At 46.1% G+C, this 64,186-nt stretch overlaps 1 protein-coding gene across 4 annotated transcripts; it reads right to left on the bottom strand.

The window, feature by feature from the left end:
• Window positions 1-6,780: 6,780 nt before the first annotated feature.
• Window positions 6,781-53,728, bottom strand: HCK (HCK proto-oncogene, Src family tyrosine kinase). Of its 4 annotated transcripts, none has more exons than XM_055544728.1 (13): window positions 53,424-53,561; window positions 35,060-35,177; window positions 31,998-32,083; window positions 31,539-31,638; window positions 30,695-30,793; window positions 26,007-26,110; window positions 22,256-22,405; window positions 21,771-21,923; window positions 20,072-20,251; window positions 19,159-19,235; window positions 14,161-14,314; window positions 12,123-12,254; window positions 6,781-8,943 (listed from the first exon to the last, which is right to left on the bottom strand). In XM_055544728.1, the coding sequence occupies exons 2-13, from the start codon at window positions 35,089-35,091 to the stop codon at window positions 8,741-8,743; spliced, it is 1,470 nt and encodes a 489-aa protein (XP_055400703.1). In that variant the 5' UTR covers window positions 35,092-35,177; window positions 53,424-53,561; the 3' UTR covers window positions 6,781-8,740. The 4 variants fall into 4 exon arrangements, with proteins under 4 accessions (XP_055400703.1, XP_055400702.1, XP_055400701.1 ...); XM_055544727.1 differs by having other exon boundaries at window positions 32,041-32,083; XM_055544726.1 differs by lacking the exon at window positions 35,060-35,177 and having other exon boundaries at window positions 32,041-32,083; window positions 53,424-53,728.
• Between the last annotated feature and the right edge of the window lie 10,458 nt (window positions 53,729-64,186).

Here is a 64,186-nt window from a genome sequence, read left to right as displayed (position 1 = left end):
GTTCCCAATCCTGAACCCCCCTCCTGCCTCCCTCCCCATACCATCCCTCTGGGTCATCCCAGTGCACCAGCCCCAAGCTTCCTGTATCCTGCATTGAACCTGGACTGGCGATTTGTTTCTTATATGATATTATACATGTTTTAATGCCATTCTCCCAAATCATCCCCCCCTCGCTCTCCCACAAAGTCCAAAAGACTGTTCTATACATCTGTGTCTCTTTTGCTGTCTTGCATACAGGGTTATCGTTACCATCTTTCTAAATTCCATATATATGCATTAGTATACTGTATTGGTATTTTTCTTTTTGGCTTACTTCACTCTGTATAATAGGCTCCAGTTTTATCCACTCATTAGAACTGATTCAAATGTATTCTTTTTAATGGCTGAGTAATACTCCATTGTGTATATGTACCACAGCTTTCTTATCCATTCGTCTGCTGATGGACATCTAGGTTGCTTCCATGTCCTGGCTATTATAAACAGTGCTGCGATGAACATTGGGGTACATGTGTCCCTTTCAATTCTGGTTTCCTCGGTGTGTATGCCCAGCAGTGGGATTGCTGGGCCATATGACAGTTCTATCTCCAGTTTTTTAAGGAATCTCCACACTGTTCTCCATAGTGGCTGTACTAGTTTGCATTCCCACCAACAGTGTAAGAGGGTTCCCTTTTCTCCACACCATCTCCAGCATTTATTACTTGTAGACTTTTGGATAGCAGCCATTCTGACCGGTGTGAGATGGTACCTCATTGTGGTTTTGATTTGCATTTCTCTGATAATCAGTGATGTTGAGCATCTTTTCATGTGTTTGTTAGCCATCTGTATGTCTTCTTTGGAGAAATGTCTGTTTAGTTCTTTGGCCCATTTTTTGATTGAGTCGTTTATTTTTCTGGAATTGAGATGCAGGAGTTTAAGCAAGAGTAGTTTAAAGGGGGTAATTTAAAATAATTAAAAGGAGGGAAAGGGATACCAGAGGGCAGTCATGTGGAGGAGCCAGCTCCTGTTTGCAAGAGCTGATGGTTAAATTCTCAGGAATTTTGTGAGCCAGTTGTTGAACATGGGCATTACTGAAAATGAAATTAATTTAAAATTAAACAAATGGTATTAAAAACAAAAGTATGAATCATTCAAAGGGCTTCCCAGGTGGCGCAGTGGTAAAGAATCCTCCTGCCCATGCAGGAGACAGGAGAGATGTGAGTTTGATCTTTGGGTCGGGCAGATCCTCTGGAGTAGGAAATGTCAATCCACTCCAGTAGTCTTGCCTGGAGAATCCAATGGACAGAAGAGTCTTACGGACTACAGTCCATGGAGTCACAAAGAGTCAGACACAACTGAGTGACTGAGTGCGTGCACGCGCGTGCACACGCACACACACACACGAAACATTCAAAACTCAACATTTCCTAATAATTTTACAGCCAAGAGGAATTACCCCACGTCCGAGGTCAGGGGCGGCGGCCGGGAGGAGCTACCCCACGCCCCCACGCCCGAGGCCACGGGCGGCGGCTGGGAGGAGCAACCCCACGTCCAAGGAGCCCTGGCTGCACCGGCGCAGGAGGGCCTAGAGGAGCTATCCAACGTTGAAGGTCAGGAAGGGCGGCGGTGAGGAGATACCCCTCATCCAACGTAAGGAGCAGCGGCTGCGCTTTGCTGGAGCAGCCATGAAGAGATACCCCACGCCCAAGGGAAGAGAAACCCAAGTAAGACGGTAGGTGTTGCAAGAGGGCATCAGAGGACAGACACACTGAAACCATACTCACAGAAAAGATGGACGGGGAGGCCTGGCGTGCTGCAATTCATGGGGTCGCAAAGAGTCGGGCACGACTGAGCGACTGAACTGAGCTGAACTGACGCTCCTGATTTTATTTACATCAATTTTATGTTTACAACAGAATACTTCTAATTCCTGTGCTACTACACATCTCTTCCCAACTCTGTGTTCAGTGGCTTTGGATTGTAGCAGAGCCAGTTTATGCATTAACACAGTAGGTACAGTGCCCAAGGCCCACCATACTTTTAGGGGCCATGAAAATATTTAAAAGAAATAATTTCTTTTAAAATCAGAAGGTAAAAGTAAACATTGGGGTTGAAGTGAAAGTTTTCATATATAATATTAGCACTCCGTTTTTTAAAACCAGAGCTTATTTATTTATTTATTGGCCATGCTGCACAGCTTGGGGCATCTGAGTTCCCTGACCAAGGATTGGACACAGGCCCCAGCAGTGAGAGCACTGAGTTCTAACCACTGGACCGCCAGGAAATTCCGAGTATATTCATTTTTATATCAATGCAGCTATTGACTGCAATTTGTATTTATAAATGAAAGTATTTATATAGATATATATGTATATATATATATTTTATAAAATACATGTTTTATGGAGAAAGAGTCCTACAAAGACAAGATCGCTTAAAGTCCATGGAAGTGACAATGCAGTTCTGGATGGTAGCCTGAAATTGGCCATGGTGGGAATATTTACACCACAGATATGAGCAAATGCTACAAGTCAGGGCTTCAATTTTTGCTTTGTTAGCAAACATTTTCTGTAAAGGGCTAGATGATAAATATTTAAGGCTTTACAGACCATGTGACTGTGTTACAACTACTCAACTGGGCCTTGTAGCACAAAAGCTGCCACAGATAATAAACAGTGAGGTGTGTTCCAATAAAATCTAGTTTGCCAAACCCCAGCTTAGACTTAAAGTGATAAAGTGTCAATAATGCAGATTAAACTTTAACAGCTACGTGTTTGCAGCTGTTAAACATTGTGGTCAGCACAAAAATGTGACACATTTTATTCAGCAAAGAAGTTGCTCATCCATGTCTCTGCAAATGGCACATTTCATTGCTTTTTATGGCTGAGTAATATTCCATTGTATATATGTGCCACATCTTTATCCATACCTCTGTTGATGGACATTTGCATTGCTTCCATGTCCTATCTATTATAAATAGTGCTGCTGTGAAGATTGGGGTACCTGTATTCTAGAAAAACAATTTTCTAACTACTCGATCCTCTGTGGTGACCTAAATGGATAGAAAATCCAAAAAAAGAGGGAATATGTGTGTATGCATGGCTGATTCATTTTGCTATACAGTAAAAAAAAAAATAACACAACATTGTAAAGCAACTGTACTCCAACAAAAAAGAAAAAGAAGTTGCTCATATCATTGACTAACAAGTGAAATTCTGACATATGAATGCCTTCATTATTTCATGTTCATCTGATTCATGAATATACATAACATTGTCAACCCACATTCATTGGAGTGAATACTTGGAACTAGACTTAAAGAGCATATGTTGTCAAGCAGGTTACCATCGTGGTTAACAAGCTTACCCTTGTGGGGAAACTCTGGGAAACAATGCAAAACACACACCTCAGAGTTATCCTACCCAGAGGGCGAGGGATCAGGTCATTAGTTTCGGACTGATCCCACAGGGTGTTAATTCTTTGGTACTTTTGGCCTTCTGGGAACACTGGAAGCTGAGGCTTTTTGCAGTTTTAGAAAAAGAGTTCTCAGGCACAGTGATGCAGATAACAACAGCTAAAAGTTCAGTCCACTGTAAGGATACCAACAGTGCATGGCACGCCCTCCAAGGTGAAAAGTCTAGGGAAGACTGTCTTAGCTGATGTGGTGGCTGTGCCTAAGATATCTTCAGGGATTCAGGCTTCACCCAGCTTTGCCATCACCAGAATTAATTCATTTTCATCAGAGTCTATGGTGGCAGCTAGAGCTCCAGCCTTCACGTGTACATTCTAGGCAGAAAGAGGAAGAGATGAAAACTAAGAGGTGAAGAGCCCACGTTAGTTGTCTTTTAAGAAAGAATTTTGGAAGATGCTACACCACGCTTCCACTTACAACCCACTGATCATAACTTAATCATACTACCATACTTTGTTGCAAGAGTAGGAAATGTAATCTTCATTCCAGGGAATTGTGTCCCCGATAAAATTCTATTTCTCTAGCACTAGGGGGAACATGGATAAGATATGGGGACAACCAGCAGTCATTGCCAACCTCAGAAAGGGAAAGGATGCAAACAGTATGGAAACCGACAGAGCCTTATAGTGGAACCTATTGTGATGAGGACAGATCCATGACAAAAGTGAGGGCCCAGGTGGGGAATGAGGAGAGGCAGTTTTACAAATCACAAGGGGAAACAAGTGCTTTTTCTATATTTAAACTCAAAGCTACAACTAGAGAAAATATGAGCAAGTTAATAATGTCTTGGAAAGAGCATCTTACATATGCCTTTTTTGACATCTTCCAGGGAGGAGTGCATGCAGTTTTCCCATAAAATTGGTGTCCCAAAATCTATCCCCATATTTAATTAATTAAAAGAATTTCATTTTAGAGCAGTTTTATGTTTACAGAAAATAGTATAGAGTTCGTGTATAGTCCCTCATCCAGCCCTTACCACCCCCATTTCATCCCTGTTGTTAACATGTTGCCTCAGTGGGGTACATATGTTACCCTTGGTGATCCAATAGTGATACATTATTATTAACCAAAGTCAATAGTTCACATGAGGTTTCAGTCTTTGTGTTGTACTTTCTATGAGTTTTGAAGTGTTTATCAGTTCAGTTCAGTTCAATCGCTCAGTTATGTCCTACTCCTTGCGACCCCATAAACTGCAGCATGCCAGGCCTCCCTATCCATCACCAACCCCCAGAGTTCACACAAACTCATGTCCATTGAGTCGGTGATACCATCCAACCGTCTCCTCTGTCATCCCCTTCTCCTGCCCTCAATCTTTCCCAGCATCAGGGTCTTTTGAAATGAATCAGCCCTTTACATCAGGTGGCCAAAGTATTGGAGTTTCAGCTTCAACATCAGTCCTTCCAATGAACACTCAGGACTGATCTCCTTTAGGATGGACTGGTTGGATCTCCTTGCAGTCCAAGGGACTCTCAAGAGTCTTCTCCAACACCACAGTTTAAAATCATCAATTCTTCGGCACTCAGCTTTCTTCACAGTCCAACTCTCACATCCATACATGACTACTGGAAAAACCATAGCCTTGACTAGACAGACCTTTGTTGACAAAGTAATGTCTCTGCTTTTTAACATGCTGTCTAGGTTGGTCATAACTTTCCTTCCAAGGAGTAAGCGTCTTTTAATTTCATGGTTGCAGTCACCATCTGCAGTGATTTTGGAGCCCCAAAAAATAAAGTCAGCGCTGTTTCCACTGTTTCCCCACCTATTTCCCATGAAGTGATGGGACTGGATGCCATGATCTTAGTTTTCTGAATGTTGAGCTTTAAGCCAACCTTTTTACTCTCCTCTTTCACTTTCATCAAGAGTCTATAGTGATATATATTCACCATTAAGAGTATTATGCAGAACAGTTTCTTTCACTGCCCTAAATTCCACTATGCTCCATCTCTTCATCCCTCCCTCGTTTCCCACCAAACCCCTGATCTCTTTACTGTCTCTATAGTTTTACCATTTCTACAATGTCACATAGTTGGAATACAGCATGTAGCCTTTTTAGATCAACTTCTTTAATTTAGCAGTATGCGTTTAAGTTTCTACCATGTCTTGATAGCTCCTTTCTTTTTATCACTGAACAATATTCCATTATATGGATGGAAGGATGGAACCTGTCGGAGGATATCTTGGTGGCTGCCAAGTTTTCGCAATTATAAATAAAGCTGCTACAGACCTCTGTGCAGATTTTTGTTTGGACATAAATTTGCAACTCATCTGGGTAAGTACCAAGAAGTGCAGTTGCCGGATGGTATGGTGAGACTATGCTTGTTTTGTAAGAAACAGACAAATGTCATCTAAAGTGGCTGTACTATTTTGCATTCCCACCAGCAATGAGTCAGAGTTCCTGTGCTCCACAGCCTTGCCAGCATTTGGTGGTGTCAGTATTCTGGATTTTAACCATTCTGATAGGAGGGTAGTAGTATTGCATTCAGTTACTTTCATTTGCATTTCTCTAATGACATATGATGTTGAGCATCTTTCATATGCTTATTTTCCATCTACTTATCTTCTTCTTGAGGTGCCTGTTTAGGTCTTTTGCCCACGTTTTAAATTGGGTTGTTTGTTTCCTTATTGTTGAATTTTTAAAGAATTCTTTGTATATTTTGGCTATCAGTCCTTTATCAGATACGTGTTTTGCAAATATTTTCTCCTAGACTAGAGCTTTTCGTTTTCTTTAAGTGTTTTAGAGCAGAGTTTTAATTTTAATAAATTCCAGTTTATCAGTTTTTTTCTTTCATGGAGAATACTTTTGGTGCTGTGCCTATCCCTATGTTTTCATCAGTCTTTCCTGTGACCAAAGGGATAAATCAGAGTGTAGGCTAGTGGGGTTCAGAGGGCAGTGTAAACAGAAAGCAGGTGGGCAGGAATTGATCCCTTGATCTTGTCCATTTAGATTTTGCCTTTTGAGATCATGTCTCAGTCATATATTTCTATAATAAGGCCACATAACAAAACAACCCCAGAACTCAAAGGCTTATAATAATAAGCATTTCCTTCTCTCTCACATGTCCACAGGACAGCTGGGTTTCAGTTGATCAAGGCTGTTCTCAGCTGGGTTTAAATCCAAGCCGCAGGTTGGGTCCAGATCTTTTCCACATGTTGCTCATCTTCATTGGACTTTGTTTGTTTCAGGTCAAAAGGCTAGAGGGCAAGCCTAGCCACACAAGCACATTTCTAGCCTTTGCTTAATCATATCTGCTAACATCCCATTGGCTAAAACAAGTCCATGGCCAAACTCAACATCAATGGGGTAGGGAGGGACGTAAACTCCTCTTATGGATTACTGAACAGCAATCTAATATGCCACCAATCATATTTGCAAATTCCTATCACAGAACCCTGGGCTTTGCTTTCAGAGACCCAAAAACACATTCCCAAACCAGGAAGTAAGAGAGAAATTCAGTTATGAACTACGTAAGTTAAAACATTTTATTCTCCACTGTTCTTACACCCAGTGCCTAAGGTTAGACTCTGAGCTACTCAGGGGTACAGAATCAAGTCGGTACAGGATTCCATGGGACTCTGGTGGGTGCATCACAAAAGGATATAGATCCTTCAGGAGATACAAGAATATAGATGGATGTCACTTGCTCCCCATCCCATGGTCTAACTCTTCCTATCACTCCCTCTACAACAAGGCTAACCACTGGGGACTTTCAACTAAGACAACATGCAGGAAGGCCCCACTGCCTCCTTGTCTTCTCTGCCTCCTTCTTACCTCTCCTCCAACCCCTCCCCTCCTCTGAGAGCTTCCCACTCAGGGTAGAAGATACTTCTCAGCAGCCACGTTTCCACTGTAGGACTGTAGGATTCCATCACAATCGTGATGGCTGCTGGACCATGGGAAATGCAGGGGCTATAGGCAGCCCCCAGCCCTGGGGGAGATCCAGACCAACCAACTTGCATAAAAACATGGCTTGGTAGGAGAGTCATTGTCCCAGATCATGAAAAGTCACTCCTGTCATCCTGGCTCATGCAGCTTCTTGGAGACAAAAACCCATCCAGTGTGACAGGTGAATAATAGTGTGCTCCCTCCAAAAAAAAAAAAAAAAAGATGCCCACCTCCTAATTCCTGGAACTTGTGAAGATGTTATCTGGTGTGGCAAAAAGGACTTTACAAATGTGATTAAGGAATTGAAGATGGGAAAATTAGTCTGCATTATCCAGGTGAAAGTGAAAGTTGCTCAGTCATGTCTGACTCTTTGCGACCCCATGGACCATACAGTCCATGGAATTCTCCAGGCCAGAATACTGGAGTAGGTAGCCATTCCCTTCTCCAGGGATCAAACCCAGGTCTCCCAAATTGCAGGCGGATTCTTTACCAGCTGAGCCACCAGGGAAGCTCAAGAATACTGGTGTGGTTAGCCTATCCCTTCTCCAGCAGATCTTCCCAACCCAGGAATCGAACTGGGGTCTCCTTCATTGCAGGCAGATTTTTTACCAACTGAGCTATCAGCGAAGCTTATCCAGGTGAGTCTAGTGTAATTACAGGGGTTCTGACAAGTAACAGAGGGAGGCCTCAGAGTCAGAGTCAGAGTCAGAGAAGGAGATGTGATGACAGAAACAGAATTTGGAGTGATGAGCAGAAGGGAAGCAGGAACGTGGGCAGCTTCTAGAAGCTGGAAAAGGCAAGGGAATGATTCACCCCGGGAGCCTCCAGAAAGCACACAGCCCTGCCAAGCCATCTCAGACTCTGACCTCTGGAACTGTAAGATGATACATTTGTTTTGTTTCAAGCCACCAAGTTTGTGCTAATTTGTTACAGAAGCCATAGGAAACTAATACAGCCAGCAAGTATTCAGGGGGCAGTTAGAAAACTGGGAGCATTGAACCCCACTTCTCTTTGCTAGTCCTTCCCCCTTTGACTCGTCATCCACCAAAGGCAAATGTTCCAAAACTGGCAAGACAAGAAAAGCTAACCTATTAGTAAAACCTTTAGCTGTCAGATCTTTTATTTAAATATTTATTTCATCATTTTAAAAGTTTTCTATCCAAACCACAGCGGTAACTAGAATCCAGCTGTCCCAGGCAATAGAGATGTCAACTGGAAGTGTCCTGAGAATCGCAGATTGTGGATTGCCAGAGTCAAAAAGAGAGTGTCCAGTCTGACCCACCCACTTGGCAGATGAGGAATTGTGGCTGGAGAGAGGGTGGGTGTCTGAGAATAGGAGGGGTGAGCTGGGTGCCGGGAGCCACTGCACAGGCATGGCCTCAGTGCCTGGCCCCGCCTGGCCACCCCCATCACGGCTGCTGTTGGTACTGGCTCTCGGTGGCCGTGTAGAAGTCATCCAGCACACTCTGGATGTATTCAAAGGTGGGCCGTTCCTCAGGTCGGTTCTTCCAGCAGCGAGTCATGATGTTGTAGAGCTCTTCCGGGCAGTTGTCTGGTCGAGGCATCCGGTACCCACGCTCCAGTGCACGGATCACCTCGGGGTTTGACATCCCTGAGAAGGAGCCACGGAATTAAAAAGGGAGGGACTGGGGTCAGCCTGGCAGACAGTCACTGCCTCCCCAACAACCATCCCTCCCCACCTCCTCATGGGAGCCAAGCTGCTCCCATGATGCAAGCCAGGCATCCCTTCCCCCACTTCCCCTGCAGTGAGGGCGGGGGCCGGGTGCCCAGTTTTGGCCACACCTTTCCTCCTTTCTTTGGACTCTGACACAAAGTGGTCTGTGGAGCTGCAGCAGTCATTTGACCACATGGGGAAGACAATCACAGAGGAACCAACCCAGAGACCTGAGAGTCATTGAGCAGCTGAACTGACCTGTCTCCAGTGTCAGGCTCCTTAGTCTGGGTTGTAACAATTTACCTATTGTTTCCACCATTCAGTCTGTTAATTTGTTACTTGCCGCCTGCAGGGTTCCATAACCCCCTGCCTGGTTTTTATTGGTGAAGCCTCAAGATAAAACAAGTCAGGTAGCCGACACAGTGTCACCCTATGAGTGGGAACATTTCTTTGTTCAGTTAAAGTTTATGTTGGTTATCCTCAAGAACAACCATTTAAACATCTATGATCCCCAATTTTATATTACTAGTCTTTCTTTAAAAAATTACTTGGCCATGCTGTATGGCATGTGGGACCTTAGTTCTCTAGCCAGGGATTGAATCCTTGTCCCTTGTATTGGAAGTGGTATTGTTAATCACTGGACCATCAGGGAAGTCCTATATTACCAGTCTTGAACTCCAAACGTATTCATATATTCAAGTGCTTCCTTGAACATCTTGGATGCTATGCTAAGTCACTTCAGTTGTGTCTGACTCTGTGCGACCCCATAGATGGCAGCCCACCAGGCTCCCCCGTCCCTGAGATTCTCCAGGCAAGAACACTGGAGTGGGCTGCCATTTCCTTCTCCAATGCATGCAAGTGAAAGTGAAGTTGCTCAGTCGTGTCTGACTCTTAGCGACCCCATGGATAAGCCACCACAAATTTAACAGGGCTAAACAGAACTCTTAAATTTTTATCCATAGACCATCAGGCATCCAGTTGCTCAGTCAAAGCCAGGAGACTCATCCTTCATTCTTCTCTCTCCCTCGCTTTCCACATCAGCAAGTCACAGCCTTTCTTCTTTTAAAACACAGCACCAGCTCATCAACTTATCAGGTACCATCACCCCTGTCTGTGCCACAGCTGCAGCTCCCGCCGCCTCCCCAGCCCTGATCCACTCTCCACACTGAACCAAAGCATCACTTGCATGTGGAAATGAGACGATGCCACTTACCCGCCTATAATGCTCCAATAGCTTCTTGACACTTAGACTAACACCCACAGTCTTCACCATGACCATGGATCCCGCCTGATTGAGCCCCTGCCAAGCCCTGCTTCACATACCATCTGCTCTCATTTCTTGTCTGCATCTACCTTGCTTGTTTAATATTCTTCAGATACAACTCAGGCCCTAAGAGCTGGCAGTGCCTTCTATCTGGAATCCTTTCCCTAATCCTCACTCTGCTCACTTTCAGCTCAGATATGACCTGCTCTGACAGTGCTCCATGCCCACAGGAGCCCTAGGTCACTCTCTCTCCTATGCCCCTGCTTCATTTTCTGTTCCAAGTGATCTCCACTGAGAAATGCATCTATTTAGTGTGTGTTCCTTCAGGCTATAATGTGAGCTCCTGCCAAGCAAGGGCTTTGTCTCCTACTGTATACTCCATGTCTAACACACACTAGGAATTTGATACATACTGATGAGTGAACCAAGTGTCTGCACCTTTTATTTCTAATTTTCAGAACCACTTCTGCAAGGTGGTTGACTTCATTACCTATATTTTTTACACAGGAAGAACTGGGGTAGAAGTCAAGTGAATTTCTCAAAGTGTTGATTAAACAGGAACAGGATTAAAGTTCAGGACTATTTACTTATAAAGTCAGAATTCTCTTTATATCCACCTTGCCTCCCGCCCCAGGGTTCTGGCTACAGATACCCTAGGAAACATCCCAACTGAAAAGGAACAGAGAAAAACTTTATCTGTTGAGTCCCAGGCACTCTGCATGCCAGATATATCTTTGTATACCCCATGCTCCACTCAGTGAGAGTGCCGCCCACAGGCATGAGGATAAATTCATCCATTTGACAAATAGTTACTAGGCACCCATTACTGGCCAAGCACAAAGGTAGCAGTCCAGATGCACCAGTAAGGAATACAGACATGATTTCTGGCCTCACAGAGCTCAGAGTTTGATGGAGACAATACCAAACAAATATAGTTATAAATGGTGATAAATGCTGTGAATGAAATGGCAGAGGGTATTGCAAACGAGAAGCACAGGGACGTGTATAGTACTTTAGATGACTGGGTGGTGAGGTATAGCATGACATGAAGGGAGAGGAAAGAAATAGGCAGGGGCTGGATCATGCCGGACCTGCAGGCCACAATTAGGAGTTTGGGATTTTGTCCCAATTATGCTGGGAGGCCTTTAAAAAGTTAGAGGTGGAGAAGGGAAAAGTTCTGATCCACAATTTTAGAAAAATCTCTCTGGCCTCAAGGAGAGAATGGCCTTTAGGAGAGAAGGCAGAGTGCTTAGGAGGCCACTGTACCAGTGAGATAATGGAGGACGTTGGTCTGGTGTGGGTGGAGGCTGTGGAGTTAGAAGTGGACAGACTTGGGATGCTTTGTAGTCCAATGGCTAGAACCCTGTGACTCCTTGAACATGGAAAGGGATGAGAGAAGAGGAAGGGCCAAGCAGGCTTCCAGATTCCAGGCTTAAGAAATTGGATAGATAATGGTGTTAATAACTGAGAGGCTGGGGGTGAGGGTCAAGAACTCACTGAGGGTCAACCAACTCAGGCTGGTGGTTGCCAAGGGGAAGGCAGTTGGGGGAGGGATGGAGTGGAGCAGACATAAACTTTTATGTAGAGAATGGATAAACAATAAGGTCCTACTTTATAGTACAGAGAACTATCTTCAATATCCTATTAATATGTATATATATATAACCGAATCACTTTGCCATACAGCAGAAATTGATACAACATTGTAAATCAACTGTACTTCATTTAAAATATTGATAAAAAACAAACACAATAACAAACAAACAAAAACTCAGTCTGAATGGACACAATGACAAGAGAAAGGAGCCAGGCTGCCCTGGAAGCAGCCCCAAGCTGATGCCCTCTCTCTTACCTGGGTAAGGGATCCGGCCATAGGTGACAATCTCCATCAGCAGGATACCGAAGGACCAGACATCTGACTTGATGGTGAAGGAGCCAAAGTTGATGGCTTCAGGAGCTGTCCACTTGATGGGGAACTTGGCCCCTGTGGTTTGAACAGAGCAGAGTCAAGGAGAGTCTGGGGAGCAATCAGAGCTAGGTCTCTGCTAGGGGGAGGGAACAGGACATCAGTACAGCTGCCAACATCTGTCCCCTGCAGGACTGTGACTTCCCTCAATCTGGCCCCCGTGGAAGCAAGGAGCATCCATTCTGAGGACCAGTGGCTAAAGTAGGGAGGAGTGAGCCAGGGTACCTGGGGTGTGGCAGGGGATTCGCCCTCTTGGGGCCACCTCATTGATTCAGCTGACGTCCTGATAAACTATAACTCCTGAAGAGTGGAGTCCTAGAGGTCACAGGACCTTTGGGGACAGCAGAAATTCAAGGGACTTTGAGTCCAGGTCATACCTGCTACCTCGACCCCCTAACCCCTGTGGGGGAAGGGAAGATTTCGGTTTCCCCCAGTCACTGGGTGTCTCTCCCTCTGGTCCTCCTCTCCTTCCATCTGGTCTGGGATAGGTTGAGTTAACCTTTAGTGAGTAATTTCTACTGCAATTCCACTGTCATTGGGAATGCAGTGTAAAGGATACATGTTCTTTGGAATTTGTTGAGACGTGCTTTACCATCTAGTACATAGTCAAGTTTTGAAAATTCTTTATGTGTTTCCTGCTCACTGCATCCCTTCCTCCCTTGGGACTGAGAGAGTTTTCTTTATTTCTGCTTATCCTCTCCTGGTTTGGAAATTATACATTCTATTCTTATGCTTTTAGTGGTTCCACTTTTACTGTGTCATACGAACATGAAATAAAATATACAAATCTTTCCTATACAACTAGATGCCTTTTATATATGTATCCCCCCTTGTAATCACCGTTCAGATTAAGATATAGAAAATTTCAGCATCTCAGAAGGCTTCCTCCTGCCTCATCTCAGTCAATACCCCTGCAATCCAGGTTAAGTATTATTCTGACCTTTAGCACAATAAATGAGTTTTGCCTGTTTTTTTTCTAAAGTTTTATTGAGATACATGCACAGACCATATAATTCAGCCACTTAAAGTATTCAGTTCAATGGTTTTCTTAATATATTCACAAGGTTGTGAATTCTAAAATACTTTCACCCTACCCTTCCCCAGACCATAACAGTCACTACCCATTTTTTTCTAGCTCCCCACTCCAGCCTTGGCTGGAGTTAATCTACTTTCTGTCTCTATAGATTTGCTTATTCTGGGAATTTCATATAAATGGAATCATACAATACATGGTCTTTGTGTCTGGCTTCTTTCACTGAACACAATGTTTGCAAAATTTGTCCATGTTTAGGGTATATTAGTACTCCATCCCTTTTATGGTCAAATAATATTCCACCACATGTCTAGATCTCATTTTGTGTATTTGTTTATCAGTTGATGGACTTTTGGGTTACTTCCACTTTTTGGCTGTTAAGAATAATGCTGCTGTCAACCTTCGCACACATGTTTGCCTGTTTCTGAATTTTATATAAGTGGAACTATCCAGCATCTACTTTTTTGGTCTGAGTTCCCTTATTTTGATATTATGTCTGTGAGAGTCATCCATTTTCTTTTGCGTTTGCATGTGTCATTGGTTTGTAACTTCTCATTGCTACATAATATTCTGTGAATAAACCACAATTTAAATATCATTGTACTCTTTATGGACATTTAGATTCTTCCCTGTTTTTGTCTATCACACCTAAAGTCGCTCTTGCCCTTACCCTTAATTCTAACATGACTTGACTGACCCAATCTACAATTGATCCCACTTACTGAGGGAGACTGGAGGCCAGAACTCAAGATGGAGCCCCTCCAGCTTAATAACAGCTGATACTGGGACAAACCTTTGCATTTTGATTAATACCACTTTCACAGGTCCTAATGCTCAGTACACACGACCCACCCCAGTGGGCCCCATGGGGCCCTCGACACCATCCCCTACCTTCCCGTGCTGTGTACTCGTTGTCCTCGATGACCCGCGCCAAACCAAAGTCAGCAATCTTGCACACCAGGGATGCAGACACCAAGATGTTGGCAGCTCGAAGGTCTCGGTGGATGTAGTTCCTCCTCTCGATGAAGGCCATGCCTTCTGCGATCTCCACCCAAAACAGAGACACCCTTACCCTCAGCTTTGGCCCAGCCCAAGGTGGGTCTCACCCAAAAGCAGAAGACGACTGTCCAAGTGTGAGAAAACTGGAAAATATGTGTGCTGGCCTGGGTCCTGGTCTCAGATTGGCATTTCTCTGTCTACCTAACCAGGTTGGGGGGATCCTCATAGCCTGGGCCAATTTGTAGCTTCTCTAGGGTTCCAAGACTTCCAGAAAACACTTTAAGGAAAAAGCATTATTTCTCCAAGGACCTACACACACACACACACACACACACACACACCCCAGGATACTTTGAAGGGCTTTCATCCCCAATCCCCTTACTGGGAACAACCTAGGTTCACATCACATTTTGTTGTATCTCTTACGCCTGCTTCACTCCCAAGCCTGGGTAGGGAAAATTCCTTTACTCATTCAACAAACATCTACTGAGTGTCTTGTGGGCACCAGACATGTTACTTGGACAGGTCGGGAGCCAGGCAAAGCCCCCACAGGTGGTGATCAGCACCATAAAGAAAGGGGAAAGCAGGTGCTAGGACATGAAGTGTAGAGGGCTGTTCTGGATTGGATGATCAGGAGGTGAAACTTCAGCAAATGCTCTGTCAAAGAAGAGCATTCCTGGCAGAGAAGATCATGTGCAAAGGCCCAGAGGTAGGAAGCAGCTTGGGTATTCATGGAACAGGAGACTGAGCAGAAGTTGCCCAAGGCAAAGCGGGGAGGAGAGAGGAGGTTGTGGGAAAGGCTGCTGATGGGGAAGAACCTTGTAGGTTATGAGAGGGGGTTGGGTTGTATTCTGAGCACAAAGGGAAGTGGGAAGTCTTAGAGCAGGAGAGTGACATGGTCTGATGTATATTTTAATGTCATCAGGGCTTCTGAGTGCATAGTGGACTGTATGGAGAGTTCTTATTCACAATGGGACCTGGGAAGCCCGACAGAAATATGTGGGATTTTTCTGTAAAGACGTTTTCCTCTTACAATAGTTTGTGCATTACCCCTCATAAAGAGGTTTATGATTAACCCTCAGAAACTCAGAAAATAGCATTTATAGTTCATAAACTGGTCTTTGATGTCCTTGAACCAGGTGTTACCACCGTCTCTTTTGTTCAGAGGAGGGACACCTTTGTCAGATCACACCCCCAGGATTTGAATATCCACCCCAAGGGCCTCCGTGCTGCCTTTAATCGCCGAGAACGCCAACACTTTGGAGGACTGCATCTGGCTGCAATCTGGTGAGATTATTTGAGGAGATAAATTGTCTGGCCAGACTAAACCAAGGTCTGTTCAAGGTCTGAGGCAAGTGGATGGTACGCTTGTGGAAAGTGGCCAGCAGGGGGCACCCATGGCCATTAGAACCAAGGTCTGAGCCTCCAGACTTTTCTAACGAAACCAGGAGACTCTGATTTTGCTTGTCATCGCCTGCCAGGAGTGGGTGAGGCAGTCTTGGCCTCATGGGTGTGGAAAATTTATAAGGAGTTCAGATGAACAGTTAACAACAGCCATAACATTAACTGTAGACGTTGTAGCTTATTCATTAATCATAATATGATATTTAATACTTAAATAACATTTGCTCTCTGCTTTGGGGTAGGTACTGTTGCTTCAGCACTATTATTTCACAGGTGATAAAACTGAATCCCAGAGAAGTAACTACCTGGTCCAAGTGGAGACCAGGACTGGAAATCTGACAGCCCTGCTTAGGGTCTGTGTCCATTACCCTACCTGAATTTTTGGCACAGAGCAGGCACTAACGCTGGTAGTTAGCATTTTTCAGTGCTCAGGGGCAGACACTCAAGTTATGGATTTGCACATGAGCACATGGGCTCAAGGGGGCAAGTGGGACAAACCCCACTTAGAAGACAGCAGATAAGAATGCCTAAGTGACTCCTGGGTTGGGCCAGCTCAACTTGAGCCCCACATCTCTGTGATCTCCAAGCAAACTACTTTACCCTCTGTGCCTCACTTTTCTTCTCTGTAGAATGGGACAATAGAATCTTCTTCCGAGGGTTCATGTGATGATTAATACTCTAAATCTACATCAAGTGTTTAGAACAGAGTCTGGCATATAAGTATTCACTTCAACAGTCCCTGTTGAGGAAAGCAGCCCTCAGAAAGGTTAAACTATTTGCTCAAGACTACACAGGCAGCCCTGGGCTCAACAGCAAAACTGTACGATTCCTAAGTCCATGTGTATACAGTGTTGCTTCTCAAGGGTTTGTCAACTGAACGAATACTGGATAGGTTGGCTGGGTTCAGGGTTGGTCTATAAATTGGGAGTTGATGAGGTGGTGAGATTTCATAAGCACCAGATGGTCTGCCGTGATGTCAGTCATTGGCACATGGGTTTGCTTCTGAGAGAGTACCAGGGAATCACAGAATCAGCTGGAAGGGCCTGTAAGGATATTCCAGCTCAGGGCTCTTCACATTGAATCTGAGGGGCAAAAGAAAGGTCACCCCTTCAATCAGAGCAGCTCTGTTTTAATCTATTTTAAAATGATCAGCTGCTTCATAAGATTCATTTGACCAACATAGTTGTAGCTAAAAAAAAAAAAAAAAAGCTTTCAAACTTGAAAAGCACAAAGATGGTCCAGTTCCTTCATTGACAAATGGAGGGACCCAGGGACCCAGAGTGGATCTGAGGTTACACAGCCGGGTGGTGACGGGGCAGTCTCTGCTGCGCCCACCTACCTCTCTAGGACCGGAGGTGAAGACCAGGCCCCAGGGTGGCTCCTTTCTGTCCCTGGGCTCTGAGTTCACCTCTGCTCCTGGATGTACAAGGGCCTGGCACCTCTTTCCCTCCTGTGGTTTCTGTCTTTACCGTTTGTACCACGGGGAGAATTGTTCTTGCCCTGGTCCATGACCCTCCTCCCAGCAAGGTTTCTGCCAGTGTGATGGTTACAATTGAGCAACAGGCCAGACTCCTGTTTCACTAGGAAGAAGGGCTCACTGAAGAGAAAATGCCTCTTTGGATTTCCATATGCCTCTGGTATTGGAAGACTCTGAAAGGCAAAGCCTTTTATTATACTCTTCCTTTATTATACCCTTCCCAGGATTTGCATAGTCAAATGAAAATTGACTGAAATAGTCAAATTTCTGCCTTCGGCATCTCCTGAAGGCCTTGCCCTGGGCCCAGGTGCCCCTCCCTCTCCCTTAACACCTTCCAGGCTGCAAGCCACACCCTCTTCATTTTTGCCAGGTTCAGGCTCCAACAGACCAGGCTGAGCTCTGGTTTTGCCCTTTAGACTTTGGCATAGACTGTTTCTTCTGCCTGGAATACCCTTCCCTCTCATCTTCACCTGCCCAACTTCTATTCAGGCCTCAGCCTAGTGACTGCTTCCTCTGGGAAGCCTTCTCTGATTGCTCCTGGACTGGGAGAAGTGCTCCAGCCGTGGGTTCCCACCAGTACCCGTTTCCTCCCCTGTTTTCCCACAGACAGGAGAGCATGAATGAGAGAAGACAGAAAAAAAGCACTCAGGCTGGGAGTGAGAAGAGCTCCATAAAGTGAAGGGAAGATGAGAAAGAAAATGGAGTTTTAAGAAGCGTTTCTGTGATTTCTGGACATTATTAATTTTGCTGGATACTGCATTCTTTTGACACTGAGCCAGGACTACTTGGGTCATGGCTCTCTAAGAGATTTAGTTGTTTAATAAGCGTAAACCCTAGGGGATAGCAGTACTTTCCATTTTGTTCACTGCCATATCCCCCCAAAGTAACACAGTCACGTAGGCAAGCTACTTCACCTCCCCTGGCCTCAGTTGCCTCATCTCCTCTTTACTTCCTCTCTAAGCCTTAACTTCCTGTTCTGTAAAATGGGATGACAATTACCCATCTGTGGCCAGACTGTCACATCAGTGGTTCCCTGTGAACCACACCTCCTGGGACTCACGCCTTTTTGCAGTCCCTCCTACACTGACTCTGGGCTAGGTCATGTGACTTGCTTTGACCAACAGGACATTAGCCTGCACAAAGCGAATAGGAGCTTGCTCATGATGGCTTAGTCCCTTGGAAGACTCCCTCTTGGAACCTTTCTGCCATGATGTAAAGGAGCTCAGGTTAGGCTGCTGAATGAGTGATGTGGAGTCACTGCAGACAGACCCAGAGGATGAGCCACCATCCCAGATATTCTAGCCCCAGGGAAGCTCTCAGCAGAATGCATCCTCAAGAGGGGGCTGGGTTTCACCACGCTGAGCAGAGAAATCACCCAACCAACCCCAGTCAACCCCACAGAATCATGGGAAATGATACATTGTTGTTTCAAGCTACTAAACTTTGAGCAGTTGGTTACAAAGGAATAGATAACAAAAATCTCACCCTAGAAGGCTGATGTGAAGACTATATGAGTTAGGACTTGTGTGCATGCTTAGTCGCTCAGTGGTGTCTTGCAGCCCCAGGGACTGCAGCCCCCCAGGCTCTTCAGACCATGGGGATTCTCCAGGCAAGAATATTGGAGTGGGTTGCCATGCCCTCCTCCAGGAGATCTTACCAACTCAGGGATTGAACCCAGGTCTACCCGCTTTGCTGGTGGATTCTTTACCTTCTGAGCCACCAAGGAAGCCCAAGAATACTGGAGTAGGTAGCCTATCCCTTCTCCAGGGGATCTTCCCAACCCAGGAACCGAACTGGGGTCTCCTGCATTGCAGATGGATTCTTTACCAGCTGAGCTACCAGGAAAGCCCCGAGTTAGGTCATAGAAGGCACAGTTAAAAAGAATACTTTTATCCTGAGCACTCAATATGTGTTAGCTATTATTGTTATTATGATAGCATGTAATCAATAAACACGTGTTGAATAAATAATTGACTTCCCCTTCCCCGACTTCCCCATTAGACTCTCACCTGGGCTGAGAAGTCGATGAGTTTGGGCAGTGGCTGCCTGCTACCCTCTTCACTTTTCAGGAAGTCCAGCAGGCTGCCTGTGTGGGCGTAGGGGGAACAACATTTACTACTCTTATGACTTTAACAAGTGGTTAACACGGTTCATAGTAATGAATTAAATAGAAGTATTTATTTACTGTTCCTAGCATATGAGAAATAGAATCTGAGCATTTTGAGAATGACTTTGTGCTTGTCAGACTGGTTATTTGATTGAGACAAGCTTTCTGAACCTGGGGGACTGGGGCCATGGTTTTATAAGGCTGGCATAATTGTGTGTTTAGAAAATGATAAAAGCTTTGAAATGTCAAATCCTTCTAAATGGATGTCATGTGAGACGTTTCTGTATGTTGAGAAATGGGCAGGAATTGAACATTATTGAGAAATGATGGCCTAAAAAAATATCCCTGAGACATCCTGGACTGTGTGCCGGCAGGATGGGAGCAGCCTGGAAAGGATGCTTAGCCAATGCATAAGGAATGCTTTGCTGAGTCTCCTGGAGCATTGGTCCACCCAGGGAAGATGGCTGGTGGTTGGGGGGGTGGGGGTGGTTGAGGGAGTCTCCCCAGCCTCAAGGGCTCATGGTGAACCCATAGAAGGCTCTTCTCCTATCACCCAGAGGGGTTCTGGCCTCACCCCCTCTCCTAGAGGTCCATGTGCTCCCCTTCTCCTGGCATCCCCCTAACATGATTTCACTCCCCTTAACCAGAAGAGTGGGGCAGTCAGATATGAAGGTGCTCAGCGAGTTTATGTCAAAAGAGTTCCTGGCCAGGCTGGGGGCATCTTGAAGGCCAAAGAACCATGTCAGAGTCAACTCTGACTCTGCAGGTGACCAGGAGGAGGCATAGTTGGTACCCCAGCTCCCAGCATGTGGCACCTTTGGCCATGAACTCCGTGATGATGTAGATGGGCTCCTCTGTGACCACAGCGTGCAGCTTCACCAGCTTGTCATGCTGCAGAGTCTTCATCAGGTTGGCTTCTGCCAGGAAGGACTCCACGGACATGCTCCCAGGCTTCATCGTCTTCACGGCCACCTTGGTGTGCTTGTTGTAGGTGGCTGCAGAAGGACAGGAAGCAGAAAAGGTGGTTAGGGCCCACTGCTCTTTCCTCACAGGCCTCAAAGACCTGGCTGCAGACCTGCCTCCTCCAGAGAGCCTTTCATGCCTATCTCAGCCCTTAGAAAAGGAAGGGGAGACATGTGCTTTGCCCTCAGGTAGATGTGGTTTGGAAGGCTGGTCCACCACTTCCTAGCTGTGTGCCCTTGGGCAGGTCACTTAACCTCTCTGAACTATGGTTTCCTCATATGCAAAGGCTCATGCAGGGGTTAAGGGATTAAAACATCACTCTGATTATGCCACTCACTCACACACCTACCTTTGTTTTGTCACACATTCACATACACACCATCTTTGCTTTACATGTTTATTTAATCTTAACACTGCTCTCAAAATAAATATGTCTCATCATGGTCCACAAGGCCCTGCATAAACTGGCCTTGCTCACTTAGCCTTGTCATCCACCAACACCTCTACCCCTTGCCTTTTGTGCACCAACCCGCCTGCATATCATTCAGTCCCTCGAGCAGCCGTCTCCCTCTCCCACCACAGGGACTTCACTCATGCCATTCCCTCACTTCACCCCACCCCTTCCCTGCTTCATCTTGTTGATCTTGCAAATCTCAGCGTTGCTTGTGTTTCCACTTTTGCCTTGGCTGCCAGGAAGCTCTAACGCAGAGTTGAGGTCTTCCTACAGTAAGAGCCTAAGGCCTTATATAATGTGTGTGTGTGTATGTGTGTGTGTGTGTGTGTGTTTTCTAACCCCATCAGTCTGATCTGTCTTGCCTTCCTCACCATACACTTTCTCTGCCTTTTCTTCTTCGGTGCCTGACACACAGTAGGCTCTCAATACATATAGTTGAAGTGAGTGGATTTTAAACTTGTGTTTTTCTGGCTGAATTGTTGGCATCTCTGTAAGCTGTCTTCACTCCCATTTGGAACGTGGTGGAGTATAAACAGTGTGGGGGCGCCAGGCACTGGGCCAGGCATTGTGTCTACCCCCACAGTTCTGCAGGGCAGACTTTGCTATTCTTAAGTCATTAGAGGCAGCCCAGCAGGGGTGGGATATGTCTTTTTGAAGCCCTACAATGCCCTAGCATGATGCTGGGCACTCGGCAGGGGCTTAGAACAGCGTGTTCATCAGCTGCCAACATTGAACTCACCTGGAAATCTCCAAGCTACACTTTCCCATTCTTAATTCTCATCATTCTAAGAGATGCTCTGGTTCTCTCAACCCCAGACTGTCCCAGCTCCATGTGAGGGAGCAGATTCCTCATTGAGGACTCCTGCTTCTTAGAAGAAAGTTTTTGACCCCAACAGGCCTGACCTCAAAGATTTGCATGGCAGTGTTTGCATGGCAGGACTATTTGCTTGGCTATCAGAGGAATCACTCCTTTACAGTTATTATTCAAATCTCCCCTCTGCCCTGGGTGGCATTCCCATTTGGCCTTGGGCTGTTCTTGGAAGCAAGGACCTCCCTCTCCCCTATCTCCTCTCCTGGCTTTGGCCCTGGGTCCTTACCCATCCAGACTTCCCCAAACTGCCCAGCTCCAAGTTTCTTCTCCATCTTGAGGGACTCCCGGGGGATCTCCCAGGCATCTTTCTCCCAAGGTTTCTGGGGCTTGGAGGACATGCAGGGCACCGTCAGCTTCTGGCAGAGTCCATCGCTCGCCTCTGGAACAGAGCCCCCTGGTCAGCTGAGGGCAGGCAGCCCCAAGCCAGCCTCAGGCTTCCCCTCCAGGCCTCCCTTCCTGGTCCACTGCATCTGGCCCCTGTTCCAAAGGGCTGCTCCACTGAAGGTATTCCCAAGAGAACAGAGCATGGTGAGATGGCATCTCTGCCCTCCCGCTCAACAGACCAAAGACTTCAGGAGAATCCAAAGCTGGGGGAGGGTCAGGAAGACCTTAGCAGGCCTCAGAGGCAGCAGTGCCCCCTTGACTAGGATTCCCAGGAGAGAGGCCCACCCAGCTGGGCCCCCAGAAGGGAGGCAGCCCCACAGCACTCACTCTTATAGTGGGCCACCAGTTCCTGCAGGCTGCCGAAGGTGCTCCGGGGCGAGATGTAGAAACCCCCATTGTCCAGCGTGCGGATCTTGTAATGTTTCACCGTGTCCCTGTGCTGGGGGTCGTAGTCTCGCACGGACAAAGAGTAGCTCCCTGTGTGGGCCAGAGAGAAACCACCCTGCATGAGCACCCTGACAGCCTGTAAGGCCACTGCTGGCACCATCTTGACATCCGCACAGTGGAGCAGAGGGTAGGAGTGGGTGGTGGAGTCAGGCTGCCTGGGGGCTTGTCAGGCTGTTCCATGTCCTCCTGTGAGACCTTGGAAACGTGACCAAGTCACCTCTCTTTGCCTCAGTTTCCTTATCCGTAGAATGGGATTGGTCATCATATCTCCTCCCCTCAGCACACTGCCTGGTGGTAGAAGAAGTAATGCTTGTACTCAGGATGTAAAAGCTCAGTAATGTTGGCTGTCATTGAGCTCATTATTATTTCTTTTTCTTCCTATTATGTATCTATTTTTCACAAAAACCAAGATACCACACCCAATTTGGTAAAAAAGCAAGGCTGTTTAGTACTATTTACAATAGCTAGGACATGGAAGTAACCTAGATGTCCATCGGCAGATGAATGGATAAGGAAGTTGTGGTACATATACACAATAGAATATTACTCAGCTATAAAAAGGAACGCATTTGAGTCAGTTCTAATGAGGTGGATCTGGAGCCTATTATATAGACTGAAGTAAGTCAGAAAGAGAAAGACAAATACTGTATATTAACACATATATATGGAATTTAGAAAAACGGTACTGATGATCCTACATGCAGGGCATCAGACCAGACACAGATTTAAAGAACAGACTTTAGAACTCAGTGGGAGAAGGCGAGGGTGGGATGATTTGAGAGAATAGCATTGAAACATGTACATTACCATATGTAAAATAGATGACCAGTGCAAGTTCGATGCATGAAGCAAGGCACTCAAGTCCAGTGCTTTGGAACAACCCAGAGGAATAGGGTGGGGAGAGAGGTGGGAGGGGGGTTCAGGATGCGGGGACACATGTATACCTGTGACCGATTCATGTTGATGTATGGCAAAAACCATCACAATATTGTAAAGTAACTATCCTCCAATCAAAATAAATTAGTTAATTTAAAAAATAAAAATAGATGATTTTATAGTGAAAGCAGTATGGGTATATCCATAGGTTATTTAAATACAAATAAACATTAATTCTGAAAATAAAAGTTAGGCTGTTTAGAAGCAAACAAGCAAAAAGGTTAAAAAAACAAACCAATCCAGTTCAACTGTTACAACAGAAACATTGAAATGTAAGTGTCCCTATTAAATATTGTGGCAGGCTGAGTCGCTGCTGCTGCTGCTGCTGCTGCTAAGTCACTTTAGTCGTGTCCGACTCTGTGCGACCGCATAGATGGCAGCCTACCAGGCTCCTCTGTCCATGGGATTTTCCAGGCAAGAGTACTGGAGTGGGGTGCCATTGCCTTCTCCAGACTGAGTCACGGCCCCCCACAATGCCACGTCCTAATCCCTGACACCTGTGTGTGCATCACCTCATGTGGTAAAGGGATTCTGCACATGTGATTCAGTTAAGGAGCTGGTGGTGGGGAACTATCCTGGATTCACACAGACCAGAAACACACACGTCTTTCAGTCCATGGCCACGGTTCTGCCTTTTGTGAGCTGTGTGTCCTTGGGCAAGTTATTCGCTTCTCTCCCTCTCAGCTTTCTCCACCACAATAGCACCATGTCATAGGATATGGGGGAGGTTTAAATTGTTGCATGAATTACAGTTGACCATACATGCTGAGGTTTCCCTGGTGCCTCAGATGGTAAAGAATCTGCCTGCAATGGAGGAGACCCAAGTTTGATCCCTGGGTTGGGAAGATCCCCTGGAGAAGGGAATGGGTCCATGGGTCAGAAAGTTGGACACGACTGATCGATTTTCATGCACGCTAGGCTGTTGTGCTTAGTCACTCAGTCATGTCCGACTCTTTGTGAACCCATGGGACTGTAGCCCGCCAGGCTCCTCTGTCCCTGGGGATTCTCCAGGCAAGAATACTGGAGTGGGTGCCATGCCCTCCTCCAGGGGATCTTCCTGACCCAGAGATCGAATCCAGATCTCCTGCACTGCAGGCGGATTCTTTAATGTCTGTTGTTTGTTTGCTCAGTCATGTCCAACTCTTTGTAACCCTATGGACTGCAGCCTGCCAGGCTTCCCTGTCCTTCACTATCTCCTGGAGTTTGCTCAAACTCATGTCCATTGAGTTGATGATGCCATCCAACTATCTCATCCTCTGTCACCCCCTTCACCTCCTGCCCTCAATCTTTCCCAGCATCAGGATCTTTTCAAATGAGTCAGCTCTTGACAATGAATGAATAGGAATAATAAATAATAAACAATGAATGGATAGGAATAATATTCATTATAATGGACTATAGTTATATGCATTATAATAAGCTATATTGTTCATTACAGTGAATGATTAACCCCACAGGTAGAGGTTTTATATCACCATGTTATACGCAAGGAAACTGAGGTCCAGGGAGATGAAGTACCTAACCTGCGGTCACACAGCCTGTAAGTAGCAGAGCTGGGCTTCAAACCCAGGCAGCTGGGACCACACTCTTAATCGCTCTGCCCAGTCAAGGGGAGGCTGACTTGGCTGATGCTGAGCAGGGAAGGGCAGAACCCAGAAAGCAGCAGGATGGGACTCAGGGCACTTGTACTACAAGTTTATTAACTCAGTGAACCCACCTATGCTCACTCTGAGGGCTGTGGGAGTGGCCAGGCTCACCTTCCTGCCCTTGTGTGTAGGATGGCCCAGAGGGAGAAGCCAAGGGCTGTGTATGGCTTTATCTTTTTGTACCATTTCTTTTCTTCTGGGGGCTGGTAGGGAGTTTGTTGGGTGGGAGGAAATAAAGCCCAAACATTCCCTGACCTGAAACACAGATTGTGAGCGCTGTTTCAGCCACATTCAGGCTTCCCCAGTTCAGAAATCAGGGGGCAGGTAGAAGGCCCCCGAACTGATTGTCCAGGGTACTGTGAAGTCATACTTTATACAATTTACTGATTTCTCTGAACCAGGCAGTTTTGAATCTAAACACAGCAGTAAAGGCACACATTGTGTGTGAAATCTGACTGAAATCACAGGACTCCTACTTACAGTCATCCCTTTGGCAAAGCTGGCCTTAGTTGATGCCAGTTTGAGTTATTGGTTGTTTTAGGGCACTACTCTTGCCTCCTATGCAACGACCAGGCACAAAGCCACCCTCACAGCACGGAAGTTTCAGGAAGCAGGTCACCGACATCAAAATATCCAAATATCTCAAAGGAGTTATTTGAAACAGGTCCCAGACAAGGTTGGCTTGGGGTCTCTTCCTACAGCCAGAGCCCATCTCATTTCCTTATGGAAGGAGAGAGGAGTCAGGCTTGTGGACAAGATATATTTTGATGGGTATATAAAAGAATCCAAGCTAATGAAGATCAAGTTGAGCAGGTTGTTGTTCTTCAGGGCAGTAACCACTGCATCTTACTTCCACTGACCTAAGTTGGCAGGTCTGGGGGCTGAGAAGGCTTGAACAAAGAGCAGAAGGAAGCCTGGCAGCCCGGGGAGCCGGGCTGGGTGAGTTGTTCAGACAATGGCATATCCCAAGTGAAGGATGGTGTCCGGTCATGTCTGGGGCTCCCCTGTGTGGTGTGGTGGAAACACAGGGCTGGGAGGACTGGCCTCACCTTTGGTGGTCTCGCTGTCCCGGATCATGAAGGAGCCCAGCACGTTGCCAGGGGCCAGGAGTTGGCGCTCTGCATCTTTTCGGCTGATGCCCTTGAAGAACCACCTGGAGGGAAGGGAGGGGGCAGTGTGTAAGCCCGCGGTGGGCAGTCCTGTTTGACTATCGGCACTCTCCCCTGGCATCGGGACTCCAAGGGCCCAGATTCCTCTGGTGTCCGTTTTACTCAGAGATTCTCTGGGGGGAATTTTACCACAAGTGAATCCAGTTCGCTGAGGCTGAAACTTGCAATTTGGGGAGCTTTCTTTAAGAAAAATAATACAGCATTATAAATACTAATACAAAATGTTGCTGGTTATTCCAGTACCACCCAACATGAGGGATAAGATGATGAGCAAAAAGACTGGGTGGAAAAATACAGCAGTCTTAACCAACTGTGGTCAAAAATCTTCCTTTTGCAGATTTCTCTAGAATGTTTGATCAACCTCTCAGGATCTTAGAGGTCCATGTGAGTGAGGGCTGAGCTTTGTTACCATCACAGTTCATCTTCCTCTGTAGATGCAGAGTTGAATATAACATCAGCATGAATGTCTAAGCTCAAATGTGAGATTTAAAATAATTTTATACTTGGCACCACATCCCTGGACCTTTCTTCATCCTCTTTGACTATTTGGGATCTTTAGATGCCCCCACCCCCCACCCCCCGCCTCAAAAAAAATCTAAGGATAACTTTAAGCAGCAGAAACCAAATTTATTCCCTGAGGAGTGGTTCATGTACTGTGATGGAAAAAGCCCCAGACCAGAGGTCAACTGGCCTTGACCCTGCCACAAATCTATGTGTGACTTGGAGCACATTGCTTTCCCTCTCTGGACTTCTGTTTCCTCTGCTATCAACTGGGGAAACAGGCAGTTACCATTTACCAAGCTCTTGTTATCCACCCAACAACTCTATGGAATCATTGCCTTTATTATCCCCATTTTACAGATGAGGAACTCAAGAAACAGAAAGAGCAAGTAACTTGCCTGGCATCACACAGCTAGTAAGTGGTGAAGGCAGGATTCAAAGTCAGGCAGTCTAACTCCAGAGCCAAAGATCCTAATCACCCTGCAACACCCCTGCCTTCCTTGCTTTCATTAGGTAAAGTGATTCAAGCCATGGTAAAATGTTCAAGCAATGTTAAAGGTACACAGTAAGAGCTGTCCTCCTGGCAATCCCACCCCAGGAAGTTATCCCACCGATTTTGCACAGGAAGAAATGACATATACCCAAGGAGACTCGAGGCAGCATGAGACTGGAGACAGCTTAAGTGACCACTGACAAGGGATGGAGAGGCATCTACATGACAGACACTGCAACTGTGAAATGGAGGCACTGTAGGCCCTGCATGGAAAAGCTGAACAAAAGAGGTGGGAGAGTATAGTGTAGAAGCTGCCACTTGCGTAAAACGGAGAGAGGCAATATTCTTTGCAGCATTGTTCACAATAGCCAAGACACAGAAACAAGCTCAACGTCCATCAATAGATGAATGGATCAAGAAGTTGAGGCACTTATATACAATAAATATTGTTGTTGCTATTTACTCATTAAGTCGTGTCTGACTCTTTTGCGACCCCATGGACTGTAGCCCACCAGGCCCCTCTGCCCATGGGATTTCTCAGGCACGAATACTGGAGTGGGAAGTTATTTCCTTCTCCAGGGGATTTTCCCAACCCAGGGATCAAACCTGTGTCTCCTGCATTACAGGTGGATTCTTTACTGCTGAGCCACCACAGACATGATAGTGGAATATTAGCCATAAAAAAGAATAACACAATGCCATTTGCAGCAACATGGATGAACCTAGAGATTATCATACTAAGTGAAGTAAGTCAGGAAGGGAAAGACAAATACCAAATGATATCACTTACATGTGGAATCTGAAAAAATTATGCAAGTGAACTTACAAAACAAATAGTGTCACAGATGCAGAAAACGAACTTACAGTTACCAGTGGGGAAAGGGGAGAAGAGGGATAAATTGGGAGACTGAGATTGACACATACATACTACCATACATAGATAACTAATAGGGACCTATAGCACAGGGAATTCGGAGAAGGCAATGGCACCCCACTCCAGTACTCTTGCCTGGAAAATCCCATGGATAGAGGAGCCTGGTGGGCTGCAGTCCATGGGCTCGCTAAGAGTCAGACACGACTGAACGACTTCACTTTCACTTTTCACTTTCATGCATTGGAGAAGGAAATGGCAACCCACTCCAGTGTTCTTGCCTGGAGCATCCTAGGGACGGGGAAGCCTGGTGGGCTGCCGTCTCTGGGGTCGCACAGAGTCGGACACGACTGAAGTGACTTAGCAGTAGCAGCAGCACAGGGAGCTATATTTAATATTTATAATGACCTCTATGGGAAAAGAATCTAAAAAAGAGTGGATATATCTATATGTATAACAGATTCACTTTGCTGTACAGTTGAAACTAACACAACATTCTAAATCAGCTATACTCCAATTTTTTAACAAATTCGAGGAAGATATATGTAGTTTCTTAATCAAGTATAAAGCATTTGGGAGGACTTACAAAAAACTGATTGCTTCTGGAAGGGAAGTAGCTGGCTGGGGATAGGGTGGGGGGAAGACTTTTCACTCTTTAGTCTATGTCCTTCTGCACCATTTGCATTTTGAAACGTTTGAGAATACTGCCTATTTCAAGGCAAATGAGGAAGTAAGATTCCGTCCCACGCTGATTTCCAGGCCCCAGCTGCTCTCTTCAGAGGCAGTCTCTGTGAGCAGTCTCTTGATGTGGACACAAGAGCCTGGGAGTGCAAGACTCATACGGGTATTCAGGTCAGTGGTTCTCAAGATGGGTCCCTGGATCAGCAGCATCCACCTCACCTGAGAACTTGTTAGAAATGCCAGTTATGAAATGGACAGTCGAGAAGTGGGGCTCGGAAACCAGCATTTTAACTAACCCTCTAGGTGATGCTGATGCACTCAAGATCAAGAACCAGCCATTAAGTTATCACCCAAATGATAACCCACCATATCTGTCCTCTGCACCTGGCCTTTTCCACTCAGCAGTTATATTGCTTTAAGGAGTAATACTAGCCATGCCTTCTTCAAGGCTGCTGCAAGGTGAGGTATGGTGCAAGAATTCTCTAAGTGTTCAGAGCCTGGAGCAGGGGAGCAGAGCACAGATGCCCCAGGAGAAAGCCTGGAAGGACAGAGAAGCAGCCAACCCCGCCCCCCTTCCTGCCGCCACAGCATGTATGGCATGTGTTGGGGGCATTCCAGGACAGAAGGGTCAGGGCTGGGAGTGAGGGCTTTCTCACGGCCACAGAGTGGAGATTTCACAGGGCAAAGAGATTTTCTGTGTGCTAGGAAAGGGGTGACTTTAAGATGGGAAGAGCCCGTTTTAACAGGTAAGCATCCCAAACCCTTAACACCATCTAGCCAGAGGGAGGAGGCAAAGGAGATAAACTGTGGTGACCATCAGGTTTCAACTTTTTGGCTGATTCTGAATTGAATCTATTGCCGCCCTGTAGTGTGGCCATCTTCTTACTTGTCAGTGTCACCCCACACACTGTGAACATCTCCAGGGAGGAAGCCTGCCTGAGTCATCTAGTATTCCTGGAATAAGGACTGGGAGTTCAGTGGATGCTCAAGGGTCTGTGGGATGATTGAGTGGATGGATGGATGGATAGATGGATGGATAAAGTACAACTGTCTGTTTTCTGAGTCAGATCAGATCAGATCAGTCACTCAGTCGTGTCCGACTCTTTGCGACCCCATGAATCGCAACACGCCAGGCCTCCCTGTCCAACACCAACTCCCAGAGTTCACTGAGACTCACGTCCATCGAGTCAGTGACGCCATCCAGCCATCTCATCCTCTGTCATCCCCTTCTCCTCTTGCCCCCAATCCCTCCCAGCATCAGAGTCTTTTCCAATGAGTCAACTCTTCGCATGAGGTGGCCAAAGTACTGGAGTTTCAGCTTTAGCATCATTCCTTCCAAAGAAATCCCAGGGCTGATCTTCAGAATGGACTGGTTGGATCTCCTTGCAGTCCAAGGGACTCTCTAGTAGACACAAAGAGCCCGCAGTAAAGAATGAGGGGTCACAGCGATCTCCTTGAGGGTGGGGGATGTCTCATTGGCTCTGTGGCCCCAGTTGGCACAGGGCTCAGGGAGGCGCAGGCACAGGCAGGCTGAACGAGTCATGTGAGGAGTGACTGGCCAGGTGCAGGCTGGCTTGCTTCTCAGAGGACCCTCCTTGGCACAACTGTTATACTTCACCCAACAAATATGCATTGAGCACCTACTGCATGCCAGCCTGTGTGGAGGGTGCAGGATGCAGCAGAGGACAGACCATGTCCCTACCCTCATGTGCTCCCATTATAGTGGGGGAAGGCAGACAGTGAACTGGGGACAACCAAAGAAACAAGACTGTTTTTGCTAGTGAGAAGTGTTCAGAAGAAGTAAAGCAGGGAGTCACAGAGTCACAGCAGGGCCCTGCTTGAGACTAAGTGGCCAGGGAAGGCCTCTCTGAGCCCCAAAGGATGAAAAGGAACCAGCCAGGCAAACAGCTCTAGGAAGTGTGTGCCAGGGAGGGGAGATGGTGAGCACAAAGGCCCGGAGGCAGAAGCAAGGCTGGCTCAGCTCATGCTTGCTTCTGGAGGGCAGGGAGATGGAATACTCACTCCTCCGTCTCCAGAGAGTTGACGCGGGCAACGTAGTTGCTTGGGATGTAGCCCTCTTTCCGGGTGGCCAGAGATCGCGCTCTCCACCACTCCCCAGACCTAGGGGGCAGAAGGGAGCAAAGGGGTCAACCCCCCAGCCGTAGCCTAGAATATCCCAACAACAGGAAGCTGGTAAGGTGAAGGGCAGGGCCACTACCGTCCCAGCCCCCAGCCTGCACCCCATGATGAAGGTAAATATTTTTACAACAACCCCGGGGCTAGAATCAAGCCCTGTCCCTACATTCACAGTCCACAGTCCTAGGTCTTTGGCCTCACCCTCATTCCCTGGACTTGTGGCCTTGACCTTACCAACCATATATTAGGCAGGGCCCTGTGCCCGTGGCAGATTCACAGTGTGCTGGCCAGAGGGACTGGGCTCAGGAGTCTGACCAAGCATAAGCAGTCCCAGCACATATTAGATACTCCATCTAGTGATGGTGAGGATTATAGGAGATAGGCGGTAGCAAACTCAGAGATCCACGGATCTGAATGCAAAGTCACCTTAACAGGGTCTGTTCCATAGGTAAGCCTGCCACTTAATCATAGGAGTCCAAGAAAGGCTTTCCTAGGAAAGCACTGTCAGCTGTCCATCCTTGCCTGGATGTACACCATTAGCCAGCACACAAGCCCCTTTACTGTGGCTAAAACCCAGGTTAACAGCAAACCCTTCTTCCTTTATTATGATCACATTCTCATCAGTCATTTACACTCTAGTATAATATAGCCTATCAGGTTCTTTATTGAAACACAAGAGAGAGCAAAATTGAGTATTAGAGATAGCTATGTCTTAGGGATGGGGACTCACTCCTCCAGGACCACCATCTGGTCCCCCTTTTGGAAACTGAGGTCTTCATGGTGAATGGCATCATAATCATACAGGGCAACCACAATAATATCCTCAGAACCTGTTGGGAAGGGAGACACATGGGATGGTGAGGCTTTATCTGAGCACACCCACAGCACTGGGTGTTTCCCACCCCAAGACCTGGCACCCAGCCCTGGACCCCTTGATGTGTGTGTTCATGATACAAGTAAGCATCTTGCCAAAGCGCATTCTTGAGTTCAAAGCTAATGGAGTTATGTTCATGCTGTGAAACAGCGCTATAGAAACACAATGGCCTATATAAGTACATTGGGGGCAAATTAGGGGATTTTCAAGGGCGGTTTTGACTGTTTTGGGTTTTTGCCTCAAGCTCTCACCAAGCACCTAACCTAATCCTCTACAATCACCAGACTCCACTGCACGTGCCTTCCAGATACTCACCCCGATCACCAGACTCCACTGCACGGGCCTGCCAGTTACTTACCCTCTGTGGACCCTGGTGGGTTGCCATTGCTACTGTCAGGCCACTGTGGGGAAGAAACGGGAGAAGAAAATGAATCCAACAGTGTGTGTGGAGCCATGGAAGGTTTGTGTCAAAAAAGGATATCCCAACCCCATGTGTCATGGGAGGAGGCCCAGAGGGGGCTGGGGAAGTGCCCAAGGTAACACAGCACATTAGGGGCACAGCTGGTACAAGGATGCAGATCTCTAGGGTTATAGGCTCTGCCTTAGACATAGTGGGGGACACTACTTGTCTCTTCCCCTCAACATACAGTGAGGGGAGTTGGTCCAGATTAGTGTTTTCCAAGCTATGTTTGAAGAAATCCTAGGTCTACCAGCAAGCCCAAGAATAAAGGCTCCACTATATAAAACAGCCTAAGTGTCCATCCAAGGGGAAATCGGCACCAAATTAAGGGAGCTGCTCTAAGCAGCTCTAATAGGAAGGAGGCCACTTCATTCCTGACACAGCGAGACCTCAAAGGGACATTGTTGAGTAAACAAAGCTAGTTCTTCAGAATGGTAAAAATGATACGCTGGTATAAAACACATACTCACACATCCTAAACAGTTTCTGTGGACACATACTATACAGGTGTGAGTAAATTCATGGAAAGAGGTTTGCAAGGTTCCCTGCTAAACTGAAAACAGCTGTTATCTCTGGGCTGGGGTGTGGTATTCTAGGGAGGAGGGCACTGGTCAGCAGACACTATAGTTTTAACTGCAATTTGTGATTTTTATTTTCAAAGAGAATGAATTTGTGTGTCACACATGTAAGTAAATGCTAATTTCAAGAAATAGCTTTGGGAAACACTAAGTATATCCTTTTTGGGGAGATGCGTAAAGCCCATTACAAAGATTCATAAAGGCTCTGGGAAGTCCTACGGAAAGGAGTGTGTGGCCTGGTGCTTTGCAAGCTGATTTGACCTGGGAATCCTTTCTCAATTGCTACATTACTGCTAAATCAAAGTTCTGCATGAGCAGAGTAATGAATGGCTGATAATAATGTCCCTTAAACTTGATGTTCAGAGAGAACAGGCAAAAACTGATGGGAGAAAACCTCTACTTCCCACTACGGACAAGTCAGGGGGCCTCAGAGAACCTGAGACTCTGGAGCCCTGGCCACAGAAAGGGCCCCGGGCCATGCAAGTTAGGAGAGAAGCTGACCTGGGAGTGACTTAGGGTTTAGGATGTCACCTCAGGACATCACCAGTGTGGGAAGTTCTTGTAAACTCAGGCTGTAGTAATGGAGGTCAAGTGTCAGAAGATGGGAGGTGCCTATTCGACTCTTCTCCCATTTCTAGAATTAGTCCTATTCTAGGCATCATGCCTGGAGACGGGCAAGCAGGTAAAGAGAGGCCAGGAACCCATGTTGTGTGAAAGATAATTTGGAAGGAAAGGGTGGGTTGGGATAAGATCTTTGCCTTCCATCTCTACAAGCTCTCACGGGGCAAAGGTAGTAGACGTGTTTGGAGCGGGACTGAGCAGAGAGGTATAGGATCCAGGAGTAAGGGTTATGGGGTAATAGGCCTCCCTTCAACATGAGGAAGAACTTTCTAAGGAGCACCAGGAAGAAGTGCACCCCTGCCTCTGGAGGCTGTGCTTGCTGGGATAGCTTCAGATAAGGGGATGGACAAAAGGAACCCAGAGGAGACAGAACCCCAGCGTTGAGTTTAGAACGACCCAGCTCTGCTGCCTCCCAGCACTATGAGCCCAGGAAGCCTTTTAACTTTGAGCCCCTGTCACCCTGGCCATAAGAAGCATTAACTCCAGCCTCACGGCTTTTGGTGAGAATTAATGGCCACCTCATGCAAAGAGTTGACTCATTGGAAAAGACCCTGATGCTGGGAGGGATTTGGGGGCAGGAAGAGAAGGGGACGACAGAGGATGAGATAGCTGGATGGCATCACCGACTCGATGGACATGAGTTTGAGTGAACTCCGGGAGTTGGTGATGGACAGGCAGGTCTGGCATGCTGCGATTCATGGGGTCGCAACGAGTTGGACATGACTGAGGGACTGAACTGAACTGAACTGAACTGAATGGTATAGAAACAGCTCACTCCAGTGCCCAGACCACAGAAGATTTCCAAAGAACAGCAATGCTTGTTACAACTGTTACTGCTGCTCTTGACAGCAGAAACAGCACTGTCAGCCCTGTTACTAGCACCATGACCGGAACCACCACTGACTATTGTTCTTGCTCTTCGAACCATCACAACCATGACTAGCAGGGTGACTTCTGTGGCGACTACCGCCCCCAGGCCCCCACTAATGCCAGCATGACTACTGCTCCTGTCACCAGCAGCTGGCGCTGCCTCTGTTACTTTGTTCCTGCCACTGGGACACTGGAACATGCACTGAGTTTGAATCCCTACTAACCATGTAGCGCTCAGCAAGTCATTTAATGTCTGCGTCTCATCTCTAAAATGGGTATAAAACAAGCTGTGGCCCACAAGAGCACTGTTGTGCGGATTAAAGGTGTTAACAACCATCATGCACTTAGGATGGTACTTGGTTCATCGTAAGCTCTGTATAAGTGTAACAGAAGTGAGCAGATACCTCTGCTAGTATTACCACTTCTCTCAGAGACTCTGTGCTGGAGTTCCTACCTCCATTGCTATTATATTCCCACCAGTATTGTTGTTACTATTATTCCTACCATTGTCGTTACAGCTATCGCCATGATACTGACGCTGTCTGTCATCATTCCCGTCATTTCTTCAACTGCTGTTGTGACTAAGCTGCTCGTTCACTACCCTCAGCACTGATTATGGTACTGGCCGGGTGGGACGGCCGGCTATGCCCCTGGGACCTGGTCACCCAGGCTGAGGGGCCAAGGCGTGTTTCCTGGGGAGTCAGGGTGCTGCTGGTGACTGGTCAGCTGCATTTCACCCCAGACTCACCCTGCTCACCCTTGGGATAACAGGGAACGGTGAGAGCAGTTTGGGGCAGCGTGGGGCAGCCCCGGACAGCCGCCAGCGTCCCCTTTCTTCCCCCACTCACCCGCTTGCCCGAGGACGTGGGATCCGGCACATACAAGGGGCTGTGTGGGTTGGTGTTGGGCTCGGTTTTTGAGACCTTGCCTCCGTTCCGGAGGAACTTGGACTTCACGCATCCCATCCTGTGGTAGAGAGAAGGGAGATGAGCCCAGCTTGCTCTGATCCCCTCAAGGGGGAGTCTTTGATGCTGGGCTTGAGACCCCTGTTGCCAGGCTGGCTCCCCTCCCCATGTCAGGCCCCCTACCTCACCCTCACCTTACAGAGCTCACTCTGCCCTTGTCATCTCTGGGCTTCCCCATATCCACATCTGCCACGCACCCATACAGAGCTGACAAGTTGTCAAAGTCACACTACCAAGGACCCTGGCGATGGGAAGTTTATTGAGAAAATAAATCGTGATGATCATTGAAATTCAACACACTCTGGGGTCAGAAAGCCTGAGCTGATACTTGGTCCCTCCCCCCTGTCCCCACACTAACTGCTCACTTATCACTCCCCCTGCTCCCTAGTCTCGGTTCCTCATCAGCGAAATGGGGATAATAATACAGCCTACTCTCAGGGTGTTGGGAGGATGAGAAAGTATGTGGGTGGGGAAATAGTCTAGAGTCAGGCTCCGAGCAAACAGTAAGACTATACTTTCATTATATAATAAGTTAATATTTTATATTAAGTGATAGAGATCAGGGCACATACTGTGGCTCAAACAGTCAAGCCACCAGACCCCTCACATCACTTTATAATTGCCTTCTAACAGCTTCCTTCCTTCTTCCCTCCCTCCCTCTTTTTCTTCCTTCCCTTCTTTCTCTCGTGGACTTATTTGGTCATTCATTTGTTCATTCATTTACTGGACAAACATTTACTGAGCACTTTTCTTCCTTTAAATTTTTAGTTATGTATTTATTTTGGCCGCACCACGTGGCATGTGGGGTCTTAGTTCCCCGGTCAGGGATTGAACCCATCCCCCCAGCAGTGGAGGCCTGGGATCAAACCACCAGGAAATTCCCTACTGAGCACTTTGCTAACTCATGACTAAGACAGGCAAGGTCACGGCCCTGTTGGAGCTCACCCTGGAGGTGGATGGGAGACACAGATAAAGATCAGGTAACAAATAATTAACAGGATAAATTTAGCTAGTGAAACGTGGAGGATGCTCAAAGAGGATGTTGATAGGGAACGAGGGCGCGGGGCCTCTCTAGACAGGGTGGTTGGGGAAGGCCTCTCTCAGGAGGTGATGCTGGACCTCGGGCCCAACTGACACAAAGGAGTCAGTTATGTAACACTCTGAGGGAACAGTGTTCTGAGCGAGTGAGTACAAAGGTGAGTGCAAACAGTGAGTGCAGAGGCCCTGAGGCTGGAATGTGCTTGAAGAGAATCAGGTACTGAAAGGAGGCCAGTGTGGCTGGGGATCACAGGCAGGAGGGAGCAGGTAGTATATGACGAAGCTGCCCCATCTGTACACTGGTGAGGAATCTGGATTGCATTCTAAGGCTGATGGGAAACCAGGGCAAGTTTCACATAGAAGGATGACAGGATTCAATCTACCCTGTCAGCTGTTCAGCTGCTCGGTAGAATATGGCCTTTAGAGAATAGGTCAGAAATCCAGGCTCGAGACGCTTGATGGTGGCCTGGCCTGGGGTGGTGGTTACTGAGGGGGTAAGCAGCAGAAAGGGTCAGGGGACATTTTGGTATCCCTTGCATTATCAACTTACATATTTTGGAGGTAGAGCTGACAGACTTTGCTGATGGATTAATAAAATTTAAAGAAAACACACTGATCCATCAGAGTCAAAACTTCATCGTTAAAGTGGTAGAAATGTTTTATTCTTTTCTCAAAATGTGCACATGTTTGCTGAGAAGTCACACAAGGAAGTAATTGTGTTCCTCATCTCTGCACAATTGCAATTTTCTTCTAAAGCAGTTATACTTATCTTGTTAAAATGAACATGTGTTTGTGGCTTAAGAAAAAAACCCAAACTCCTAGGTTTATGGGAGTTATTTACTTACTTTTTTTAAAAGATTCTTTTCATTTACAAGGATGTTTTTGTCTATCCTTGTGGGAATTGGGAACAGTTTACCACCTCAAGACTTAAGTGGTTTCTGCTTCATTCTCCTTTTGTGAATAAAGTAAGTAACTGATCCAAACTCCTGGAGTGCTGGATCATTAATTTGAAAAATTATTGCAATTAATTACTGTTTTATAACATACTCATATGAACTGAAAATGAAAACCAACACCTCTCTGGCTTGTGATAAATATGTATTACAGTTGTGGGAAATAAAACACTTATTGTGAGGTTTTATATGACAGAAAATCATATTCCTATATATTTTGATTAAGTTAAGGGTGATCTGGGAAGAGGATGGCTGTGGGAGGTAGGGCAGCTCCCTCCACCTCTCTGAGCATGTATTTGGTATTCATCATCAACTTACATATTCAACGTGGCCACAGGGTCTTGAGGGGTAGGTCTCCTAACACATAAACACATGATCCGGGGTGGTGGTGAGCACAGAGTGAGTTGAGAGGTCTGAAGGCATCTGCCACACAGTTAAGTTCTACAGAAGTGCTAATCATATCATTTCCATTTACTGGCAGACGTAGCCCTGCCCTGGGGGAACACTGTTTGCACGTCCTTTGGCCCTCAAATTTAGAGATCTCATAACACTTGAGAAGTTAACTTCTTAAAATAGGGAATTCCTGTTAGTTCAGCTTTTGCACAATGAAGTATTTTTTTTAAGTGGTATATGGGCAAGAGTCAAATTTGCATAAAATGTGATTTCCCCCTAAACCAAGAGAACCACACCACTGCTTGGCCTAGAGTGGCCTCTGAAATGCTCATTTTCATGACCACTAGACACAGCAATGTAATGTGAGCCACGTATATAATTTAAAATTTTCCATAGCTGTGTTTTTTCAAAGTAAAAAGAAACAAGGGAATTAATTTTCAGATGTATTTACTTTCCCCAATATGTCAACATTGTTATTAATGTGATCAACATAAAATGATCAATGAGATACTTTATATTCTTTTTTTTTAAATGTTGAGTCTTTATATCTCAGTGTGTGTGTTACATGTACAGCCCATCTCAGCTAGGACTTGCCATGTTTCATGTGCTCAAGAGCTGTCTGTGACGACTTCCCTTGTGGTCCAGGTCCACAGTGGCTAAGACACTGTGCTCCTAATGCACGGGGGCCTGGGTTGGAACCTGGCCAGGGAACTAGATCCCACATGCCACAACTGAAGATCCCCACATGCTACCACTAAGATCCTGCATGCTGCAACTAAGACCCGACCAAAGAAATAATATTAAAAAGAGAGTGAGAGACCTGTCTGTGGCTGAAGCTACTCTACTCAGCAGTGCAGATGCAGAACATTGCCATCACAGCAGCACCCCAGAGACTGGTCCTGCTCATGTCTGTGTTCCTTGGTGCTCAGCTCAGCACCTTGCCGGCACACAGTAGGAGTGTAACACATGGTCAGTGAGTAAATGTGTGCCCAAAGCCCATGCTTTCTATAATCAGTCCAAGGTAAAGGCATCTGGACCTGGCTCCTGCTCCAGCTGGGAAGCAAAGACTGGGCACACAGAATTACATTCCCAAGGAGCTGTTAGGTATTGGCAAAGACAGTCAGAAACATGCAAAGACTTCTAAAATACTTGTTGAGTGAGAAAAACAACCTGCAAGACATATATAATATCAAGCCATTTTGTGAATCTAATATATATGCAGGTTCTTCCACTAACATATATGTTACTTTGTTCATAGTAAAAACAACCTGTGTATAATAATTGAGCAGCGGGATAATAAATCGAATTTTGAAGAGAGGGAGGGATTTCAATAAAGATTTGGGGGAATTCAAGAATGTTTCATAGAAGCACCATCTTTCAAAGAGAATTTGAGGGAGTTTATGATAGTAAACCACATACAGAGCACTTCAAGACTCAAAAAGGGTTCTGTTGCACCATTTGAAAGGAAGGATGATTGAATCAGAAGCCTGGGTCCCCCATATCGGAGGCAGATTCTTTACCACCTGAACCACAAGGGAAACCCCTATATATTGACAAGTGGTTCCCAAATGGGCATCCCAAATGGGCTTCACTGATAGCTCAGTTAGTAAAGAATCCGCCTGCAATGCAGGAGATCCCAGTTCGATTCCTGGGTCAGGAGGATCTGCTGGAGAAGGGATAGGCTACCCATTCCAGTATTCTTGGGCTTTCCTTGGTGGCTTAGCTAGTAAAGAATCTGCCTGGGATGTGGGAGACCTGGGTTCGATCCCTGGGTTGGGAAGATCCCCTGGAGAAGGGAAAGGCTGCCCACTCCAGGAATTCTGGCCTGGAGAATTCCATGGACTGTATAGTCCATGGGGCCACAAAGAGTCGGACAGGACTGAGCGACTTTCACTTTTTCCCAAATAGATGATGCTGGTGTTTGGCTGGGTTTCGGAACCATGGGATGGGGTAGGGAGAGGGCAAGGGAGGAAGTTTATATAACTCAGGGCCTCTCTGCAGGGTGGAGACCACAGAGTGACTCGAAGTGAGTTAGAAATGTAACAGAGTGCCTGGCTACTTGGAGCATGGCCAGCATGGAAACCAGCAGCATCATCGTATTTGAACTGTTGGAAATGAGGAACCTCAGGCCCCACCTCCCAAATCAGAATGTATGTTTTTACAAGGCCCAGGTGATTTGTGTGATTATTCTAGTTGAGAACTGGGCATGGTGAATATTTTTTGCTCTTGCTTCCTCAGCTGCTGCTGCTACTGCCAAATCATTTCAGTCGTGTCTGACCCTGTGCGACCCCATAGATGGCAGCCCACCAGGCTTCCCCGTCCCTGGGATTCTCCAGGCAAGAACACTGGAGTGGGTTGCCATTTCCTTCTCCAATGCATGAAAGTGAAAAGTGAAAGTGAAGCTGCTCAGTCGTGTCCGACTCTTAGCAACCCCATGGACTGCAGCCTACCAGACTCCTCCATCCATGGGATTTTCCAGGCAAGAGTACTGGAGTGGATTGCCATTGCCATCTCCATGCTTCCTCAGCATCCATATCTTTTCTGATAACCGTTCCTGGATATTCCTTAGGAACCCAGCCTTCAGTGGGGCTTCTAGGGGGCTAACCCCTCCCTTGTCTTCAGCGATTGACAACTTGATATAGGACCAGCCCGTTAGGGAATTCCATGTCTTCCTGACCACCAACGGTGGTTGGTTCAGTTATAGGTATGTATGTGATTCTATCTGAGGCAGTCTGCCCTGGGGTTTTGCTGCGAAAATTAGGGAAAAGGTATTCTCTTTCTATAAGCATTGTTGCAGATGTGGGTGTGAATGTGGACATAGCTGTTGATGTGGACATAGGTATAGGTGTAGGTATAGATGTGGATGTATGTGGCCATGGATATGAAAATGGTTGTAGATGTAGGTGTAGATTTGAGTATAGATGATGTAGGTGTGAATGTAGAAAACTGGAGCTCTTGGGAGCCATTCTGACATCATGAAGGGAGGGACTGCCTTAGAGGGAAGCCATCACAGAGGACAGCAGAGCTGAGCAATGGGGACAACGAGATTCCTGAAGACATGTTTAAACACCTGGATCCAGCTATGCCTAAAACTTCAACCTCGGAATTTTTCTAATTCATGAGCAAGTAAATTCTCAATTTTGCCTAAGCCAGTTTGAGTTGGATTTCTGCCACTTGTACCCAAAGAGTCCTCACTGACTCTTGACTATTCCAGGCAACACTCTGAATTGAATGAACTAGGGTTTCTGGGGATGAAGGCATAGAATCTGCATTTCAAACAATTCTTTAGGAGAGTCTTATCACACTGAAATTTGAGACCCACCAATGTAGTGGAAGGAAGGCCAAGCTTGGAGTCTGAATACTTGGCTTTGGATCCCAGTTCTTCCACTGACTGCTGTGTGACCTTGAGTAAGGCTCTTGCCCTCTCTGAGCCTCATTCTTGCCACCACCACTCCCCCCCGCCCCCCGCCGCCCCTTTATAATCGGAGGCACTTGCTTCTCAGGCTTGGCCTGAGGTCCTGTGGGACAGGGATTTGAAAGGCTCTTTGAAATTTCTGAAAACACATGTTTCTTGTCTAATCTGACTCAAAACCAGGCTCTGAGAGCAGAAGTGGCTTGCCTGGCCCCACATTAACTTAGAACAGCTGATCCCCAGCAAAGACACTTCCTCAACTCACTGCTGAAACCCCTGGAACCTGGAACCTGAAACCAGCTCCCTGTCCCCTTGGTTTCTGTAGGCACTGCGTGGAAGGGAAACAACAAAGTTCAGCTTACTTGGCCTGTCTGCTTCCCATGGTCACTGTGCTGGCCACAGAGGCCTCAGAGACTCCTCCTGAACTCTCAGAACACTGCCTGAGCAGCCTGTGGAGTGGGCGGGAGGTGGTTTCCTAGGGGCTTTTAGGCTCAAGCAGTGACTTCTGAGGGCTGGAGGCAAGGAGCCCTGGAGTTTAGTCCCACCTCTGCCACAAACTCGCTGTGTAACCTTAGGCAAGGCCCTTTCTCTGGGCCTCAGTTTCCCCAAATATGAGATGAGATGTCAGGTGATTAATTCTCCGAAAGGGACAGCTATAGTTCTTTCTTGTGTAGCAGCTGCTCCTCCTCCTTCTGACAATATCTCCTCAATTTTCTTTGGGAACCACCCCTCTCCCATTCTCAATTCCTGGACTGTGGCAGAGCTGACTTCAACCTCTGGCTGTAGGGATGGGTCTGTGACAACGTCTGGCCAATCAGACTTGCAGTAATAGAAGCAGAGATGGGCATGTGACTCAGTTCTGGCCAATGAGAATCACCCCTTTGGCTGGAAAATGGGTGTTGTAAAGCAGAGCCTAGTAATGAAGAAATACAGATTCTTCAACTCTGCATAAAGCAGATATGCTCATGGACTTTCCAATATCCTTCTTTTTCTGCTTGAGCCAGTCTGAGTTGGATTTCTGTGCCTTTGAACCTCAAAGAGCCCTGCTGAGTGCAAAGGAAATTCTTACAAAGGATTGCAATTCATACTCAGGTGTAAATGGCTTACGGCAAAGATTGCCTTAATAGGAAGTTTTGATAGAAGAAGGTAAAGAGGGTACTAGACCCATTAGAGTGTGTGTGTGTGTGGGGGGGGGGGGGGTGTGGAGTATGGAGCTGGTGGCACTGAAGTCATGCCTAGAAAGTGCCTGACATGGATTAGGCTGTCCATATACATGAACCCATTTGTCAGATGGGGAAATGGAGGCCCACAGCAGAGAGGATTCCTAGGTGGTCAGTGGCAGGTAGAGCAAGAACCCAGCTCTCCTGCCTCCCATTCTCCACTGGGTCAGGCTCAGAGGCTACAGCAGGGAAAGTGGGAGGAGAGGGGATGAGTAACCCAAACAGGAAGTTTAGGAAAGCAGATCACCAGGGGCCCAGGGCTCAAGATTGTCCATTTAGAGGAACTTTCCCTTCTCAGAATAGCTCAGCCATGGAGGCAGGGGACAAACCTTCCACTGTCAGGGACCAAGTCCCTGAAGAGTTTTCAGGAACACATAGCTCCCTCTCTTCGGGTTCCTTGACTCTTCTGAATGAACCAGCCAAACCTCCAAGTGACTGCTATCCATGATGGACATTTAGGGGTCACCTCTGACTCTCCATCTCTTCCCTTTTCCAACTGTCAGCTTCTTTCTGATCAAGAGCTCAAAACTTTGATTTTGCAAATACCCAGAGGGGGTGGTCATGCCCTGGTTTACACAACAGCAAGTGATCGAGCAACATAGGAAAGAGGAAGTCAGGTCTTTGGTCATTTGCCTGACTCAGCCAGAAGGTTGACTCTGAGATGTATGTGTTCCAACCACTTGCTCCAAACAAGTAGTAAATTTTTAGCGTGTTCAGTGTTATCTCTGGGTCACCTGATCAACTCCAGAACTCAAGGGCACTTGTAAGCCTCCTTAGAATACTTCTATCTTTAAGGTAGGCAGAGGGCAGGGAAGTTTGGAAAAATATAGGGTCCTGAGGATCCTCTGGAGGAGGGCATGGAAACCCACTCCAGTACTTTTGCCTGGAGAATTCCATGGAGAGTGGAGCCTGGTGGGCTACAGCTGGTGGGATTGCAAAGAGTTGGACATGACTGAGCAACTAACACTTGAAACCAGAAAGAGCTGGTTTGAATGCCCTTTCTGCTTCTTACAGATAAGTGAGCTTTTTAAAATGTAAGTCAGATCACATCCCTCTGCTCAGAATATCCCGGGGCTGCCATCTCGCTTGGAGTAAGAGTCCAAGTCCCCTCTGGCAAGGTTGGCAAGGCTCCATGACCTGGGGTCCCCTCAACCTCACAGTCCCGTCTCCTCCAGCCCTCCCTTGATTTTTCAGCCACACTAGCCTCTTGCTATTCCTCAACTCACCAACCATGTTTCTACCTCAGGGCCATTGCACAGGCTGCTTTCTGGAACATTCATCACCCAGAAAGCCTCTTTCTTTTCACCCAGGTCTTCTTGCAGATCTCACTTTCTCAGCAGGGGCTTCTCTTATCACCCTGGCTAAGATAGGAGCACTGTCTCCAACTCCTATCACTTTCTGGCCCCTTCCCAGCTATATTCTTCATGGCTTTAGCCACCGCCTAATATGGATGCTCATCCACAAGGATGAGCCTCTCAGATTTCCAAACGCAGAGAGCAGAATTGACCAGTGGCCCCAGCTGTCATACTGTGAAGAACATCACTGTTGCCTTGGGCTGCTCCCACCCAGTGACTGACAGTGGCAGAGGTACCAAGGCAGGACCATGCCAGGGGGACCTCTGATGGAACCTCCTTGACAGCCTTGCCAACCTTCCTTAGAACTCCCCTGCAGTTTAAGACATTTCTACCTTCCTTTCCTTGCTTCTTCCCTTCCTTCCTCTCTCCTTCTTTCATTTGGAGTCAGACATGCCTTGCTAGGTATTCATGTGAGAGCTGGACCATAAAGAAGGCAAGCCCCGAAGAATTTATGCTTTTGAACTGTGGTGTTGGAGAAGACTCCTGAGAATCCCTCGGACAGCAAGGAGATCAAACCAGTCAATCCTAAAGAAAATCAACACTGAATATTCATTGGAAGGACTGATGCTGAAGCTGAAGCTCCAATACTTTGGCCACCTGATGCGAAGAACTGACTCATTGGAAAAGACCCTGATGCTGGGAAAGATTGAAGGCAAAAGGAGAAGGGGACAACAGAGGATGAGATGGTTGGATGGCATCACTGACTCAATGGACATGACTTTGATCAAGCTCCAGGTGATAGTGAAGGACAGGGAAGCCTGGCGTGCTGCAGTCCATGGGGTCACAAAGAGTCAGACACGACCGAGTGACTGAACAACAGTGCCTTACTATCTTATCTGATGCCTCTCGTAACCTCTCCTAGCTGCTTCTACAGGCATTCCCCTTAATCAGTTTCTGAGAGTCACCTTCTCCAAGGATGTGACTAACTGAATGAAATGCCCTTAGCTGCCAGGGTGCCCTAGATTTCTCCTTTTAAACAATAGTCACAAATGTGTGTTTAAACTGAGAAGGACTGTCCATGTTTGTTTATCTTTGCTTGGAGACGAACAAAGTCTTTCCTTGATTGGAACTGAGTGAAGGTGACCCCCTTCCAAAAGGACGTGGTGGCCAGTTTGCCCAAGGGACAATTTTTCACTTCAACCTCCCACCGTGCTCCAAGGTCAGCTGCCCCTAAATCTGACCCCCTCAAATGGAAACTTCAAAGTTTCTATCGTGTGCTCTGACCCTTTTACACTTTCTTTTTTATTGTTGACAGAGCCAGTTCTTTTCTGTTTTGGAGGGTATGCATTTTTGTTTTTAAAATTACCTTTCATCACCTAGTAAGACACTACATTGTCCTTGTTAAAAATGAAAACAATAAAGCTAAATCTAAGGCACCTTTGGAATAAGGCCGGTAAGATACCCTTTCCAGGTCCTCCATGGCCACCCCTCCATTCACCACCCCCTCCCAGGTAGCCTTTTCTTGTACATTTGCATATTATATTAAAGCAGATATGTCAGTGCCCCGCCCCTTGGTCAGCTGTTCACCCTTCTGAACACTCGCTGGACGTCCAACTGCCAGGACCTGCATCTCTTCATCTAGGAGATTTCTCTGTGGTCCTTGGCACCTGCTCTGCCCATGAGCCTGGCAAGTGGAAGTGCTAGAGGATTGTCAGCCGCGGGAGCCGATCTCATCCCCATCAGCTGTGACTGACAGGATCAGGCAGATAAGTATCCCAGTTCCTCTGCCTCTTGAGCTGGCTTGGCGGCTCCCAGCACTCCCAGTAGAACTGAGCTCCAGGAGCTGACAATGGGATTGACTTGATCACATCTTTATTGTCTGCTGACCTGGGTTCGATCCCTGGGTTGGGAAGATCCCCTGGAGAAGGGAAAGGCTACCCACTCCAGTATTCTGGCCTGGAGAATTCCATGGCCATAACACACTGTGTTATGTGTTAACATAAAAGGAATACTGTTTTGCATGAACTGTGAGGCAGTAGTCATCTTATCCTTATTTTTTAGATGAGGAAATTGAGACTCAGGGAGTGAAAGAATTTGGTGCGTCACAACTTGTATGAAGCAATGTTGGCACTCAAACTCAGGCCTCCCATGCTCTGTCTGCATGCATGTGTGTTAAGTAACTTCGGTCGTGACAGACTCTTTGCAACACTATAGGACTGTAGCCCACCAGGCTCCTCTGTCCATAGGATTCTCCAGGCAAGAATACTGGAGTGGGTGGCCATTTCCTTCTCCGGTGCTCTGTCTATGGTTCTTCATTTTTCTGGCAGAGTTGAGGGAGGGTCTTCTATTCTCTTGGCTGTACTAAGTCTCCTGGACCAAAGGATTTCATGGTGATGGTGGGAGCTCAGGTAGGTGTCGTAGGTCAGGATGAGGACTGTCACAAGGCCCAGTGCAGGGCAGGGCCACCCAGAGGGTGCAGCCTGTGTGGCCACAGCCATTGGCCAAGAACAGGACACATTTTACATTCAAGCAAGGGTTTCTTCTCTGTCATTACCCATGCCTCTGGAATTACACACTACAACTCCCAGTCCTGGGGTGGAGGAAACTGGAGAAATGGCATGGGGCATCAAAGTGCTGTGGTGGGGGTGGCTTAGAAAGACAGGCTAAGAGATTGTACCATTAACTTACTCTGTAACTTTGGGAAAGTTACTTACCCCCTCTGGGCCTGACATTTCTTTTCTATAAAAAGGGAGACCTTGTCATGATTTTAGGACTGGGTTTGAAAACTCAGATAAGCTATAGGGGCCCACAGGGCTATCCACATGGGGCAGGTAGTCCAGGCAAGGGTGCTGCAAACTGGACAGTTCGGGGGCAGTCTACAGGGCAACCCCACTCAGCATCACCCACATGAGTGAAGAGCAGCAGAGCACAGGAGACCAAGGTTCCAGTCCCAGCTCTTTTAGTTGTTTAAGAGAAGACAGAAATTCACATTACTATGAGCTCTCTTGACTTTAAATATTAGCGCATATTTAAGAAGAATCATTGTGTGAGGCCAGAGAAGGCAAGGGCACCCCACTCCAATATTCTTGCCTGGAAAATCTAATGGATGGAGGAGCCTGGTAGGCTGCAGTCCATGGGGTCGTTACAAGTCGCACACGTCTGAGCAACTTCACGTTCACTTTTCACTTTCATGAATTGGAGAAGGAAATGGCAACCCACTCCAGTGTTCTTGCCTGGAGAATCCCAGGGACGGGGGAGCCTGGTGGGCTGCCATCTATGGGGTTGCACAGAGTTGGACACGACTGAAGTGACTTAGCAACAGCTTTGTGTGAGGCCAACTGAAACAAACATATTTGCTGAAATATCTCAGGCAAAGGAGGGGACGGAGTGTTCAACACCCCTCAATTCTGTATTTTTGAGGCCCTACTATGTCTCATTCCTACAAATGGAATGAAAAAGTAGGAAGTCAAGAAACACCTGGAATAACAGGCAAATTTGGCCTTGGAATACGGAATGAAGCAGGGCAAAGGCTAATAGAGTTTTGTCAAGAGAATGCACTTGTCATAGCAAACACCCTCTTCCAACAACACAAGAAAAGACTCTACACGTGGACATCACCAGATGGTCAACACCGAAATCAGATCGATCATATTCTTTGCAGCCAAAGATGAAGAAGCTCTATACAGTCAACAAAACAAGACCAGGAGCTGACTGTGGCTCAGATCATGAACTCCTTATTGCCAAATTCAAATTTAAATTGAAGAAAGTAGGGAACACCACTAGACCATTCAGGTATGACCTAAATCAAATCCCTTATGATTATACAGTGGAAGTGAGAAATAGATTTAAGGGCCTAGATCTGATAGATAGAGTGCCTGATGAACTATGGACTGAGGTTCATGACATTGTACAGGAGACAGGGATCAAGACCATCCCCATGGGAAAGAAATGCAAAAAAGCAAAATGGCTGTCTGAGGAGGCCTTACAAATAGCTGTGAAAAGAAGAGAAGTGAAAAGCAAAGGAGAAAAGGAAAGATATAAGCATTTGAATGCAGAGTTCCAAAGAATAGCCAGGAGAGATAAGAAAGCCTTCCTCAGTGATCAATGCAAAGAAATAGAGGAAAACAACAGAATGGGAAAGACTAGAAATCTCTTCAAGAAAATTAGAGATACCAAGGGAACATTTCATACAAAGATGGGCTCAATAAAGGACAGAAATGGTATGGACTTAACAGAAGCAGAAGATATTAAGAAGAGGTGGCAAGAATACACAGAAGAACTGTACAAAAAAGATCTTCGCGACCCAGATAATCACGATGGTGTGATCACTCACCTAGAGCCAGACATCCTGGAATGTGAAGTCAAGTGAGCCTTAGAAAGCATCACTACAAACAAAGCTAGTGAAGGTGATGGAATTCCAGTTGAGCTATTTCAAATCCTGAAAGTTGATGCTATGAAAGTGCTGCACTCAATATGCCAGCAAATTTGGAAAACTCAGCAGTGGCCACAGGACTGGAAAAGGTCAGTTTTCATTCCAGTCCCAAAGAAAGGCAATGCTAAAGAATGCTCAAACTACTGCACAATTGCACTCATCTCACACGCTAGTAAAGTAATGCTCAAAATTCTCCAAGCCAGGCTTCAGCAATACGTGAACTGTGAACTTCCAGATGTTCAAGTTTTAGGAAAGGCAGAGGAACCAGAGATCAAATTGCCAACATCCGCTGGATCATGGAAAAAGCAAGAGTTCCAGAAAAACATCTATTTCTGCTTTATTGACTATGCCAAAGCCTTTGACTGTGTGGATTACAATAAACTGTGGAAAATTCTGAAAGAGATGGGAATGCCAGACTGCCTGACCTGCCTCTTGAGAGACCTATATGCAGGTCAGGAAGCAACAGTTAGAACTGGACATGGAACAACAGACTGGTTCCAAATAGGAAAAGGAGTACGTCAAGGCTGTATATTGTCACCCTGCTTATTTAACTTATATGCAGATTACATCATGAGAAATGCTGGGCTGGAAGAAGCACAAGCTGGAATCAAGATTGCTAGGAGAAATATCAATAACCTCAGATACGCAGATGACACCATCCTTATGGCAGAAAGGGAAGAGGAACTCAAAAGCCTCTTGATGAAAGTGAAAGAGGAGAGTGAAAAAGTTGGCTTAAAGCTCAACATTCAGAAAACAGATCATGGCATCTGGTCCCATCACTTCATGGGAAATAGATGGGGAAACAGTGGAAATAGTGTCAGACTTTATTTTGGGGGGCTCCAAAGTCACTGCAGATGGTGATTGCAGCCATAAAATTAAAAGACACCTACTCCTTGGAAGGAAAGTTATGACCAACTTAGATAGCATATTGAAAAGCAGAGACATTACTTTGCCAACAAAGGTTCGTCTAGTCAAGGCTATGGTTTTTCCTGTGGTCATGTATGGATGTGAGAGTTGGACTGTGAAGAAAGCTGAGTGCCGAAGGATTGATGCTTTTGAACTGTGGTGTTGGAGAAGACTCTTGAGAGTCCCTTGGACTGCAAGGAGGTCCAACCAGTCCATCCTAAAGGAGACCAGTCCTGGGTGTTCATTGAAAGGACTGATGCTGAGGCTGAAACTCCAATACTTTGGCCACCTCATGCGAGGAGTTGACTCACTGGAAAAGATTCTGATGCTGGGAGGGATTGGGGGCAGGAGGAGAAGGGGACGACAGAGGATGAGATGGCTGATTGGCATCACCGACTCGATGGACATGAGTTTGGGTGAACTCCGGGGGTTGGTGATGGACAGGGAGGCCTGGTGTGCTGCAATTCATGAGGTCACAAAGAGTCAGACACGACTGAGCGACTGAACTGAACTGAACTATGTCTCAGGTGCCAGGGGTAAAGATACAGTAGTTTTGGAGACAGACATGTCTGTGCCCTCATGGGACTTACTTTCTAAAAGAGTTTAAAGTCCAAGCCCTGACCAGTCCTCTGAATGCAGACAACTCTCTCCTCACCCTCTGGGGTAAGAGGCCTCCAGAGAGCAGCCTTGTTGAGGTGAGATTGAGACTCATGCTTAATGAATGATGGTTTTAATAATAATTTTTGATAAGGAAAATAGCAAGTGTCGACCACAGGGTGGAGAAACTGGAACTCTTGTACATTGCTGGTAGGAATGTAAAGTACTGGAATATAATTTGGTGATTCTTCAAAAGTTAAACATGGAGTTACTATATGACCCAGAAATTCTACTCCTAAGTATATACCCAAGGGAACTGAAAACAGGTGCTCAAATACATGTACATGCATGCTCATAGCATTGCCATTCACAGTAGTCAAAAGGTGGAAACAACCTAAATTTCCATCTACAGATGAGTGGATAAACAAATCATAGAATATACATACAATGAAATACTATTCAGCCATAAAAGGAATTAAATGTGTTAGTATTTAATGTGGATGAACCTTGAAAGAAGCCAGTCACAAAAGGTCACATATTATGTAATTCCATTTATATGAAACATCTAGAATAAATTAATCCATTGATACAAAATGCAGGTTGGTGGCTGCCAAGGGCTGAGGGGTGGGAGGAAGAGGAATAACTGACCATGGTGTTTCCTTCTGGGGTGATGAAAATGTTTTAGAACTACACAGAGGTGCTGATCACACGACGCTGTGAACGTACTGAATGCCCCACTGCATTGTTCACTTAAAAATGGTTCATTTTATAACGTTATATGAATTTCACCTAAAAAAGTTTTAAAAATTGAAGACTATGGACTTCCTTGGCAGCCCAGTGGTTAAAACTTCACTTTCCAATGCAGGGGGTGCAGGTTTGGGAAGCTAAGATCCACATGCCTCACTGCCAAAAAACCAAAACACAAAACAGAAGCAATAGTGTAAGAAGTTTAATAAAGAATTTTAAAATGGCCCACATGAAAATATTTTTTAAAAATTGCAAGCTACCTAAAAGTGCTTTGCTAGCATGGTTAAAACAAATTATAGTGCCTCCAAACAGTGGACTATTACTCAGTCATTAAAAATTTGAGGATGTTTTAATGACATGGAAAAATGCTTGCAATGTAATACTAAGCAAATAAGTGGGATAAAAATTGTATATGCAGCATTTTATTAATTATGTTAAATAAAACATGCACAGAAAAGAAGACTATAAAAATAAACTAAAACATTTGCTACCCAAACATTTTTTTAAAGGATTCATGCTTCTGGGAATTTCCTGGCTATCTGTTGGTTAGGACTCTGTGCTTTCACTGTTGAGGGCCCAGGTTCAATACCTGGTTGGGGGACTAAAATTGCTCAAGCTGTGAGGGGAGGCAAAAAGAAAACCAAAAAAACTGAAAAGCGAAACAAAACAAAAAAAGATGCATGCTCCTATTGTTGGAGCATATACTAAATGTCAGGCGCAGTGAATAAGGCGGAGGAGAATCTTTGCCCTCCTGCAGCTGAGAACAGGTGACAGGGGCCCTGGATCTAGAGGGAGCTGGAAGGTCAGCAGAGCCGATTCTTTCTTCTCTCTTCTCTGCCCCAGACCCCCTGGCTGACATTTCCACGCCTCAGTCCTCCTCATACACAAAAGCTGCCCCTTGGGAGAGCCACTCAGCCTCTCGGTGTTTCCCCCTAGAAACACCTGTACATGAGCCCAAGACCACACGTCCAGGCTGGCCCCAGCAGTACTCTTTGTTGTCATGAAGCCCTGGATCAACCTGAATGTTCAACATCAGGGGGAATGAGAAGTAGGGCAGGATGGTACGCTCCTGGAATCCTCCACTTAGAATAAAGTAGAGCTCTGTATCTTATTCTGCCTAGATTCTGACAACTTAATGATAACAAGGCAGGGAAAATGAAACTGCCGCAGAATCTCACAGACAGCATTTATGTAGATCTTTAAAACACGAAAGACAATTTTATGTATTGTTTATGCACCCACATATATATGTAATGCATTTTTAAAGGCACAGACATGAAGAGCTATAATTCATGACAGAGATTGTCTCTGGAGAGGGAGAGAAACAAAACTAAGATGGATACTGGGTGGGGAGGCTTCAATGTTATCTGTTACTTTTAGTAATTTTATTTTTCAAAAAAACTGAAACAAATGTGACAAAATGCGAACATTTGTTAATTCTGGGTGCTGGGTTCCTGGGATATTTAGTATATTACTCTCTTCACTTTTCTGTATTTAACACCTCCCCCCACAAAAAAAGGATAGGGCAGAGAAAGCAGTGATGAGAACTGATATCTTTTGAGGCCTTTCTCTGTGCTGGCCAAAGTGGTTCTCAAAGTGTGGCCCTTGAACCAGCAGCAACAGCATCATCTGGGAATAAAAATTCTTTAGGTCCTGTGCCAGATCTATTGAATCACAAACTCTGGGGTCAAGACCCCAAAATCTGTGTTTCAACAAGCTTTCCAGGTGATTCTTACGTACTGTTTAAGTTTGAGAACCACCAGGCTAGACTGTAATAGCTATAGTGAAAGTGAAGTCGCTCAGTCGTGTCTGACCCTCAGCAACCCCATGGACTGCAGCCTTCCAGGCTCCTCCGTCCATGGTATTTTCCAGGCAAGAGTACTGGAGTGGGGTGCCATTGCCTTCTCCGTGTAATAGCTATGACCGTTGTTAATGGATATTAAGCAGTTAGACCTGTTAGGCAATAAGCAGTTAGACCTGTCAGTAACTCAATCTAATCTTCAAAGCAACCCTATGGGGACTTCCCTGGTGGTCCAATGGCTAAGACTCTGAGCTCCCGATGCATGGGGCATGGGTTTGATCCTTGGTCAGGGAACTAGATCCCACATGCTGCAACTAAGACCCAGCGCAGTCAAATAAATACATTTTTTAAAAAGATCCTCTGAAGTAGCCATTATTTCAAATATCCCCATTCTACAGTTGTGGAAACGGAGGCACAGAATGGCCACATCCTCTGCCCAAGGTCCAACAGGCAGGCTGGCCACCCAAAACCCCTTACTCAGCCACTGCACTAAACTGTCACTTGAGTGCATGCTCAGTCGCTTCAGTTGTGTCCAGCTCTGTGCGACCCAGTGGACTATAGCCTGCCAGGCTCCTCTGTCCATGTGATTCTCCAGGCAAAAATACTGGAGGGGGTTGCAATGCCCTCCTCCACCCTCCTCCAGGGATCTTCCTGATCCAGGGAGCAAACCCAGGTCTCATGTCTCCTGCACTGGCAGTCAGTTCTTTACCACTAGCGCCACCTGGGAGGCCCAAACTCACTTACATGACCTCTAATATACTCTATCTCATCACAGTCTTGGAAGACAGACCTAATAACCCTCTTTGACAGATGAGGAAATTGGAATTTAAAGAGGGAGAGTGAGTGACTTGTCCAAGGTCTCACAGGAGGAAAATGAGGGGCCAGGCATCCTGCTGTAGTCTGTCCAGGAGGTTTCAGGGTCCGACCTAGACCGCCTGGGGATCAGGGCGCAGCTGGGAGGAGGAGGGAACCCAGCGAGCGAACCGACCCAGCTGCAACCTTGCCTGGGTGTGGCTCGCGCTGTCACGCCTACGGCCAGCTGTCCCCTTCCCCACCATGGCTGCCAAGCCGCCGTGACCGTGACCGTCACCCAGCCCCATCAGTAACCGTAAGGGCTTTTCCCCTCTCGGGCTCCTTGAAGCTCCCCTCCTTTTTTTTGTCTCTTGCAGAAAAGGAACCTGGACGGCCCAGGGAAGTGGCGGCTCAGGCAGAAAGTCACCCTCCGCGTTCCCAGGTTTGCAGCCGGGTCATTCGGCTGTTCATGCAGACATCCTTCCCCGCGGGTCGGTCCCCGCATCCCGCCGCCTGTCCGCCGCTCCCCCGACGGTCCCTTTCCGCTGCGCCCCAGCCTACGCGGCTCACCACCCTGGGTGCCCTCAGCAGCCCGAAGACCCGACCGTCAGGCCGAGTTCGAGGGCCGGTGTCCCCTGACCCCCGGGGCCGAAGCACTCACCTGGGCGCCCGCTCCTCTTCCGGCGGGCAGCCCGGATCCTCGCAGCTCGAGCGCCCCCCCAGCTCGGTAGTCCCCGGGGTCCCGGGGCGCTCGAGAGCTAGGGGAAGATGGATTGACTTTCAAGAAGAGGCTGGGGATGCCCTCCGCGGGGCTTCGGTGCCGTGCGTCTTTAGGGGAGGGGGCCCTCTGGCGCTGGACTGTCCGCGTCCCCTTCCACTCGCCCCTAGGCCTCGGCGGTGCGTCCCCGCCGGAACCAGGGACTCGGTGGCGCCCACAGACCATCTGGGCGCCTTAGCCGCGCCCGGGGCGATGCTAACCCCGCCCCCAAGTGTCCTAAACCCGCCCCGGAGATTCTGACCCCACCCCAGGGACTCCAATCTCTGTCCCCACCTACCAAGATCCTAATCCCGCTGCCTAAGGATTTTTTTAAACACCGCCCATCCAAGGTTTCTAACTCTGCCTCTAAGAATCCTTACCTCGTCCCCGAAGGGCAACCCGCTCCCAAGAATTTTAACCAGTCCTTCCAAGGTCCTAATCCCCAAATAAACTAACACCTCCTCCAATGTATTCTAATCCCGCCTTCCAGTGCCCTAACCGTGTCCCAAACGATTCTAAACCCCACCCTCCCGAGAATCCCAGCACCCCATCTTCTCCTCCTGAGATCTTAATTCTGCCCCAAAGGATTTTGAATCTCACCTATGAAGGAATTTTAACCTCACCTACCAGAGGTTTCTAATTCTGCCCCCAGGATTTTAATCCAGCAAGTGAAGGATCCTAGTCTCTTTCATAAAAAGATTCTAACCCAGCCCTCAAGATTTGTTAACCTAATCCTAGGGATTCTATTCTAATCTCACTCCTGGGTGATCCCAACCTGTTCACATAGGATTTTAATCCGCCTCTCCCCTCAGGATTCTAATCCAGCCCATTCAGAGATTCAACCCCTGCTTTCCAGGTTTCTGATCCCACAAGTCAAAGGATTCTAGACCGGTTTGGGAGGATCCTAAGCCTACCTTCCTCGTTCTCACAGGACTCTACCCCTCCTCCCCCAAGCATTCCGACCCATTTCCCCACCATTCCAGTCGCCTCCTTCTAGCCCAGTCCCCTCCCCAACACCACGTCCCAAGCCTGCCCGGCCCTTCTGTGGTCTGCGGTTTCCATTCCTCAGGCCCTGGCTATTCAAACTCCATGCAAAGTTTTTGCCCGCAGGAACCAGCCTGACTCACTCCTGGCCAGTTTCCCAGTAGCTCAGAGGAGCTTGAAAATTGAGGGGGCAGTAAATAGCGCTGGAGGGTACAGTTTGAGGCCGCAGATGAATGAGAGGTGCCCAGGGCCAGACAAGAGCAGAGCCCATCTCATCCTGGAAATGGACTGTCACCCTAAATCCTGCTGAACACACCTCCAAAAATGTACAGAAACACTACAGTGTCTCTGTAGCCCCACCCACTCCCACCATCTCTCATTCACTCGTTCATTCACTATGCTGGGGCTGAGCTACATAGAACTTTTCAACCTCAGCACCATTGATTGACATTTGTGTGCCTGCTCAGTCGCTCATTCTTGTTCGACTCTTTGCGATCCCATAGACTGTAAGCCTGCCAGACTCCTCTGTCCATGGGATTATCCAGGCAAGAATACTGGGGTGGGTTGCCATTTCCTCCTCCAGGAGATCTTCCGCACCCAGGGGTGGAACCGGCAGATGGATTTTTTACCACGGAGCCACCTGGGCAGCCCCACTATTGACATTTAGGTCTTGAAATTTTTTGTTGTCGGGATCTGTTCTGTGCATAGCAGGGGTTTGAACAAAATTCCCAGATGTCATCCACTCGATGCCAGTAGCAGCTCCATTCCTCAGTTGTGATAGCCAAAAATGTTTCCAGACATGACCAAAGGTCCCCTGTGGCGGGGAGGGGGGATGGCAGGTGGTGATGGAGGGGGACAGAACCATGAATAAGAAAGAGAATGACCCTGCTCTTATGTGTTTGGTTTATGTGCTTAAATACATGTATGGCCTTTTGAAAAGCAGATATTGTTTTAATTGTGTGTTTAATTTTCTTGGATAGCACCTCAATTTTGTACTTTTTTTTTCACTCCATCACTAGATACTATTTATATCTAGCCATGTTCTGAAGGTCATTGTCTATATTCCCCATAGTCTATTTATCCATTCCGCTAGTCACAGACACCCAGATGGCACACAGCTTCACCCTACCATAAGCAGTGCCACTGTGAACATCCTGATATGAGTCCCCTTATGAACCTATGTGAGCATTTTATTAAGACTTGGCTTTGCCAAGAATGACAGAAACTTACCAAATGGCTGCTGCTTGGATTCCTCTCCACCATTTCCCCGTATCTTGACTGTACCTTAGGTATCGTCTGCTGGTCTTAATCTGAGTCCCACAGAAGTAGACCCTAGACACAGATTAAAGTGAAAGTTGGTTATTTAGAAGATGCAGAAAACACAGGTAAAGGAGTGAGTGAATGAGAAGGGAAGAGAGCCACTCAAGAAAGCATTACTAAGCAAGCTCCAACTGGGGGCTCCTGGAGCTCAATCACGCCTGGGGAGTGAACCCACACAGAGTTATCCCACCTGAGACATGAGGTAGTCCGGGCATTTATACACCAGCTCCTGTCAGACATTGGATGAGGGCTGCTCCTGCTGCTATTTAGTCACTACATAGTGCCTGACTCTTTGCAACCCCATGGCTGCTCCGGGTGGGGCTGGATATTAATTCTCCAACATTTCTGGCCTGCCCCATGCATGCTCTAGTCACCAGAGAGAGCCTCTAAGAAGACAGATGCAAGTTCTGGGGATGTTAGAGTGTCATTGCCAGTATCAGCTACATCTTCTGAGTTTGCCACTCTGGTGGCAAAGGACCAATGATAGCAGAAACATTCTCCTTTTAATAGCCAATTTCTCCAATTTCTTTTTTTGCTATTAAAGTAATGCTGCAATGAAAATCACGTATGTGTTCCCAAAGCCTCTATCAACTTTACTGCAGCATAATTTTATAAATAAAGTGCACCATTTCAAATACTCAGCTTGATGAGTTTTGGCAACTGTAGACATCCATGTAACTACCACACTAATCAAGATATAAAGTATTTTTATCACTCCAAGAAGTTCCTTTATACCCTGATACATTCAACTTCCCCACTCATTTCCTCAGGTAACAATTGTTTGGCTTGTTGTCACTATAGATTGTCTTTTCTAGAATTTCACATAAATGCAATCATACAATATGTTTCTTTTTGTGAGTAAAATGGGCCTTCATTTTACTCACATATTGCTTTTAAGACTTTCCATGTTGTTTCATATTCTAGTATGTTTTCCTTTTACTGTGCTGAGTAGTATTCCATAGTACAAATGTATCACTATTTGTTCATTCATTTACTTGCTGGTGAATATTTGGGTTGCTTCTGTTATATGAATAAAGCTGCTATGAACATTCATGTACAAGTCTTGGCGTGGATACATTTTCATGTCTCTTGGTTAAATGGTTTGGACTGGAATTGCTGGATCATATAGTAAGTACATGTTTAACTAAGTTTCCCACTAGGTGGCTCAGACAGTAAAGAATCCACCTGCAATGCAGGAGACCCGGGTTTGATCCCTGGGTCGGTAACTTTATAATACAAAACTAAAGTGCTTTTCAAAGTAATTATACCACCTTGCATTCCCACCAGTGATGGAAATCACTATGGTTTCCAGTTTTACCATGTCCTTGTCAATTTTGTATTGTTGTTCTTTGTGATTAAAAAAATATTTCCCCTCTAACTCATATTAGCATGAAAGAACATTGATACAATTACAAATTTTACCCCAAAACACTGCCTTACTAGTATTTGGGATAGCAAACATTTTGTCTACTCAGGCATTCATTCATTCATTGTCATGGGGAGTAGAGCTGACCACAAGAAATGGTGCTAAATACTGCATCTTTGAAGTCAGACTAGAGTTCAAACCCTGACACTGCCATTTATTAGCTCAGTGATCTTGCACATACTGAGTTACCTCTTGGAGCCCATCTCCTCATCTATCAAGTGGGAATAGTAATAGTATTTGCATCAGTGAATCATTGTGAGAGTCAACTGACATCTTATGTCTGAGGATGGAAAGGATTATAAGAAAAATAAAGCAAAGCAAGCGGCAAGGTAGCAGGGGTGGGGAAGGAGTGATGGTGTGACCCAAGACGGAGTGGCAGGGAAGCCCTCTCTGAAGAGGGAGCATGTATGCAGATACCTGCTGAATTGGGGGAGTGAGTAACAGAATAGTCTGGGGAAATGTGTTCCAGGCAGAAGGAATAGTAATGGCTAAGGTCCTGAGGTGCGACTGCACTTGATGTGTTTAAGGAACACAAGGAAGTCAGTGTAGTTGGAATAGGATGGGCACAGAAGAGAATGATGGAGAGGATGTTGGAAAGGGTGTGAGGTCAGACTGTAAGGCCACGAACATCCTGATATTAAACTTTAATTGACACAGGTTGGAGCAATCAGAGGGTTCTGAGCAGAGGAATAAGCCACAACTGGCTTGTATTTTAATGGGATCTCTCTGGCTGCTTGGAGGAGAATGAATTAGAGGGACCAGGGGGAAGCAGGGAATCCAATCAGCAGGCTGAGGCTATGCTCCAAAGGTGAGATGATGGTGGCACGGGCCAGGGTAGTGGCAATCGACAGTTGTAGATATTTTCTCAATCATTTTCAGATGCCTTAAACTTCATGTATATGCACAAGAAAAGTCATTGCAGCACCACTTTTTACCAGGAAAGAATTGGAAATAAGCTAAATGCCTATCATTTGAGGGCTGGGAAAAAATGATAATACAATAATGGAGGGCCCAGAAATTGTCAAAGGAATAATGATGTTTAAAAACTACACACTGGCAGTGAACAAACTGAAAATAAAGCTAAGAAAACAATTTCACTTACAATATTAATGAAAAGAATAAAATACTTGGGAATCAGTTTAACAAAAGAAGTGCAAGATACTTGGAAAACCAAGAAACATTCTGGAAAGAAGCTTAAGAAGACCTAAATAAAGTCATCTCATGGGATGGAAAAGACATCCCTTTGTGGACTAGAAGACTTAATATTAAGATGGTGATACTCTCCCAAATGGTCAACCAAATCCCTATCAAAACCCCAGGTATCTTTTTTAAAAAATAAAAATAGACAAGTTCACCCTAAAATTTGCATAGAAATGCAAGGAACCCAGAACAGCCAAAACAATCTTGAAAAAGTAAACACTGAAGGACTCACTCTTTTTAACTGAAAAATTAACTACAGTAATCAAGATAGTGTGGTTACTGGCATAAAGGTAGAAATATAGATCAATGGAACAGAATTAACAGTCCAAAAGTAAATCCTCACATTGACTGCCAATTGATTTTCAACAAGGGTACTGAGATAATTCAATGGGAAGAAAAAATAGTCTTTTCAACAAATGGTTTTGGAACAATTGGATATCCCCATGCAAAATAATTAAGTTGAATCCCTACCTCACACCACCCACAAAATTTAGTTCAAAATGGATCATAGACCTAAGTGTATGAGCCAAAACTATAAAACTCTTAGAATTAAATCTTCATGACCTTAGGTTAGGCAAAGCAATCTTAGATGTGGCATAAGTGATAAAAGAAAAAATAGATAAACTGGACTTCATCAAAAGTAAAAACTTGTATTGCAAATGATACAACCAAGAAGATGAAAAGACAACACACAGAAAGGGAGAAAAGATTTGCAAGTCATACATCTGATAAGGTACTGGTAGCCTAAATATATAAGCAACATAATTCAATAATAAAAAGACAACATACTTGAAAAGTGGGCAAAAGATCTAAATAGGTATTTCTCCAAAGAAGCTATACAAGTAGCTAATAAGCACATAAAAACACTTAGTAACATTAGCCATTCAGTTCAGTTCAGTCGCTCAGTCGTGTCCGACTCTCTGCGACCCCATGAATCGCAGCACACCAGGCCTCCCTGTCCATCACCAGCTCCCAGAGTTCACTCAGACTCACGTCCATCGAGTCGGTGATGCCATCTAGCCATCTCATCCTCTGTCGTCCCCTTCTCCTCCTGCCCCCAATCCCTACATTAGCCATTAGGGAACTACAAATTAAACCACAATGAGATGCCATTTCACATCCATTAGACTGGCTTATAAGAATAAACACATAATAGCAACAGTTGATAAGACCACGAAGAAATTAGAACCTTTACGTATGTATCATGGTGGAAATGTAAAACGGTGCAGCCCCTTTGGAAAGTGGTGTGGCAGATCCTTAAAAAGTTACCATGGAGTTACCATGGAACCACTTCCAGGTGGTCTCACTTCCAGGGTGTCTACCAAAAAGTACTGAAATGTATATCTACACCAAAATTTGTAAATGAAATTTTCATAGCAGCATTATTCATAAAAAATAGCCCCAAAGTGGAAACAACTCTGATGTCCATCAGTGGATAAATAAAATGTGCTATATCCATTCAATGGACTATTATTTGACAATAAAATGGTATGAAGTATTGATAATAAAATGGTATGAAGTATTGATATATGCTACCACATGAACTTTGAATATTTGTTAAATGAAAGAAGTTGGTCACAAAATATCACACATTGTATAATTCCATTTATATGAAATATCCAAAATAGGCAAATTTACAGAAACAGAAAGTAGGTTAGTGACTGTCTAGGGCAGGAGTGGAAAGAAACAAGGACTGACTGCTAATGGGTACAGGGCTTTTTGTTGGGGGCGAGTAGGTAATGAAAATGTCTTAATGGCTGCACAACTCTGAGAACATATGAAATATTACTAGATTGTACATTTAAATGGATGACTGTGGATTATAATTCAATAATACTTTTTTAAAATGAAGAAAGTTCTATGTACTAATAGGGAACAAGTGTGTAAGTGGAGGGGAGTGAGGTGCACAGCAGCTTCTATTATGTTTTTCTATGTGTGTAGAACAAGAAAACAAAGATATTGGAATTTACCAGCACATGCCAGGGCTGAGTCAGGAAGGGCACATGTAAGAAACAGCCCCTGTGGTTTCTTCCAGGGAAGGGAACTATGTAGCTGGATGAGAAAGGAGAGAGGGAGGCTTATTGGTCCTAGTATACCCTTGGTACTCTTGAATTTTGAACCACCTGAATATATTAATTATTCAAAAGTAAAGTTATTTAAAATATCAGAGATTTCATGGACAAGATAGAATTGAGGCTGGGTAGGATTTTTAGGGGATGAAGAGTCCCAAAAGGTTCTGTCTGTGCACTTGACACTGGGGCCAGCAGGGCAGGAATGATGGAAGCAAAGGCACTTGAGACTGGACTGACTGCTTCTCACTAGCTGTGACTTTGGTCAAGTTATGCAACTCCTCTCTGTCCATGTTTCTTCATCTGTGAAGTGGAATGGTAAGAGTGCTGACCTCACCAGGTCACTGAATCATTGCATTTCAAGCTCATTACTGTGCCCTCACTTGCATCATCTCATTTAATCTCTTTGAAACAGGGATGATTATAAGAGGATGGCTCAGAGGGGTAAAGACACTTGTCCAAGGTCACACAGCCAAGAACAAATTTGAACCCAGGTCTTTGAGCCTCCAGTGTGCCTCCAAAAGCTGTGCTTGTAACAACTACACAAACTTCGTAAGTGTGCCCTGGACACTGAAGAGCAGAGAGAGAGAGACGCTGATGGCAGGACATGACACAGGGCTCAGTCTTAGAGGACAATGCAGGCTTCACTTTACAGAGGGTCAGAGGGCTGCTGTTTCAGAAATATATTTTCCTATTTCCAGGAATATTTGCATTTTATTTATTTCAGATGCTTTGGGAACTGCTGATTATTCTACATTCAAAGCAGGATAGGGGATGGGGAAGAGTGCCACAATGATTATTTCAGGGCCCAGATATTTCCCCTTTTAGTTGCCAAGTAGCCAGTGTTCGTTTCACAGCTACACCCTCCCAGGCAGGAGATCACTGTTGCCCTCATTTTCCAAGAGAGGCAAATGAAAATCTGAGAAGTTTAGCCCATGAGAACTTCACAACAGCCCCTAGCAGGTCCTTGACTTCTCTTCTTAAAAAACTCCTCCAGTCTCCACCTTCTCTAGCTGCCCCTGCCAAGCCCACCTCTGCCCCTGCCCTGGCTTATTTTTCTCCAGGGAACTTGTCACCACCAGGCACTCTAATATATATCTGTGTTAACCTGTTTGTTGTCTATCTCTTCTACATTTTTTTGGCATGTTCCATGCAGATACTATTCATGTACACTGTTTTATAGATGGAGAAACTGAATGAATGAAACAAATAGAATGATGAATGACAGTGCCTAGGATCCAAACCCATTCATTGATTAATTCTATTAATATTTATTAAGGGCTTACTATGTGTAGCTTCCAGGCTTATCTTTACTTATTTACATACAAATATAGGTAGGTGGCACAGTGGTAAAGAATCTGCCTGCCTATGCCGAAGCTGCAGGCAATGTGGATTTGATCCCTGGGTGAGAAATATTCCCTGGAGGAGGAAAAGGCAAGGCACTCCAGTATTCTTGCCTGGAGAATTCCATGGACAGAGGAGCCTGGCGGGCTACAGTCCACAGGGTCATACAGTCACCCACCACTGAGTGACTGAGCATGCACACACACATAGGTAAAAAAAAATAACCATGTTATATTTTTTAAAAATGAATGTACTCTCTGTACTATTCTACAAGCTTGTTTTACAGCTCTCTCTATGTTAATTCACCTGAGCAAGGCTGGGGCCCATGTCCTTTAATCTCTCCAAAAGCAGCCAGGAGCTGGGAGGACAAAAATTTACAAGATAATCTTGGCCCTCAAGCAATTCAGTTAGGGAGACAGAAACTTAGACCAATAACTTAGACACAGAAGTGGAAAATTCTGTGGTAGAGAGGCACATGACATTGTAGAACCAAGTAGGAGGGACACTGGTTCTGCCTGGGGTGCATCATGGAGAACTTCTTGGAGAAGGTGATCCTTTGAGGTTTAAAGGATAACAGTGGAAGGTCATGGCAAAGGGTCCTCCAGACAGAAACTACAGCCTTTCAAAGACTGGAGACTGGCCTGTTTGAGGAACCACAAACCTTCTTTTTGTTGGTGTCTGAATGAAACTCCAATACTTTGGCCACCTCATGCGAAGAGTTGACTCATTGGAAAAGACTCTGATGTTGGGAGGGATTGGGGGCAGGAGAAGGGGACGACAGAGGATGAGATGGCTGGATGGCATCACCGACTCGATGGACGTGAGTCTGAGTGAACTCCGGGAGTTGGTGATGGACAGGGAGGCCTGGCGTGCTGCGATTCATGGGGTCGCAAAGAGTCAGACACGACTGAGCGACTGAACTGAACTGAAGCCCTAGGCAAGAGAAGGCACATTCGGAGGCTGGAGATGGCAGCAGCAGCGGATAAGGAGCTGGGACTTTCTCATGAGGGTGACCAGGGAGATTGCCCTATGCGGGTCTTGGAAGCTCACCTACCCCAGGTACTACCCTAGCGGCAGCCGACCTCCTTCCTGCTCAGGGGTGTGGCGGAGCAGAACGGGGACGGGGGTGGTGGGGGTGTCCACGGAGTTGTTTTTCTGCCCCCAGCTGCGTGGCCACCTCCAGCTGAAGGATCTCCCCCGGGGAGGAGGGGTAGGGGACAGTTCGGTTTCACAACCCTACTCCCTTCCCCCCGTGTCTCCGGAGGCCAACAAAAGAGGAAGCGCTACGCGGACTTCCTCCTAGGTCCGGGTGCGCGGGAACCCAGGGCGCTCCTTCGGTAGGGCGGAGGGATGGGCGGAGGGATGGGCGGAGGGATGGGCGGAGGGATGGGCGGAGGGATGGGCGGAGGGATGGGCGGGGCAGAGCATGACCTGCCCGCCAACCCGCGCTCAGCCTGGTCTAGCCCCGCCCCCTTCACTAGGTGGCCGAGCTACGGCTGGGTGAGTCCAGGACCCCGGGGAGGAGGTTCGCCTCCTGGCAGTCCTAACTCACTATTCCTAAAAAAGACCTCTTTTCTGAGACTCACATCTTGAATGAGAGGGTACATCCTACCCAGAAATTTAAAACTGAGGCGTTGTGTATGAATTAACATGGAGAGAGCCCCAATATACGCTTTCAGAATAGTATAGAGAGCATTATTCATTAAAAAAAAAAAAAAAAAAAAAACGGGAAACACATTGTTTTGTGTCTACCTATATACACAGCCGACAAGAACAGAGATAGTCACTGAAGAAGAGTGCACCATGGGACCAGAGAATTTAACAAATTCCCTCTATTTGTTAAAACTAGACTGTATTTGTTTTTATTTGTGTAATTAAAATAATGATAAATGAGAGGATTGGTATGTATGGTTATGGAGGGTCCTTTCCCTAAAGTTTCTTATTGCGAAACTTCCCCCAAATACATCAAAACTGAAAGACTTTTACAACAAAACCCCTATACTCACCACCTGCATCTACCATGAACATTCTTTTTTTTTTTTTTTTTTTTTTTTTTTTTTGAAATTTGTCATTTTATTGGGAACAATCTACAGGTTTGCTCCCCACCACTAAACAGCTCTTTTAACCATCTTATATGCTCAAGACTCACTTAACAAGTTAAAAAAAAATGCTGCGGGGCATAGGTGCCAAGAAAAAGTATAGAATTTCAGGGAGAACAGAAACTTGCTTTGAACCCAGTGCTCTTTGGTGGCAACAAGAAAAAAGGACGGTGATGTCTCCAGACCTTCTGGATTCACAGCAGAAAACCAGAAGCAGGTTCGGAA

This window comes from Bubalus kerabau, chromosome 13 (genome assembly GCF_029407905.1).
Source record: "Bubalus kerabau isolate K-KA32 ecotype Philippines breed swamp buffalo chromosome 13, PCC_UOA_SB_1v2, whole genome shotgun sequence".
In the NCBI taxonomy this organism is placed as follows: domain Eukaryota; kingdom Metazoa; phylum Chordata; class Mammalia; order Artiodactyla; family Bovidae; genus Bubalus; species Bubalus kerabau.
Note: the sequence above shows the minus strand (reverse complement) of the source record. Positions and strands in the feature narration are given on the sequence as shown.

Coding starts and splice junctions, on each gene's coding strand:
- HCK (XM_055544726.1), bottom strand. CDS start 53,705: ATGGTCTGTGGGCGCCACCGAGTCCCTGGTTCCGGCGGGGACGCACCG. Junction 31,639..32,040: donor CCCACCAGGGTCCACAGAGG/GTAAGTAACTGG, acceptor CCTTCCCAACAG/GTTCTGAGGATATTATTGTG. Junction 14,315..19,158: donor TCATCGACTTCTCAGCCCAG/GTGAGAGTCTAA, acceptor TTTTGGGTGGAG/ATCGCAGAAGGCATGGCCTT.